Below are 60948 nucleotides of genomic sequence, written 5' to 3'. Positions count from 1 at the left end.
TATCCCACCTCCCATCAGTGGCTGCTGCCCCAAGTCGCTGAGCCCCGTTTGCACACAATTAAACTCCCAACTGTAAGGAAAAAAAAATCACAAGGCTTGGCCCCATTTTAACTGAGATATTTGGGTTTTGTTGTTCTCAGCAGACCTGTTTGCACACCCACACCTCTTCATCTCCTCTGGTCGTGCTTCTGCTTTCACTTAGTGCAAGTGACCATCTTCTGTCTTGCTCCAGCTCATGGTTTGGTGGCACAGATGTGGTTTGGTGGCACAGATGTGGTTTGGTGGCACAGATGTGGTTTGTTGTCCTGGCACCTGTGATTTTTTTAATGGTGAACCCACCAAACGAGGCACACTGGAATCTCCTTTTTCATTTTGGGCTTTCTCCTTCTAGACCAAAGTGATTCTGCTTCTGCCGTATTCCTCCTCTGAAGTGCCACGGGTCTTATCTCGGTGATAAAACCCTTAAGTCCTTCGCTCACCTTTGACCGTGATTTCCTGAGGCTGCAGGTGGGTTTGCTGTTGATCGTCTTGTCTGCCCCAAGCAAGTCGCATGTTTTTCATACCAATGCCATCGTTTCGCAAAGGCTCTGTCTGGGCGAGGACTCACAGGTGTGACCTTAGGCCACCAGACGGTTTTACAACCCTTGTGTCTGAAGGCTCAGCAGACACGCTGGTGCTGCGCTGGGAGCCAGACCACCCCGGAATGGTACCAGCTTAATGTGGCATAAAGCAAATGTTTTATTAACGCACGGTCATTCAAATGGTTGCAGCACGTTGGCTGCCTGTTATAATCATCGTGTTGGAGAAAACCATCCAGACATGCTAAAATGTAGAAATGCCCAAAGACTCCAGAGCAGCCTGGGCTGTGCCAGTTGGGGACGTTAGTTTTTTCTCATATTCATTATCTGTAAACGAAGTTGACTTTTGAAGACATGGGTACCGCTGTTTCTTTCCTGTGTTTTCTTCCCTGTTCCTTTCCTCTGCTCACCAGATCAGACAAGAGGTTTGGCCGTGTCCTTGTGGTGGAGGATGGCAGAGGAGCAACAGGAGAAGCTGGAGAAGTAGCAGGCGGGACCCTGATTAGTTCAATCTCACTTGTATCATCAAAATAACACCCAGCCATAGCCAATTTTGCCTGTTCTTTTTTTTTCTCAGATGCCGTTGTCCTACCTGTAAAGCCCATTGGTAGTAAGACCACTGGTCAGCGTATCTGGACCAGCTTTTTGAGCTTATTCAGCATCCTGCAAGAGAGCCCGTGACTCCAAAACCTGTTGGAAGCGCGGAGGACGGATTGCTCATCTGTATGTATCCAGGTCACAAGGACCACTGGAAAAAAAAATGTTTCTACCTGTCTCCTCTCAGCCAGAGCTGAATTGTCAAACGGAGATACTGTTAGAAAAAACACAGGGGCCCAACGTGCCGATCTCTGCCAGGCTCAGTTACCGCAGAAAAAGAATATTTGGAGGTCTGCTAGAAAAAAAAGAGGCATCTTGGACAGCCTCTCCCTTCCTCTCCCCTTTCTCTCTGTCCGTTGCCTCACAAAGAAGTGACCTTTGAAAATCTCTTATCTGGAGGCTTCTGTTTAAAGAGCTGCTGACGCCTCTTGGAAAACACTGAAAAGCTCTTCTGAAACTGCTGCTGCTCCCTGGGTCCTGGGTTGCTTTCCTCCCTCTTTCTCTTTCATTGCTGGGTGTATTTGCATTAGAAAAGGCTGTTCCTCCACAGGTTCCCTGTTTGCTGAAGTCACAGCCTGATTTATCGTATCAATAAATTGCTCCTCTTGCAGCCCAACCACTCACAGCATCTTCTGAACCGGTAGGAAGGGACCAGACGAGCTGTCCCATGGCAGGACAGAATTCGGGACTGAGGAAGGAAAAGCTGAGTGGGTTTTATGTTCTTGAAGCTGTTGATATCCAGGCAGGGTAAATCTGAGAGATGAACTTGCCTTGCCAAGACTCTTCTGTGACCTGTAAATCTGAAGTTTCCCAGCAGCTCGAGGTTGAGTCCTCAAAAAACTCACCCTGAAGCTGAGGAACTCTGGACCTTTGGCGAGAAGGTTGAACTTGATGTATTTCATCTCTGACCAACCAAATTGTCTTAGATGGACTTTTGTGCACCGGTCTGAAGAGAAGGGCCGTGTGTCTTCTGCCAGCCTGGGAGGAATATTAATCCAGTAATTTAATATAACACATTTTAGGGCCAGAGGAAACCGGTGCCCCTTCTTGTCCCGTTAGGCTTCTTGTAAAAACTAACAGGGCTGAAGTACAGCTGATGGAATGGCTGGGGATAGAGGAGAATATCCCAGGCTGTTTAATTCCTATCGATATCCAGTTTTGATGTGCAAAAAAAGAAAAAAAAAGCCAGCAACGGTCTGGTTTGTACTAGTGGGAGTGCAGACAGAAAAGCAAGATAAATGCCCTATTTTTGGCACTTCTGAGATCACAGTTGGAGTCCTGTGTCCCGTCTGAGCATCTTCAGCGCGCAAAAAGCATCGATGTACTGGAACAGGTCTGGCAGAGGCCACTGGGTCGATCCCAGGAGGCAGGAAAGATCATATGGAGGGGGTTTGGTTCCTGTGCAGGTTTGTGCCATTTCACGGGAAATACCGAAAGCACCAGGGTCAGTGCTGAGCACGGGGAAGGAGAAACCGCTCATCAGGGTGGTATCATAGCTGTAATTAAAGCACAGATTAATTGCTCTGCATCACTAGGCACTGGGAGCTCCACTGCAGGGAGTTTTGTCATCCACCGAAGTTACCGACTGTGATTTTATATTTCTGTCACAATTCTTGCAAAAACATGGAGTAGCATTGGGCTACATATCAAACTTCACCCTGGAACCTGCCCCGTAAACAGCTACAGGGCGAAGTTTCTGTCTTAGCCGGTTTTAATCCACAGAACATATACCATGGGGATGCAAGTAGCCGAGTGTCAGGGTTGCAGTAGCCAAGTCAGACTCGTCCAGTAGAAGCAGCCGAAGATTCTTGCAGTTTTCAATCCAATTGCTTTGGTATATTTAATAGCTGGAAGACCAGGCAGGTCTCCCTCCACAGCTCTCTCCTTGGACTGCAGAGTTTTGTATTTGAGGCTGAGACTGCAATCTGGTCTTGTTTTTGGCAGGCCTATAGGATTGCTTGGAGATAGATGTCCTTTCCAACCCAACTGTTCCACCTGCTACTGTGGCCCCACGACTCCTGAGCGGCACCAAAACATCTGCTAGTGATGCCGGTTGGTTTTAGGATCTTCACCAGGGGTGATGTCTGAGGCGGAAATAACGAGCAAAGGCACCAGGCCTGGTCCCTGCCGGACTTGATCAAGTACCTCAATGCTTTTCATGCACTGAAGATGCTCAGTACCCCAAATATGATCTCAAAAGTGCCCAAAATAGGGCATTTATCTTGTTTTTCTGTCTGCACTCTTACTAGTCCGTCATGGGTGGTAGGACCTGCTGCGGAGCAGGCCTGGGGCTGCTGCTGAAGAGCAGGGACCATGTGCCGTCCTGGCCGGACCCCAGGCAGGGCCTGTGGTGCTGGGACACCGGTTCAGCGCTCACCCAGAGCTGGTGTCACCAAAAGTGCCCGTGCAGAGCGCGGAGATGGAGGCACCAGGCTGGTTCGTGTTCACGAGGGACATGGCCGTGCTCAGCGGTGGCCTCCTAGGAAGAAAAGGAAGGGGAACCAGGCAGGAAGGGGCCACCGTGGTTGATGTGTTCAGGTCCTTTAACCTGGATTTATTAGTAAAATCTGGCGGCAGCCTGAGGCACATTCGGGGGATGTCGTGTGCGTCCATCCTTTTGCTTGTGATAATGCACTGGTTGGAGCTCCTGGGGTAACCATAGCTGGCTTGTTGCTCTTCATCTGAGTCTGGTTCTTCTCCTCCTCTTCTTTTTAATCGCAGAAGCCATTTGTAGAGCTGCTCAGCAAACATGGAGCAGATGAAGCCGGTGCTGAGCACCCAGAGCAGGGGACCAAGGCCCAGCTGCTGGAAGGTGACGGCGGCTGCTGCCGTGGTGGGCACTGTGACCGCGCTCTACCTGGGGATCCTGCTGGGTGAGTGTGCAGCCCGGTACCTTCTTTCAGCTTATCTGCTCAAAAAAAAGAAAGAGAAATGGTCTGTGCAGCTCACAGTCCTCATAGCAAAAATCCTCGGAAGCCTTTTGCTGAGGACAAAATGTGGTCAGCTCTCCCCACATACACACGAACTGCAAGGGCTGTAGTCAGCTTGTTCTGAATATCAAACTTTGAAGCACTTAATCTTCAGTGTTGCATGACACGTGTGCTCTGTTCCTCCTCTCTAATCTCACCCTGTGACTGCCAAATTTCTTGTTGCTGTGACTTGCTACCCCAGCCACCTCCTGCCATTGACCATTGCCTGGTTTACTCATAGAACCATAGAATGTCCTGAGCTGGAAGGACCCACCAGGATCGTGGAGTCCAGCTCCTGTCCCTGCACAGGACACCCCACAGGTCACACCGTGTGTCTGAGGACGTTGTCCAGTCTCTTCTTGAACACTGTCAGGTTGAGGCCGTGACACCTCCCTGGGAGCCTGTTCCAGTGTCCAGCACCTCTGGGTGAAGAACCTTTTCCTCATGTCCAGCTGACCCTCCCCTGGCACATCTTCTGCCATTCCCTGGGTTCTGTCACTGTCCCAGAGAGAAGAGCTCAGCCCTGCCCCTCCTGCTCCCCTGCTGAAGCTGCAGCCCCATGAGCTCTGCCCTCAGTCTCCTCTGCTCCAGCTGAACAAACCCAGGGACTTCAGCCGCTCCTCACACGGCTTCCCCCACAACCCCTTCAGCAGCTTCGTGTCCCTCCTCTGGGCACTCTCCAGTGGGTGACACCGTCTCCTTGCCTCTCCCACCCCGCTCCTGTTGCCTCTGGGGCCCCATGGCCAGATGCCACCTCGCACCGGTGCCCTGGGGTAGACCCCAACCCGACATCTCACCAGTGCCGTACGAATTCCTGAGCTGCCTTCGCTGCCCAACGCGCCTTTCCCCAGCCTGTTCCTGCGAGGATGGGGCCAGTCTGGGAGTGCACTGCCAGGCTGTACCCATCCGTTCGTGGACTTTTGTCTCAGGCTTGAAAAAAAAATCCACCATTCTCATGCTTAAATTAGTTTGGTGCAAAATTCTCCTTTTGCTTGGCCAAGCGGCACCCCCAAGGCAGCCGGGGGTGACCAGGGACAGTCGAGCTGCTCAGACCAGGGTGGGTCTAAAGGACACGACGAGATCTGTGTTCCAAAGCAGACAGCGAGCAAAGCTGGGTCCAGCCACGGCCCCGGATGCCCGTGTGTCCTTTGCGCTGTGACAGACACCTTCCCTCCCTTCAGCCTGTCACCCTGCGGCAGAGACCAGCTTTGAGCACACAGTGGAGCTGCGAGGAATCGCGTTCAACAGCAGCTTACAGACGGAGACCTCCGACTACTACAGGGTGCTGACGCCTGCGCTGGAGAGGCTGGTGAGTTCCGCTGGCCTTGACAGGAAAAGACTGTGGCGGTTCCACTGGGTCCGGCTCAACTGTCCTCGTTCAGCGGGATGTGGATGCCAAGAGCAGGAGGAAAACAGGGGTGTCTTAAACATCAGCAGGGGGCTGAGCTGCACTTCCAGAGGCCGTGTCAGGGCCCTAAGTGGCGTTTGCAGAGTGGGAAATGTGTGCTCAGGCCTGTTCCTGGCGAAAGAGAGGCGGTAGGAAGGCCTAAAGCAGGGATGTTCTGCCCCGCGCCCTGAGCCAGGGTGGGCAAAGGGCCACACGTGGGCTGGACACTGGTGGTCCTGCTGCCTACAGAGACAAGAGGAGATGCCTCAGCCACCTCCAGCTCCCTGCAAAATCCCAGGCATCCTCTAGTCCCATCTCTCTGGGGTCTTCTGCCCGGTAAGTGTGTGACCGTCATTCTTTGCTTTGCAGTTCCTGTCCAGTGTCCAGGACTCCCAGCTGGACTGGAGCTGCACCGGTTGCACCATCCTGGGCTACAGGTGAGTGTGGGCAGTTCGTGCTCTGGGCATCCTCGTGAGCTCCACCAAGAAGGTGAGCTCACACCTCTGTTCTTGTTCAAACCTAGTACAAACTACCTTTTGGTCAAGGCTAGAATTTCTTCTGGGATCACACCAATGTTCTGGGTTCCTTCATTTGGAAATGTAGTCAGAAAGGCGGAGGAAAACTGCTTTGTTGAAACAAAGCTGAGCTTTGGGCTGAAGAGAAAAATGGAAATGACGATTTCAACCCAGAGCACGTCGCCAAAGAAACTTGCGCCTTAAATTATTAAGAATTAGTTTTGCATCTCTTGGGTTCACAAGAGCCTGTCCCTTGTACTGACCACAGAGCCAACGTAGCCATTGATTCTCTGCCTTCCAGCAGGAATGGAAACTCAAGCGTGATCGTCCGCTTCCGCCTCCGCTTCGCCCCGCAGGATTCGCAGCCGCTGAGCTCGGCGGTGGAGGAGGCGGCGCTGAGACACGGGCTGGCGGCCGCGCTGCACGGCCGGGGCCTGGCCCTGCCTGCCTACGGGACCATCTCCTCGGCTTCGCTTACAGGTACGTTCCTCTCCCGGCCGGAGCCAGGTGCTCTGTGCCAGTGCTGCTGGCACCAAAGGTCACAGCAGCAAAAATACCCCCAACACCGTACAAGGGCAAGTGTAGGGTCCTGCAGCTGGGGAGGAGCAACCCCAGGCACCAGTACCGGTTGGGGTTGAGCTGCTGGAAAGCAGCTCTGCAGAGGAGGACTTGGGAGTTCTGGGGGACAACAGGGTGACCATGAGCCACCAATGTGCCCTGTGGCCAAGAGGCCAATGGGACCTGGGGGGCATTAGGAAAAGTGTGAGCAGCAGGTCAGGGAGGTTCATCCTCCCCCCCTGCTCTGCCCTGGGGAGGCCCCATCTGCAGAACTGGGTCCAGTTCTGGGCTCCGCAGTTTAAGAAGGACAAGGAATGACTGGAGGGAGTCGAGCAAGGGCTACGAAGATGCGGAGGGGTCTGGAGCATCTCTGTGCTGAGGAGAGACTGAGAGAGCTGGGGCTGTTGAGCTGGAGAAGAGAAGCTGAGAGGGATCTGATCAATGGGATCAATATCTCAGGATGGGTGTCAGAGGATGGACCAGACTCTGTTCAGTGGTGCCCAACGCCAGGGTGAGGGGCAGCGGGCACAGACTGAAACACAGGAGGGTCCATGTGAACAGGAGGAGAAACTTCTTTGCTGGGAGGTGCCAGAGCCTGGACCAGGCTGCCCAGAGCGGGTGTGGAGTCTCCTTCTCTGAGACATTCAAACCCGCCTGGCCCGACCTGTGTGATCTGCTCTGGTGACCCTGCGTGAGCAGCGCTGGGCTGGGGGATCTACAGAGGTCCTGCAACCCAACCAGCCTGGGATGCTGTGAAAACGACAAGCTGTGTCTCGGCCAAACCACTGCAGGGCTGCAGCTCTGGGTGTCCAGTCAAGGCTTCATGCCCAGCGGCGATGTTAGAGACGAAGGTGCTGCCTGGCACCCAAGCAAACCTGTGAAAGATGCTCTGCCTGGCTCCCAGGTGCTACCAGGTTCACAAGACAGCTGCAGAATCATGCCCAGATCTTGGTGGTTGCTCAATAGAGGGCAGCTTCAGGGACCTGCAGCAACAACAGAGCCCAAAGCATAAATTGCAGCTTCTTTTGTTTTGTAGCAGCTGGAACCGGCCTGGGGGAAAAGAGATCAAGGTTCAGGAGGTTAACTGCTGAGTTCTCTGTACTTTAGGCTGTCCTCAGAGCTGTAGCAGCAATTCCTGCTTAGGTAGATATTTATCATATTTGAACTACTCTCTGAAACCACCTGATTTAGAAATTCTCCTTTCCTTCAGTGACTGTGGAGTTGCTTGTGACCACAGGATTCCAGATCCAGCAGATTTTTTAAAAAATGTGCCTGGAAAACATGCAGGTGTAGTTTCCTCCACAGCTCCCTCTGCAATGACGGGCAGAGTCCCTGGGGTTTTGGGAGCCTCGTGCAGCCCAGACAGGGGGTGCACAGACAGCCCTTGGCTCTAGTCAGCAGCCCGGCATCGCTTTAGCCCTGGAGCCTCCTCAAAGCTGCAGCTCTTGGGAGCTTCTCCCTGCACCCAGGGTCGCCCTGAACACCCGCAGGGCTGCAGATGCTGCAGACGCTGCAGGTGCTGCTCCCCCGCTGTGCACGGGCACCGCGGAGCAAACCGAGGAAGGGCTGTGGGAAGGGAACCGGTCCAGGAGCTCAGCACTGGCCATGGGGCAGGGAAAGCAATGGCCGGGCAGGAGGAGCAGATGAAGCAAAGGCTCTGCCAGCCCTGGCCAGGGACCAGCGCAGGCCACAGGAACACACAGCACCGGGACACCCTCACTAACCCCCCTTCCTCCCACTTTGTCACAGGTCCCAGTGAGGTTTCTTCCCACAGACCTGGCCTGAAATCGGGTAAGATGTATAGATGAGGCTCTTAGGGACAAGGTTTAGTGCTAGAGTCAGGTTATGGTTGGACTCAATGATCTTAAGGGTCTCTTCCAACCTAAATGATTCTGTGATTCTGAGAGTCCGGCCAGACCCTCTGCCCCGGCTCCCGTGGCTGTGCTGTGCAGCCTGACCTGCAGCCTCCCCTCGCCGTGGCCCCGCTGTGGGTACCAGAGATGTTTGTACCCCGTCTTGTTCCTGAGCTGGTGCTCCAGGGCCCTGCAGCCCTTTCTCCTGCAAGCTCAGAAAGAGCTGCAGCTCCTCTCCCGGCTCCGTCCCGCAGGGACTCGGGCACTGCCCGGGAGCTGAGGGACAAGGACACCGCGGTGTTGTCCCTGGGGAAGCCAGGGGATGGTTTCTGGGAGGGCTGCAGAGGACAGGAGTGACTCAAGCCTTGCTGTCCCCAGGGAGCTGCCCCGGAGACATGTTCAGCTGCCGCAACAGCCAGTGCTTGTGGAAAGAAAACCCGGAATGCGACGGCCGAAAAGACTGTGCTGATGGCTCTGATGAACGGGGCTGCGGTGAGTCCCTCACTGCCGGGCTCCTGGACATGGGGGACAAGCCACAAACCACTGCTGCAGACCCCGACGGGGCTTCTGGGCACCAAAGTGAGCCAAGGACATGGCACAACTTGTCAGGCCAGTGTCTGCATCAGGATGAGGGGAGTTGTACCCTAGAAACACCTTGGTCCCACCACCAACTGCGAAGGGTCATGACAAGTCCCCGCTTCCCGGTGGGCTGGCGTGCGGGGCACGCACCGCGCGGCCACGGGCTGCTGGGCGCAGGTCACAAGGCAGTGGCTGAACTTGTGAAACCGGATGAGATATTTCCCTTCAGAATTTCTTGCTTGAGAAGAGTCTCAGGGAGGGTGCTCTGATGGGCCAATGCTTTGCAGTGCTCTTTTCCAAGCCTGCGGGTTAAATCACAGAATCCCAGAATGTCAGGGGTTGGAAGGGACCTCGAAAGCTCATGCAGTCCAACCCCCCCGCCGGAGCAGGAACACCCAGAAGAGGTTACACAGGAAGGTGTCCAGGCGGGTTGGAATGTCTGCAGAGAAGAGATGTCCTGTGACATCCTTGTGACATCCCTGGCAATGTCCTGCTGCTTGCATGAGTGCTGGGATTGCGCACGAAGCTGAAGCAGCTTTTCCACTTGCCCCGTGATCGCTTTGCCGGGGTGCAGCGAGCGGGACCCTGATTGTCCGTCTCTCTCCCATTGCAGACTGCGGGAGCCGCCCCGCCATGCAGACCGCCAGCCGGATCGTCGGAGGCTCCGAGGCATCGCGAGGGGAGTTCCCCTGGCAAGTCAGCCTGCGAGAGAACAACGAGCACTTCTGCGGTGCCGCCATCCTCACAAAGAAGTGGCTGGTGTCTGCCGCTCACTGCTTTACCGAGTAAGCTCCAGCCACACCAGCTTGCCCTCCTCTTCCCCGTTTTCAAAAGCCGCCGGATCTTCCAAGCCCCCGCTGTACCCCTGCCCCGTCACGCCTGGTTTCCCACCGGGATCTCCCGTCGCAGAGCAGGTGGGATGAGCAGAGGCAGCACCAGCTCAGCAGCAGCTCTGGTTTGCAGGTGATGCTGCGGCTCTGGTTTGCCCAGCGATGCTGTGGCTCTGGTTTGCCCAGCGATGCTGCGGCTCTGGTTTGCCCAGCGATGCTGTGGCTCTGGTTTGCAGGTGATGCTGCAGCTCTGGTTTGCCCAGCGATGCTGTGGCTCTGGTTTACCCGTGATACTGTGGCTCTGGTTTGCCCAGCAATGCTGCGGCTCTGGTTTGCCCAGCTCAGCAGCAGCTCTGGTTTGCCCAGCGGTGCAGCGGCTTTGGCCTACCCGGCAATGCTGTGTCTCTGGGCTCACACGGTCCCAACCGTCTCTCCTCCAGGTTTCAGGACCCAGCCATGTGGGCAGCATACACCGGAACCACCTCCCTCCGTTCAGACAGCGGCGCGGTGAAAATGGGCATCGCGCGCATCATCCCACACCCCTCCTACAACACCGACACGGCTGACTATGATGTGGCCGTGCTGGAGCTGAAGAGACCGGTGACCTTCACCAAGTACATCCAGCCCGTGTGCCTGCCAAGCGCTGGGCATCACTTCCCCACCAGAAAGAAGTGTCTCATCTCCGGCTGGGGCTACCTCAGAGAGGATTTCTGTAAGCAAAGCGAGGCAGAGGAGGGAGGTGTGGTGGGGTGTGAGCGGTGCCGGAGGCATGAGGGGAGGGAACTCAGGTCACAGAATCCCAGCATCCCAGGCTGGTTGAGGTTGAAGGGACCTCTGTAGATCCCCCAGCCCAGCCCCTGCTCACGCAGGGTCACCAGAGCAGATCACACAGGTCGGTCCAGGCGGGTTTGAATGTCTCAGAGAAGGAGACTCCACACCCGCTCTGGGCAGCCTGCTCCAGGCTCTGGCACCTCCCAGCAAAGAAGTTTCTCCTCCTGTTCACATGGACCCTCCTGTGTTTCAGTCTGTGCCCGCTGCCCCTCACCCTGGCGTTGGGCACCACTGAACAGAGTCTGGTCCGTCCTCTGACACCCACCCTGAGATATTGATCCCATTGATCAGATCCCTCTCAGCTTCTCTTCTCCAGCTGAACAGCCCCAGCTCTCAGTCTTTCCTCATAAGAAAGATGCTCTAGACCCCTCAGCATCTTTGTAACTCTCCACTGGACTTTCTCCAGTAATTGCTTGTCCTTCTTAAACTGGGGAGCCCAGAACTGGACCCAGTTCTGCAGATGGGGCCTCCCCAGGGCAGAGCAGAGGGGGAGGATGAACCTGCTGGTCACACTCTTCCTCATGCACCCAGGTCATGCTCTGGCCAGGCAGGGTGGCTGTAACATGGGCAGCGGGTCCCGTGTGAGGTTCCCTGCGGGGAGCTCACGGCCACATCTTTCTCGTTTAGTGGTGAAACCCGAGTTCCTGCAGAAAGCGACGGTGGAGCTGCTGGACCAGGCGCTGTGCTCCAGCCTCTACAGCCATGCCCTCACAGACAGGATGATGTGCGCTGGTTACCTGGAGGGGAAAATCGACTCCTGCCAGGTAAGCACTGCCCAGCGAAGCTGGGACACGTCCCCACACGAGTCTGTTCCTTCCCAGTACGCACCAAGCAGCGCTGTCAGAAGCAGCATCTAACACCATGGTCATGGTTCCCCCCAAAGTTTGATGCCCTGGACCCAAGCAGGGATCAGGGACTGCAGAAGACAAAAATGAGGACATGTTCTCTAGTGCTTAGAGCCGGGCACTCCTGTGTAAGGGGCTCTTTTGGCTATTTAACTCCTTTACTTCCTTCGCTGTAATCAGGGCTGGTGCTACCGATGTACCTGGCAGGACCTCAGATCAAAATCCAGATGGCAAAGGGCAGCAGAAACTAAAACATGCACAGCAGTTTTTGGTGAATGGCTTGGTGTTTTCTTTCCCTAGTTAGCCTTTGTCCAGCCTGGCACTGCAAGTGGTCAGCTGGAGAAAATCCTGTGTGTGGGGAGAGGGGACTGCGATGTCCATGGTGACCCTGTGGTTTGGCCACAGCCAGCAGCTGAGCAAAACTGCCCTTCTCTGGTGGTAGTGGTTCGTATTTCTGCACCAAATGCACCGGGGCTTCGAGGGTGGATGATGAACGTGACCCATCTGGTTATTCATTACTCACCTAGAGCAATCCAGCCCCCAGAAGGCACTGCCAGCTTCACAGACACCTCATGTCCTACATCAGTGACACTCATACGGCTGCACAGTACCAAAGAATTGACCAGGGGACCACAGGCCAAATCAAGAAAACATCATGCAAAGCTTAGCATGGTCCCCCTGGGTTGTGTGTCATACAGTGAACACCCATCGTCTGGCTGCTTAGTGGCTGCTGGGCTTAACCTTTCAGAGCAGCAGTTTAACAAATGATTCAACCAGTAGAAATGCTTACCCCAAATTTTATGGAGAATGTCCTTGTGCTCTTCTGGCATCTCAAGGGCACCAGGGTACTGCTAATAGCAGCACCATGTGCACACAGAGGAGCAGCCAAGGGCCGGCACAGGAGATGCTTCACTCGTCACTAGGCTGGGGCAATAAGCAGGGCTGAGCTGGGGGCCACAGGGACACAGAGATGCTGAGGGTGGCCAGGACGAGCTCACCATCTGCCTTCTCTTGCAGGGTGACTCTGGTGGGCCCTTGGTTTGCCAAGAACCATCTGGCAAGTTCTTCCTGGCAGGAATTGTGAGCTGGGGAATCGGATGCGGTGAAGCCAGGCGGCCCGGGGTCTACACGCGTGTTACCAAACTCAGAGACTGGATCTTGGATGCCATTTCTGCATCCTCCACCTCCACAATCGACACTATTCCTCTACCCCACTCCAGTCCGAACCGCGATGTGGTCGGCTCTGAGGAGCGAAACGCCACCACCACCGGCACAATCCCCGCCGCGTCACCACCCCCAGCTGCCAGCGAGCCGGTGATGGCATCAAGACCGCAAGGTACGAGCACCCCCAGGGTGGGCACACCGTGGCATGAAAAGGGGCTGACACGGGTCCAAACGTCGCGTTTGTTCTGCCACGGAGCTGAAGTGCTAATGGCCCAGGCACAAGTGACACTATCTGGTGGCCCTGGCTCAGCCCAGAGCAGCCTGGCAAAGTCACCGAGCACCTGCGGAGATGAGTCCCATGAGCTCCTTTGCTTATGCGACTGAACGTAGAATTTTGTCTGCTGTCTGTGCTCCAGCAGGCCCAGAACAGGGCACTCAGACACAGCAGCATCTGATGCTGTTCAACCTGTTGACCACTCACTTTTGTTTGCCACAGTTCAGAGTCGATGGGTGCAAATTCACAGCAGCCATGCGGCTTCTCCCTGAAGGGAAGGAGGGCAGGTGGCTCTAGGATGACCTGTCAGCTCCACGGAGCCCTCCCAGCAGCTCTGCAGGGAGGCACAGATGTATTTTTCTAAATTGAGGACTGACTTTTTATCTGGATGGTAAGACTAAGAAGGACAGAGCTGCTGGTTACTCTGCCTTTGAGAAAGGCACAGGATTAAGGACTTGCCAAGAGCAAGATGCCGAACAGCAGTCAGGGCGAAAGCCACGATCAGCAGGCAGATCCCTCGCGCTTCGGCCCTGACCCGTTGCTGCTCACATTTGCTGGTTAGAGGCAGCAAAAGTCTCTCCTTGTCTTCTGCCAGGAATTCTGACGAGTCGCGTTTTTGCTTTTGTTCAGAGTGCGGAGGGCGACCCGGGTTCTCTAAACCCAGCAAGATTGTGGGAGGAACAGACGCTTCCAGAGGAGAGATCCCCTGGCAAGTCAGCCTGAGAGAAGACTCGAGGCACTTCTGTGGAGCCACCGTGGTCGGGGACCGCTGGCTGCTGTCGGCAGCTCACTGCTTCAACGAGTGAGAGCCGAGCGCTGCCCTTCCAGCTCAGAGCTTTCAGCTCTGCGCGGCCGCGGAGCAAACCCGCAGCTGCGGCACTGGGGAAAAACAACAGTAGTTTCTGTTAGAGACTCATAGCAAACGGGGTTTTGTGGGGAGGGCAGGATGAGGCAGGGAAAGGTTAAAATAGCCTGGGCGGGGAGCAAGGGCAATGCATCTAATGTGTGGAAAAGGAAAGGTACCACGAGAGAGTTTCTGCAAGAAATTTAACCTTAAAAATTGGCTGTAAGATAGGAAATAGAGACACGTGGTCAGCTCTTAGAGGGTGGATGGTCAGTTTGATTTTGCGTAGTTCCGTTAAACAGCAGGACCCCAAGTCCAGGTTTAGAAATAACCAAGATAAAGAAACGAGTAGCAAGAGGGTGATGTTTGTCAGGAATAAAAATTCCTGAAGGCAGAAACGGTGGGGGACTAACTACGAAGAGTTTCAAAACAACCTTATGCGTTAAATAGCCGGGCAATAAAGCAGCGAGTGAAATGCAAGGTAGGCAAGTGTGAAGTGAGGCACATTGCAAAGAAGCAGGGCTACCCATCTGCAGATGAGGATGGGTCTCCATCGGCTTTTACCTTCCAGAAAAAGGTCAGAAATACTGTGGATTTTGCCATGAGAAGAAAGTTCTGTGGGCACTGGCAAAGAGCAAATAAATAGTAATTATTAGAAAAACGGCTGAGATTACCAGTATGTTGCTGGTAATTCACAGCACACTGACTTGTCAAACATTGCACAGGGAGCTAGAATAACGTAAAATGGCAAACGCAAGACATGAGGATGAGCTGGTGTGGACCAGCATCCGTAACAAGCACAGCAAAATGGATCAGACTAGAGCTGGGGAAAGAGACAACGGGGTGGGGAGTGTGTGATAGGGACTATACAGTTACAAAGGGTACAGACAAAGTGTTTAGGAAATGCATTCTTACTGTTTTTCTAAGATATCAAATAACCACCAAGAGCAGGTGGAAGACAATGAAAAGGAAGCAGTTCTTCAGAAATGTCATAGAAGTGAATGTTTACAATTCACACGAGGTTAAAAAAAAAAAACCAGCAAAACAAACAACACAACTTTAGAAAAATCTAAATAAAACCCCCAAATCCATCAAAACCTACTGAACATAGAGACACCATCTGTGTGCCAGAGCGCTCCTGAAATGACAAATTCCTGGAGGTGAGGTGAGGATTCCTACAGGTTTACCTGCTCCTCAGGACCCTCCAACTAGTGCCACCGCTGGAAACGGTTCTTTGGGCCTGACTTAGCAGAGCTGCTCTTCCATGTGCTCGGCTCTGCTTTGCTAAAGTAACATTTCAAACACTCGTCATTTAAAGTTATCTGCAATTCCAGCGTCAGAATTTGTGGTAGGCATGTGTGTGAACGTGCATGTTTAGGATTCTGTATTTTGCAGGACACATTCAGAAGAGATTGAAGCCTACGTGGGGACGACATCACTGAATGGAACAGACGAGAATGCGGTGAAAGTCAATGTAACCAGAGTGATCCAGCATCCCCTCTACAACCCTATTATGCTGGACTACGACGTGGCTGTGCTTGAGCTGGCGACACCTCTTGTCTTCACCAAACACATCCAGCCCATCTGTGTCCCGCCTGCTGCGCAGGAGTTTCCCGTTGGCAAGAAATGCATCATTTCTGGGTGGGGTCACCTCGAGGAAGGGAATGGTAAGCAGTGATGCATTCATAGAATCATAGAATCGTTTTGGTTGGAAAAGACCCTCAAGATCATCAAGTCCAACCATAACCCACCCCTGGCACTGCCCCATGTCCCTGAGAACCTCATGTCCGTCTGTCCAACCCCTCCAGGGATGGTGACTCCAGCACTGCCCTGGGCAGCCTGTTCCAATGCCCGACAACCCTTTCCAGGAAGAAATTGTTCCCCAGATCCAACCTCAGTCTCCCCTGGTGCAACCTGAGGCCGTTTCCTCTGGTCCTGGCGCTTGTTCCTGGGGAGCAGAGCCCGACCCCCCCCTGGCTCCAAGCTCCTTTCAGGCAGTTCAGAGATCAGAAGGTCTCCCCTCAGCTCCTCTTCTCCAGGCTGAACCCCAAGGTCCCTCAGCCGCTCCCATCACACTTGTGCTCCTTCGTTACCAGTTAATTGGTTCTGGAGCAGCAAAGCCTGAGTCTGGGGATCATACAGCACAGGGGACAGTAACGGGGACAGTCAGGAACTGGCAGAAACACAAGACTTAGCAAGAATAAGGCATACAGAGCACAACCTTAAACCACAGTTATTTAGGAGCCACCAGCAGACAAGAAGATGGAGAGAGCAGTTTGGCAGGAACCAGGAGCAAACTGCTGGGCTCCCCCCAGTAATTCTCCCCGTTAGGCACAGCAGGACGCTGCCTCAGAGACCTGATCCAGCTCTGGCAGGACAGCGTCAGCCACAGCAACCACACTCGGTCGCAAAGGTGTTCCAAGCAATTAGAAAGTGCAAAGATTGTAGGGAGAAGACCTGAGGGTGGCATGTGTGCTACCAAAGAGGTCCTGCTGTCCCTCTGACAGGTGACCAGGAGCCCACAAGCTGTCAGAACAAGAGAAACTTGCTGCCCATGTGTCCTCTGCACGGGGACAAAACCATCTTGGGTGAGCCAGGAGCCTCAGGGCAGCTCTTACAGGACTCAACTTCTGGGTGGGATTAGAGCCTGTTTTCCTGCAATACACGTTGGGTCAGTCTAAAAGCCGTTAGTTCCCACTCCCCTCTGCTGTGCTCACTCGTCCCGTGGTTTTCACGCAGCCACCAAGCCTGAGATCCTGCAGAAAGCTTCTGTGGGCATCATAGACCAGGAGACCTGCGACTTTCTCTACAACTTCTCCCTCACTGACCAAATGATCTGTGCCGGCTTCCTGGAGGGGAAGGTGGACTCCTGCCAGGTAAGAGTCCGCAATCTCTCTGCTCCTCTGTGGGCTGTTGCAGAAAGCTGGGCTAACTCTGCTCAGCGCATCCTCGGGAAACATTTGCTGAGCTGCTGTGGCCAGGCTGTAATCCGTGTGTACCTTGGCTCAAAAAACCCAGCCCACTGACCCTTGGAGCTTTAGAAAAGTAAATAAAGCTCCGTCAAGTTGAGCATGACTTCCACCAACATCCCACTGTCCTGTCTGGCCAGACTGGACTCCTGGATGGAGCCTGTGGCAGTGAGATGGTGGTAGTTGGTGGTGGTTGTCCTTGACTTGTGGGAAGGTGCTGTCAGGAGCTATTAACTGTCATGACAAGTGCCACCTGTACCTGTGGAGCCCGGCTGAGCCACTGGCCCCAGGTTCAGCCTCTTGCGCACACGCTGCCTGGCAGCAACAGCCCCGCGGGGCTGGAGAAAGGAGAGTTTGGGGCAGCTGTGTCCCCCCAGCGCGGCTGTAGGGCAGCTCCACGCAGACCTGGCCCGAGCAACCATGGCATTGCTTCTTCCTCAGGGAGATTCGGGTGGACCCTTGGCCTGCGAGGTGACCCCAGGAGTGTTCTATCTGGCTGGCATCGTGAGCTGGGGAATCGGCTGTGCCCAGCCTATGAATCCCGGCGTGTACTCCAGAATTACCAAACTCAGAGACTGGATCCTGGACACCATCTCGCAGCTGCCCAGTCCCAGCACAGGCACCGTTTCCAGTTCAGCCAACACTGGAACGTCTGCTGCAGCCATCGTCACCCACCAGCCCAGCGCAACAGCTGCCAGTCCAACTGACAGAACCACAACAGCCAGCGAAGAACCCTCCACAGCCCTGCAAACCACGGAGCCTGCCAAGCCCACCCAAACCCCAGGTAAAACCGATGACAGATTTATTGACATGTTGGTGGGAGAGCTCCAGCCCCAGCAGAGAGGGTGCTGAGCTAGTTCTGGGTTATTCCCTTCCAGTGGTGCCTTGTACCAGCTTCACCTTCAAGTGTTCCAGCAACATCTGTATTGGAAAAGAAAATCCTGAATGTGACGGCATTGCTGACTGCAGCAACGGCTTCGATGAGCTCAACTGCGGTGAGTGCTGCTATACAGCCTTATTCTACATCACCAGCCTCCCCAGTGCAACCATCAACTTCTCATGGGCCACCCTGGGCCCCACGTTGTACACTGGGGCCCTGGGCCAGCCCCTTGTGCTGCAGGTCCTACCCGCTCTGTCAGAGGCTATCATAAGATAAAGCTGGACGAGCAGGGTCCAAATTTTCTGCCAGGGAACGTGGCCTCTTCTCCTGTTGTATAAGCATTAGAACTTGTTTGCCAGCACATGGGCCTCCTGGCCAGTCAGCTGGTACGATCTGGCCAGACAGCTCTGCACAACGTGGCAGCCCAGAAGATGCTGTAACGTCCCCTCCTCACATACCACATCCCTGGAAGGTGTGATCTGTGGTAACAAGTTCCCAAATATGCCATGTCTGCCCAGCCTTGTGTCAGATCACAGAATCGTAGAACATCCTGAGCTGGAAGGACCCACCAGGATCATGGAGTCCAACTCCTGTCCCTGCACAGGACACCCCACAGGTCACACCATGTGTCTGAGACGTTGTCCAGTCTCTTCCTGAACACTGTCAGGTTGGGGCCGTGACACCTCCCTGGGGAGCCTGTTCCAGTGTCCAGCACGTCTGGGTGAAGAACCTTTTCCTCATGTCCAACTGACCCTCCCCTGGCTCATCTTCTGCCATTCCCTCAAGTCCTATGGGTGAATAAAATTCATCACATCCCACTGCTCTGGGTCCATCTCCCCAGAAGGCTCCACCGTGGCACGGGCTATGGAAGGAGAGCAGATATCCCTTCCACTTACAGTTAATTAAAACCATGGTGCCTCTTCTTCTGTCCCAGATTGTGGCTTAACGACTGCTCTGGCCTTCAGCAAGATCGTGGGTGGCAGCGCTGCGGCCCGAGGAGAGTGGCCCTGGCAAGTCAGCCTGTGGCTTCGGCGGAAGGAGCACAAGTGCGGGGCTGTCCTCATCGCCGACCGCTGGCTGCTCTCCGCAGCTCACTGCTTCGATATGTAAGTCTGAGATAGGCTCGTGAAGCCAGGTGGCTCTTGGCTTCACGCTTCCTCCCCATCCAGCGCCATGGCTGGGATGCTGTGCCCCACGGGGAGCACACGGTCCCTGTTACGGATGGTAAGTGCAAAGACGAATGAGTGGAGCAGAGCCTGGGTATGTCCGCACTGTGATGGAGACGGGTTCCTGGCCTCACAAGGGGTGGCCGTGGTGCATCCCAGTCACACAAGCGGAGGAACAGCCCTCCTTGTGAGGCCATGCTCCTAACAGCCAGGTTTGCTGTCTTTCTGCAGTTACAGTGACCCCAAAATGTGGGTGGCCTTTCTAGGAACACCCTTCCTGAATGGCATCGATGGCCAAACGGAGAAAATATTCCGGATCTACAAGCACCCTTTTTACAACGTCTACAGCCTGGACTACGATGTGGCACTGCTGGAGCTGAACACGCCCGTCAAGTTCAGCAACACCATCAGACCCATATGTCTCCCAGACAGTTCACACATCTTCCATGAAGGAGCCAGATGCTTCATCACAGGCTGGGGCTCCACAAAGGAAGGAGGTACTGGCTGAGAGGGCTCCACCACATCCTTGAGGTTCAGGTTGGACAAGAGGAAAAGGTTCTTCACCCAGAGGGTGCTGGACACTGGAACAGGCTCCCCAGGGAGGTGTCACGGCCCCAACCTGACAGTGTTCAGGAAGAGACTGGACAATGTCCTCAGACACACGGTGTGACCTGTGGGGTGTCCTGTGCAGGGACAGGAGTTGGACTCCATGATCCTTGTGGGTCCTTCCAACTCAGGACATTCTGTGATGACCACACCACATGCCCCCTCCCCTGTGAGCCCAAACATCATTGATTCCCGCTCCGCTGCCCCAAGCAGTGTGTCCCCCTGTAGGGGACACCAGCCTGGGCAAGCCCTGGTGTCACCACAGTCTCCTCCCCAGCTGCCAGGCCCTGTGCTCCTCTGCTTGGTGACACCTCTGCCCTCCTGCAGCCCTCCCAAGCTTTCTCTGTCCCATCACAGTGCTGCACATCCCTTTGCAGCTGCTCCAGCTGTGCTCCTGCAGCACAGGGACCACCCTGGTCCCATTTTATCTGGTCAGCTGAGCAGCCTGACAAACCACACACTGAAGGGACCTTTCTGTGCTTGCTCTGCTGGGGAGGAACTGGGCCTCGTTCCCCTTCCCAGTGCAGGTCTCTCCCTTTGGCGAGAAACCCCTCTCCTACACACGCTGTTGCTTCTGAGCAGCTCTGCAGCAAACTCACAGAGATACTTGTGTCCTCAGGTCTCATGTCAAAGCATCTGCAAAAAGCAGCAGTGAACGTGATCGGAGACCAGGCCTGCAAGAAGTTCTACCCCGTCCAGATCAGCAGCAGGATGCTGTGTGCCGGCTTCCCGCACGGCACCGTCGACAGTTGCTCAGTGAGTGTGAGAGCAGCAAATGCTGCGGCTGGGACAGAGCAAACCTGTGGCAAGACCTCGGGGTGGACTCCCTTACCCTGCCCGTCCACCCATCCCCACTGGCTGTTGCCATTATCTAAGTCCATACACATCATTCTGCTCGTCCCACCGACCTATGACAGGTCAGGGAAATGTGCAGAGACGTAACGCCAAGGCAGAGAACACAGGCAGCCCCTTTCATCACCCTGTTGTGCCTCCGAACATGCTCTCCTCTGTTCCAGACCCCCCGACCTCAGCTTGTGCATCCCAGCACATCACTGGAGGCAGCTCCTGGGGGTGGGGAACAGGGCAGCAAACGTTCCTGTGTCCCACACATCTCACAGCTAGGGGCTGGGCCACCTCTTTGGCTTGACACAGGACCTTTTCCTCTCTCCGCAGGGCGATGCGGGTGGACCCCTGGCGTGTCAAGAACCCTCAGGGCGGTGGTTTCTGGCAGGAATCACAAGCTGGGGCTATGGCTGCGCCCGGCCATACTTCCCTGGTGTCTACACCAAAGTCACAGCCGTCCAGGGCTGGATCGCGCAGCACCTCAAGCTCTGAAGCTGAATTTCATCACTCAGGGAAGCCGACGGATGAGAGGAGTAATTGCCAGAGGATGCACTAACCCCTCAGCTATTGTACTTTTCTTTTGATGCTGCAAAGGGGTGAAGATGGTCTGCAGGTATTAAGCAAATGCTTGTGTTGTGTCACCCACTGCAGCTGTGACACCAGGGCATTTGGTAACCGCTTTGCATAGAAAGGTACAATTCTAGACATTTTCTATAAATAAATGAGGCCTGTCCTTTCTCAAGACCTGGCCAAACATCCTACGCATTAAAATGTGGCCTTTCTAGTTGGAGGGGTGCCTGAAAGATCTGCCAGAGATTCCTGTAGCTTGGCTGAGCTCTGCCTGTGAGCTGTCACCCCAAAGCCAAGCCAACAGACCAGGGAACTTCAGCTCAGGCCTCACTGCCTCGATGGAGCTGTTACGTTGTGCAATGGCTTTTGGAACGGGTACGCGAGTGTTTCCACTCGGTGCTCAGTGGATCCCCTGGCTCACCATTTGATCACAAGAGCAGACAGGACTAAACCACTTGGACTTAAGACTGCATAGACCTCACCTGTATTAGAATCAGGACAGGCTTCTCACACCACAACACGCCAGCTCCCTTTGCATAAGAGAACAGGTGATTAAATTGACAAAGATGAAGGCACAGCCACACAGACAACTGTTCTGGTTAAGCTAGGAGGGAAAAATTCCAAATGTTGAGCTAGTGGCCCAAGGATCCAACTCCTTCAGTGGGAAGTCCAGTCCCACTAGCCAGCATAAGGCACACAGACACCCGTGTTCACAAGAAAAAGCTGCTGCAGAGCTCATGTGTCAAGCCTTAGGCAGACTTAGACATCTTCTCACAGATCCGACCACCAAAACTAAACAGCGGCTCGTACCCCAACCCCCTTCCTAGTCTTGGGCACTTAAGCTCTGCATTTGGGTGCAGCGAGAGGTTTGTTCTTTCCCAGCGCAGCTGGCAGTGAGATCCAGCACCTTCCCAGCTCAAGCACCACCAAGGTAGGAGACTCAGCTCAGGATGGGTTCTGATCTGTGGCTGGAACACTTGTGGGATGTTCCCACTGCTGAAACAGGACTGCACAAAATTCATACAGCCATAAAGAAAAGTAAAAAAGCCCCTAAGCGAACATGGCTGGAAAGCGCTTTATTTTCAAGTAGTCATCCTGCCCAAATATCCAGTGAGCTCCTAATAGTTTACCTTGTGTGAGAACACTTTAGTCCCTTCATAGGAGCCACCACATTGCGAGATTAAATGAAATCAGGTTTTCCCACGTCCCTTTGAATGTCCTAGCAGGTCCTTACCTTCCAGCTTGTGCCCTGGCCCAGCAAACTGTGAAATATTTTATAAAATACAGAAGAGCTTAAAAAGGGATTTAGAAATATCTCACTACAGGGACATGGGCACTTTTAATCTCCAACGCTCTCCTCTTGCAGCTGCTGTGCACACTGCTGAGTACACAGCATAACCAGCCTTTCCAGGAGAGGTGTGTGAGCTGCGAACAAGACAGAGCTCAGACCCAAGCCCCCTGTTGCACAAGTGCTCCTCCCTCAAAAAAAATGATGCTTAGAAGGTAGGCACCAAGATGGAATGTCTGTGCCAGAGCCAAACCAGAAGTTACAGAATATCACAGTCACGCGTTTTACTCTATAAAGAAAGTAACCTAAGTAATTCCCACCCCTCCTCATCCCCAGCTGCGCTTGTCCACCTGTTCACAAGGCTGTGCTGCAATCCTGATAAGAGCAGCCCTGCTCCCCACACTGCTTGAGCTGAGGAAGAGCCCACGAGCCCAAAAGTGAGCCCCGCATACAGCTGTACAAACACAAGGGAAGAAAGAGCCAAGCGTGGCACGTGGAGCATCTTACGGCACCTTTTTCACTGATGAAAAGGGACTGAGTAGCTACTGATGGCTGGGTCCATGCTTGTGTCCTGGGCAAGGGGGCTGTGTTGGCTTGGCCCCCTCTTCCACACAAGGTTCCTTGCCTCTCGCAGCCCTTTCAGCAGGGATTTATCAGCTCCTATACGCCTTGGCCAGTCTGGACCACTGGCAAGGGCAGGAGGCAAACCAAGCAGCTCACGGTGGCTCCCACGGCTGGCAAATTCACTCGCTCCTGGGGCTGGTGCCAATAAAAGCCAACGGATGCAAAAGGTTCAGCGAGGGTTTATTGCTCTGCCATGGCAGGGGCTGCAAAGGCTGCAGGATCCCAGCCCCAGCCACCTGGACTGGCCGCTCGTCCCTTCCCCACATGGTCCCTCCCTGCTCCAGGGCACTTCACATGTTGGCTCTTTCCCGCTGCAGCCGGGAGTTGTAGGCTCGGGAAACCGTGTTCCAGGCGTCCATGTAGCGGTCCATGCACATGGCGATGCATTTCTGCGGGACACAGAGAGCCCTCAGCGCTCACCCCGGGGGCAGCCCGGGAGTCCCCGCTGCTCCCGACCCCGCTCACCTGCTCCGAGTTGTCCAGCGCACCCCCAGGCTTCCCGATGCACTTGCGAAAGCACTTGTCGGTCATGCGCTGTCAGAGGGGACGGGAGGGACAGAGAGAGAAGGGACGTGAGGAGAGGGCGACGGGAGGGACCAGGAGGGGACAGAGAGAGAGGGACCGGGAGAGAAAGGGGATGTGAGGAGAGGGGACTGAGAGAGAGGAGACGGGAGAGAGAGGGGACGGGAGAGAGAGGGGGGACGGGAGAGAGAGGGGACGGGAGAGAGAGAGGGACCGGGAGAGAAAGGGGATGTGAGGAGAGGGGACTGAGAGAGAGGAGACGGGAGAGAGAGGGGACGGGAGAGAGAGGGGGGACGGGAGAGAGAGGGGACAGGAGAGAGAGGAGACGGGAGAGAGAGGGGACTTGTATATTTATGTTTACATAAGTAATTGTTTGGAGGAACTGAGGCTGGTGCTCTCTAGTAGCATCTGGCAAGGATGTTAACATGTGTCTGGTGACCCACATGTGATGACCAGTAGATGTTCAACGTAGCGGGAAACCTCAAAGGAACTTGCACTCCTTTGCACCCATATTGCATGAACTGCTTCTAAATTATTTTATACTTAAAAGGCTGAGATAAGTAATTTGCCTACCTTGTTACTCACACAGGGGACGGGGAGAGAGGGGATGGGAGGGGCGGGAAAGGGACCGTGAGGGGACAGAGAGAGGGGCCGTGAGGAGAGGGGAGAGAGGGGACGTGAGGAGAGGGGAGAGAGGGGACAGAGAGAGAGGGGACATGAGGAGAGGGGAGAGAGGGGACGTGAGGGACCGTGAGGGGGCAGAGAGAGAGGGGCCGTGAGGAGAGGGGAGAGAGGGGACGTGAGGAGAGGGGAGAGAGAGAGGGGCCGTGAGGAGACGGGAGAGAGGGGCCGTGAGGAGACGGGAGAGAGGGACCGTGAGGGGACAGAGAGAGAGGGGCCGTGAGGAGAGGGGAGAGAGAGAGGGGACGTGAGGAGACGGGAGAGAGGGGACGTGAGGAGAGCGGGCCGTGAGGGGCGGGAGAGCGACGGGACGGGAGAGGGGCCCTAAGAGGGGACATGAGAAGGGACGCGACAGAGCAGGGCTGTGAGGGGCGGAAAGCGGCCGTGGGCCCGGCCAGGAGCAGCGGCCGCTGTCGCGTTCCCGCCCCCCGCGGCCCGGCCGAGCTCCCCAGCCCGCTGCTCGGCACCGAGCGGGACCGGGGCCGCCCTGCCCGCCCCCTCCTGACCTGCAAGAGCTCCTGTGCGTTGGCCACGGCGATCTGCACCTTCACCTGCTCCATGATGAGCCCCGGGTCCAGCTTCCCTCCCCCGCCACCTCCGGAGCCGAAATCGGAGCCGAAGTCGGAGCCGAAGCCGCTCTCCATAGCGCAAAGTCAGGGCGGGCGGCGGCGCCCACGCTGCCGGCGAAATGGCGGCTGCCGGGACTACGGCTCCCAGCGGGCACCGCGCTCCCCGCAGCCCGCACGGCCGCCCCCCTCGGCGGCTGCGGGCGGGGCCCGGGCTGGGGCCGCGGGTGCCGCCTCAGCGGGGCCGGAGCCGGGGCGGCGAGGGCGGGACGGGCACCCGGAGGTGCTGGGGATGGGCCTGCGCCCGCCGTGCCCGCCTGTGCCGCCGGGGTCGGGCTGAGACCCGTGTCCCGAGTTTCTGTGGCTGGGAACTGGCTGAAGGGAAGAAGGCAGAGAGTCGTGGTCAATGCGGCAGAGTCCAGCTGGAGGGCTGTGTCTAGTGGAGGGCCTCAAGGGGCGGGACTGGGACCAGTACTATTCAATATATTCGTCAGCGCCTTGGATGAGGGAATGGAGCGACTGTCAGCACGTTTGCTGATGACACCAAGCTGGGAGGAGTGGCTGACACGCCAGAGGCTGTGCTGCCATCCAGAGAGCTGGACAGGCTGGAGAGTTGGACGGGGAAAAATTTAATTAAATAGAACGAGGGCAAGTGTGGAGTCTTGCATCTGGGCAGGAACAAGCCCAGGTTCCAGTGTAAGTTGGGGAACGAGCTGTTGGAGAGCAGTGTAGGGGAAAGGGAGCTGGGGGTCCTGGGGACAGCAGGGTGACCATGAGCCAGCACTGGGCCCTTGTGGCCAGGAAGGGCAATGGGACCTGGGGGGATTAGAGGGGGGTGGTCAGTAGGTCAGAGAGGTTCTCCTGCCCCTCTGCTCTGCCCTGGGGAGACCTCATCTGGAATATTGTGTCCAGTTCTGGGCCCCTCAGTTCCAGAGGGACAGGGAACTGCTGGAGAGAGTCCAGCGCAGCCACGAAGATGCTGGAGGGAGTGGAGCATCTCCCGTGTGAGGAAAGGCTGAGGAGCTGGGGCTCTGAGCTGGAGAAGAGGAGACTGAGGGGTGACTCATTCATGTTTATAAATATATAAAGGGTGGGTGTCACGAGGATGGAGCCAGTCTCTTCTGGGTGACAGCCAGTGATAGGACAAGGGGCAATGGGTGCAAACTGGAACACAGGAGGTTCCACTTAAATATGAGAAGAAACTTCTTCCCGGTGAGGGTGCCAGAGCCTGGCCCAGGCTGCCCAGGGAGGTTGTGGAGTCTCCTTCTCTGCAGACATTCCAACCCGCCTGGACACCTTCCTGTGTAACCTCATCTGGGTGTTCCTGCTCCGGCGGGGGGATTGGGCTGGATGAGCTTTCGAGGTCCCTTCCAATTCCTGACATTCTGGGATTCTGTGAGTTTCAGGCACCGCGGGCCCGTCAGCACAGCCAGGACATGGCGGTTGTGCAGAGTGTGATCCTGGGTCACAGCCCCGCACACTGAGGCAGTGGGGAGGGATTTTACCAGAGAAAAATGCTGCACAGCTACATCCTGACAGGAAATATGAGCATTATGATCTGGGCTCCCTGCAGAGCAACTCCGCGGTGAATTTTCTTTGGAGCAAATGATTCTGTCATTTGAGGATAGGGCGATGTTTCCCTCTGCCTCAGATGGCTCGGGTAAGAGGCTCATACCTTAAAGCCTGCATTAATTCCACTGTGGTTATGTCCCATTAAGTGAGAATGTAAGAATGCTGTGAGAGTTGGCAGAAGCAAATGGGAGACGACAACAGTATGAAGGGATCTGTGGACAACGTGAGACAATGAATGAGACATGACAGCAGAGCTAAAGCCAAAACTACGCTCATCCTCACTAGCTAGAGCATACACCCAGGAGACTCAGTATTTATTGTAAACTCTTCTCTTTAGTGAGCAGTGACAGAACCCAGGGAATGGCAGAAGATGTGCCAGGGGAGGGTCAGTTGGACATGAGAAAAGGTTCTTCACCCAGAGGTGCTGGACACTGGAACAGGCTCCCCAGGGAGGTGTCACGGCCCCAACCTGACAGTGTTCAAGAAGAGACTGGACAACGTCCTCAGACACACGGTGTGACCTGTGGGGTGTCCTGTGCAGAGACAGGAGTTGGACTCCATGATCCTGTTGGTCCCTTCCAGCTCAGGACATTCCATGCTTCTAAACCAACCCTGTCCATGGGTCTGTCCACTTGAAACCATTCCTCCACCTCACAAAACTATCACTGGCTTGTGCTAAAGCTGCAGTAGGTGCCTGTGGTACAACTTTTTAGTGAAGTGGACTGGAAATGGAGCAGGGCTAAGGGGGGACATGGCCACGCACAGCAACACCGCTGCCTAGTTTTGCTTCCTAAGAATTGGTCACTGCCAGGGCTCCGTATCTGCTCTTGTTCTCTAAAGTTAGGGAATAGATGGCTTTAGCTTATTGAATCACTGGGTGTACAGCTTCTTGTAGAACATGGCTAGAAATTGCTAATGTGGGACTCGCTTAGTGTAAGTTTGCTCAGCATAACTTCTGGCAGCTGTGAAACTTTGGCCTTTCTGCTTTGTAAAGTAAAAAAGGCCTCAGAGCCATCAAACTGTAGAAGCAGCATCCCTGAAGGTGAAGGGACAGAACAAGAACTTGTCATCAAGAGCTTATTTTCTCCACCTTCAGATGCAAAACAGCCACTGAAGGTGAGAGCTTTAACTGACAAAAATTAAGAGATCCAAAAAAGAACATGGAGACCCCAGACTCTGATCGTGCAATTGGCCTGGAGTGATGCACAGGGGTGGGCACTTTGATTTTGGGGGTAGAATTGTCTGTTTTTTCCTGCTGACGGCCCCTCTTCAGGAGGCACCAGCTCCACTCTTTGCCTTGTGAATAAACTATTTATTATAGAAGAATTTCTGGAATCCATGAGGGATTCCTTGCAACAGGAAACCCGGGGAGAAGGAACTTCTAGCAGTTCGGTACCTGCGATGGGACACGGCCCCAGGAACGTCCCCCTCAAACAGCCTCTGCGGCCTCCACTGGTTTAATGAAAGAAGGAAACAAAATGCAAAACATTTATTTGAGTGTGTTGTACAAAAAGTTTCCAGTCATAAAATGTATATTACAAATCATTGAAAAAGACAAGACATTTGGCATGCATATTCTAAAAAGAAAAAAACCAACACTTTGAAATGATAAAGTCTAGATCATTACGTAGTTTTCTTGTTTCATGTTAATGTTTTCATCATTTTGAATTTCAATTTGCAACCTCTTCCACAATTATTTTATTTTAAAAACTTGACCCTTCCAACAAACCTCATTTGCAGCAGCTGACTGGAGGTGGTCAGTTAAATTGACCAGGGACCTAGAGCCAGAGATTGTGTTAAAAATAATAATAATAATTAAAAAAATAAATCACAATTCAAGTCACAAGGCATCACTGTTACAAAAAAATAAGAGTTCAACTGAGAAGGTACGATTGGACCCAGATGGAAAGCATTTTGTTTTAAACTTGAAAATACTTTATTGCTTGGAATTTTAGTGTAATGATCTGGGTAGCTGGAATACACACCATCATCTACCTCATCAACATGGAATAGTCACATCAATTCAAAGCCAATTAGAAAATCCAGAAGTTCAACAGAACACGTTTTATTTTCCTGAACTCCAAGTCAATTCACTGCTTGTGCTATTCTGAATGGAGTCTTTCCATTTTAAGCATCCTTTTCACTCTCTAGACCTTAGCATTTCAAGAAAGGCATTATGTTTACAAATAATAATTGCATGTAAATATGGTCTTGTATAAAAAAAACCAAAAAATCTTTTAAATTATTTTAAACTGGTTTAAAGCTAAGCATATTGAAGGGCAAATTAAAATTCTGTTTCCCAGGCCATTTTAAGTGAGAAAAGAAACTCTCCAATATAATTTGTCTCGACATTCAGCTAAAAGAACGCTTTGAAAAATGCAATCGCTATCTCACCTTCCACTCACTGGTTTACAAGGCTTTGTTTCCTGCTCACACAGGGTTTGGACCCAACAGTGGCAATAAAATCCCGGAGCAAATCCGGATATGCCTTTGTTTAGAGATAAGACTTTGAAAATAAGATAGAGAGAGAAGATAGAACGACTCAACAACAAGGAAGCGAGAGAAATAAACCACACAGCACACGTGTTTTCAAACAGCGTCAAAATCTTTCTGATGCACATGAAAGAAACCGATTTTCAAATATTCTGGGGCATAGAGAGGATTTCTACAAACCTCTAACTAACCCCTGTTCAGGTCGCAGTTAAAGGGCTTTTAAACAGGATGAGCATTAAAAAAAAGAAGCAAAAAGGCATATAAAAAACAGTAAGATCCCTGAACTGAAGGTGAGGTGTCCTGTTGCTCAAGGATGAACATGCACATCAAGTGATCGTTCACAGTACAATCTGCTCCACGCCGCAACGCGATTTTCACGAGTGACACAAGCTGCGGACAAGCTCATCTGGATCGACGTTGCAGCTCGTGGGAGGCAGAGGTTTCTTGTCTTCCTGAGACTTTGGGTTCCTGCTACAAACACCAAACTAGGCCAGCAGCTCGCATCTAGCGGCAAAACGGTGCTGAAGTGATCGCTACAAACTATTGGTTTTGTCGGGGCAAATCTAGAGGAATGAACAAGGGAATAAAGCCGTGCAAAGGAATGGGAGCCGCTGCGGTAGCGGAATGAGTTGCTGCAACACAACGGCTGGAAGAACAAAGAGAAGAGAGGGAGGGAGAAGCGGCACGAAGCGTCAGGGGGTCTCTGCAAACACCGCTCGTGGTGCCGGGCGCTCCGACACCAGCATCACCACATGGTGCAAACTCAGGAGTAGGTACTATGTTTGTATCATATTTTATATGATATTGTTTTGATCTATGCAATAAAGAGATTTGCTTAACTATTCAGCTGTGGTTATTCTATTATTGCCCCTCTTAACCAACGTGAATCTTTAGGAGTCATTTTTACTGTTTCATCCAGAATAAAGTCATTTCCTTATTTTTCCAGACTAAACATCCATATGGGTAGTTACACTCAAGTAACTACTCTAATAAAAGCTACAACGCTTAATTTCTCTAATCAGAGAAAATTTAAAAGAATTTTTCTCCTGCCAAGTCAAATCTATTTCTCCATCAAGCTCTATACCCGATATCAGACACGGGTAGAAATACTGACGATCCTGGTTCACATTTGGATCAAATGGGAAAAGAGGGTGAGGGGACGCTGGATTTTATTTGAACAAAAAGCTTTAATTATCCTGAAAACAAAATAAAATAAATCCTTGAAGGACAGAAAAAAAGGGAAATGACGCTTTTTGGGTTGGTAAAGCCAAAAAAACCTCCCAGAACAGAGCAGCAGCTTTAGAGGGATGGCGCTGTTCCACTGGAGCTCAGCATCAAAAGCGAGAGGAGAGGACGGGGTCTGGAGAAGACACACACACACAGAAAAACACGTGGAATACAGTAGTTTGCGTGTTGTAATTTACAGCCAGGAATTATTTCTTAGTAGCCTTTTAGAAAGCGCTGTGGTGAGTCACCTCCATTTAGAGTGTTTGCAGTCAGCATCGAGCGCTGTTTGATACCAATACCTGGATATACCTCAACGTGGTATTAAAAAAAAAAAAAAAACACACAAAAATCACCCGTTTCCCAAGTTAAAGGACACGGTTCCAAATCTAAGGACAAGTTCTGCAGACCTACTGAAGGGCACAGTGCTCGGCACAAGGGATCTGCAAGCACCAGGCTGGAGGCTCCAAAAATACATGTTCCCCATACAGTAGCTGTGAAGAAAAATTCTGGCTCAGGTAGCAAGAGGATTTTCCTCGTTCAAGCTGCCTTTCCTAGCCCATTTTTACAGAAAAAATAATTTTAAAAAATCACAGAAAAAATGCAAATTAACTACACACTGACTGCTTTAGTATTTAAGATCAGAGAACAATCTTAAATTTACAGGATCTTGAAGAATAAGCAATCTGAAAACTGGCCAATGTAAAAAAAAAAATAAACCACCATAAATACAGATCTTTAGGGGGAAAAAAAAAAAGCAAAAAGCCCTCAACATTATGTAAGTCTATTATAGAAGCTGTGGGTCAAAGGGAAATGCTGCCCAGTGGTTGGAAGGTGCATTGGAAAAGTACTTTTACATGGATTGCATTCGTTTGCAGAACAACAAATTTAGAAAAGTTAATTGGTAACAGTATGTCTGAGAAACATAATTTCACTAAATACATTTTACAGAGAGAGAAAGACTTGATTTACTACATATTTAACCTTCTACCCAAGCAGAGTGGGAAAATTCCATCGGAAAAAGGCCAAGTACATCCATAGTTATCCCCTCAGCCCGAAGAGCCAGATCGTCATCCTGCTTTTTGTAATGGATCTTCTGAAACAGAAATCTAAATTTCTACTAGTTTAACCTCAGTAATTCGGTCAGCCCACTCGTAGAGGAGAGTAGGAACTTTGATTTATTTTTAAATGGCAAAACAAGCTGAAAAGCCCTTTTTGTTCCCACCCTGCTTGCATTACGAAGCCATCAGTCAAAGCCACTAAACTGACTTTCTAGGTTATATCTGTCAGTCACGATACTGTTCAGAGAACATAATGTCCAAAAGCCACCGAAAACATCCAAACCTTGTAGCTTGCGTGATGAGTCTGAACTATTGGAACAACAAGATCAGAGTTCAAGAGTGCAGGTAAAACCAGGATCCTGTGCTGCCATCAAACGATATCCACATTTTGTATAATATTTTGTAATAACTAGTGGAAAAACTTTTTTTTTTGTACAGTAGCCAATACATTCTTTGGAGCAGTCAAGTATTTTTCTAGTGCTAAAGATGCACTACTAGGTAAATACAAACCCTTGCGGGAGTCAGAGTTACCTCCAAAGAAATGCAGCAGAAGAAACTTAAAGCTAAAGGGACAGCGTCAGATACAAAACGCATCACACAAAATGCAACTCGAAGCATTTGCTATAAAAAGCGTTATTCACCCTCTGCTCACCGTTAAGATTTCGAACATTTGAACACTGCAAAGCAATGTTTATGTCCTGAATAACGGCAATTCCTTTCAATTAAAAAAAAAAAGTCGTCATTCCTGTAGTATTTTGCAAAACTGCTCCTTAAGATATCTGGCAACACCCCTTTGAATCTAAGAAAATTATCAACAAGCCCCATCTAGCTCTGATTTAAAAGGATAACCTTTAAAATCCCCAATATTTATCACTATCAAAAGTAAAAATATTTTTCACGTCTAAAATCTGAATCATTCTGTCCAATGCGGAGTGTGTCAAAAACATTAAATCACGATGCTTCACGTCATCCCTACGATTTGCGGCCGGGATTTCACAAGGTCTCATTTGTGACAAGGTCAAAATCCCCTGAAAATAAACCAATTAAACCTCTGGTTTTGACACTTCCCTACCTTAAGATTGTGTATATATATACATATATCGTGTATATACACACTATATATATATATTCAGTAAGCAGAACCCATCATTCTCCATCCTCTGAAATCATGATATGAAGCCAAGGGTTTGGTCTGGTTTTTTTTTTTTTTTTGAGTTATCCTGGTTATGTGCAATTACAGATTTACCATAAACTCAAGGAGTCTCATCCCATTTTAGCTAAAAATTTCTTTTCTGCTGCAGGTTTGTACATAAGACTTTGAACTTTATGTGAGGGGAAAAATGTTGTATTCCAATATAGTGTTTCAACAAAGAGGGGAAAAGAAAGAAATCTATTAAAAATTCTAGCAGTTTTGTTCAGTAAAGGTTTTTTTTTTTTTGAAATTTTTTATAAAAATGTACCAAGGAGTAAACTTCAAAGAAATCAGATGATGCATATAAAAATAGTTTTCAGTGGCTCTGGAGGGAAAAAAACATAGCAAAAATAAAAGGAAATAAATGGAAAAAAATAGCAAATAATAGTTTCTTTTTTCTTTCTTCACATCACAGCGCATCCTCTAGAGGTTGTTCTGGGATCCCCCTAAAATAAGACAGACAGGGTTGAACTCAGTTTTTAGTGGCTTTTCCTATTGTAAGCCCAGACTCTGGTTATCATCCCAGTTGTTAGAAGTTGGGTGGGGTTTTTTTTGTAATTTAGTTATATTTGGGGAACATCACAATTAGAGAGAACACGTCACAGCCTATTGCCAGGATTAAGACACCAGTTGTGGTTTTCTATGATGGGTCGATAGCGTTTCTGTTTCAGCAGCTTTACACTACAAATAAATACACTGTTTAATCCCCTGGAGACCAAAAAAATCTTTCACACCTCAACTTCAAACCTGCACAGAACGAGTTCTGTGGGAAACGGCCACAGATCAGAACAAATTGGTTGAGTTTGAAATAAATTTGAAATATTTTCTGCTATCATCTGTATGAAGTATCTTTCTCCTTTTCACTCTGCTGGTCGATTATTTCATGGTACTTAACTAAGGGTTATGAAAACATACAGGTGGTGGTACTAAGAAAAAAACAAGTTTATTTAAGCTGTTGAAGGGACCCCCCTAAATTTGATGCCTAATTAACCCAACTAACGAGGCGCAAGTTCAGCATCTGGGCTGCACAAATTACCTGCTGGTTGAAAAGATCTTCCTCTCCAAACTCCGCTTCATCCTCTTCCTCTTCGTTCTCTCGCATAACTACTGATTTAGTAACACTTCTCACTGCGACTTCCTACGCAAAACGACAGAAAAGGGATGGTCAATGTCTACAGCTATTTACATTTTTGCTATACCATGAATATAACACCCCTGTTAAATTTTGGAGGGTTTAAAGCAACGCGCCGTACATTTTACATGAGCTACGCACACCAATACTGGCAATATCCTACAAACCACAGCAACGTTCCTATTTCTATCCACTAAAAGGCATGGCAGTGTAATTTAGCTTCAGGAATTTTCTTTTATTACCTAAGGATTTGAGAGGAAGGAGCCGTGGTTCGGGTGGTCGTTAATCAATTTTATACCAGCTCATAGCAAAACCAGGTAGGAGCTGAGACATATCGCAATTTTTTGGAACTAAAGCATTAAGAACATTCTTTATTTCTACTAAATATTCTACATAAATTGCATATATCAATTATCAAGATGGTCTTCCAAACCAGGCACTAAAAAGAGATCTACCACCACAGGAAACTTCCTTTCTTACTAAATTATTTTTAACACTTTTTGGTAGTAAAAAATTCTTCTGTACACTTGCACTCTTGAAATCATAGGTGCAAATTTCTCCTTGGAGAAAAAGTCGCTCTAAACATACATTTCCAAGCAGGGATACTAAAGGTAACCACAGTAGGAACAGGCACGGATATATAATTATAACACCGAAAGAACAGTTATCTTCCTACATTAATATCTACATTGCACCCCAGAATATTGTAGACACTATATAATCTAAGTTTGAACTGCCAGCAATAGTTATTTTGTCTCTTCTGAAAACACATACTCAAATTCCTACCAAATTCCCTACCAGCAGCATGTTTTTCTAAAATCAGAAAAAAGTCTATGGATGTAATCAGGATGACCAGAGTTTTCCAAAATTTCCCCCAAAATCTCAGAGATACGTACAGATATTTATATGGTTTCAGTGTTATAAATTGTCTTATTTTAGGAGACAATAACGGAGATGTTAAAAATCAGGATTTTGTCATCGTCATCCCCCTCTGCCCCCCAAAATCAAGCAGTTGGGAGGTGACGCAGCCCAGTTTCCCCAGCACATCCCACCTCTCCTTCAGCGTTCACCAGGTACGTGCGGATGTTCCCTCCGGTGCCCCAGCTGCCTTGGTTCTTCCACACCAGAACAGACGGGGGACTGTGAGATACGCCCGCATCTGCACCCCAGATCTAGGGAGAAAGACAAGCTGTAATTACATACTTACGCACATTCTATTTTTCAATATATAGAACCCCTTAATTCTCTTACTTCTCTCTACATACCAGTTTTGTTTCTGAATTTCCAATGGCACTTTTACCCTGCTTTTTACCTACACTATTACTTGTAGTAAGATATTCTCAGTCTACTACAAAAAAAATAACACTAGCAATAGAAAAACCCCCACACAAACTAATATTGCGGTCATCAATTCTTTTCTGAATACACAGATTTCTCCTGCCACTGTCTCAATGACTACACTGTATGACACCAAGACAGAAATTGTAATGTATCAATTTAATCTTTTACATGTATCTGAACAACTGATACATAAGTAGAAGTAGCTGGAACTGATTAAAAGCCATTTTTTTCTTCTGAAATAAAATCTGTTACAGACTGAAAGTAAAATATAAAATTATAGAAAAGCAACTACCCTATTACAGTTAAGGCTGAGAATGTCTGGTCTTCAAGTCTACTAGACTGAGTGAATGCTCTGAAATGTTCCTGTTTCATTAGGAGCTGGAGCAGTTTGAACCCATGATTCAGCCCCCAAAATACCTTTTTCTTCAATGTTCTGTGCCCAAAATGCTCCTAACTACTGCCGTGCTAATATAGAAGTTCAATTAGTGTTCTGCGTTTTTATAAGTGAAATCCTGCCCCTCTAAAGTGAGATCCATGAAACCAGGAGTTACACAGCAAATCAGGCTGTACCAAACGTCAATAAAACCATGTTGTTGATATACTGTATAACTTACATTATTATATATTATTAAGTATAACTTACTGTTACAGTCTGCCCAGCTCTGAGGACATACTTAGGAGTAAATTTGTAAGCAATTTCTTCTCCATCTCCAATTTGTCTTTTCAGTCTCCAGTTACCCAAAGACTGATCCTGTGGAAAGAGTCGTAAGGTTATTTAGGGTGAGCAAAACAGAGCAAACAGGCAGCAGCGCTTCCTTGAGGTCTTTGTCATTAAAATAATGTGAATATAACTTGATTTACATGGTTGTTAGCCATCCGCACTCAAAAGTGTTTTTCTATACCCATTAAGAGTCTGAAGTGTAAGTCCTGTAAGGTCATTCAGCCAAATTTAAATTTTTCACACAGGAAAGTTCTGCTAGAGCCAGCAAGGCCATTTACAGGAGCAATCGCACAGATTTAGGTATTTGGGACAAATTCCTTGCAAACATCACACTCATGCTAGCACACTGTCACATTCAACTTCCAAACGCCCCTGTGAACTATTGCAGGATGCTGCACGTTGAGACGCTGCTCCTGCTCTGAGTGACTCCGCTCCTTGTGCTACAAAACATTTCGACTGAGCTCCTCGTTTTCTAGGAGTTCTGCCCACACTCACCTTCTCCGAGTTGTTCTTCAGCTGAACGTACTTGCCCTCCAGGTCTATCTCCTCTATGCTGATACTCCCTGTGGCTGAAGCTTGTTGGGACATTTGGAAGCTGCTGCTGCTGCTGCCACTGATGCTCCCGGTGCCGATTCCGCTCGTTCCACTGCCCGAAAGCTCCTCGGTTTCGAGCCGTTTTCTCTTGCCTCGGGAAGAGCGGACGAGAGAAGTGCTGCTGCTGCTGCTGCTGGAGGTAGCGCGAGAGACCGTAACGCGGGAGGAGGGACTCGGAGAGAGCTTCAACCTGAAAACAGCGACGAAGTGTTTTAATTCATGCATCCAGGGAATGACGCACAAAGCAAGTACGTTAAAATACATATAATAACCAGACTTATGCGACCCAAGGCTGAAAGCAGCTTCTGTGTGTGTCAGCAGGACTGCACAGAGGAAAAGAAGCAGGGGGCTGAGAAATTCCTCAAGAAATTTTCTGGTATTATGTGACATGCAAAGTCACACTAATGAGAGCAACGTGGTTCACATAACCCCCAGTATATCTACTACTAAACACACTATTCTTGGGCCACATCATTTATAAAGAGGTCTAACTACTTAAATAAAAAGAGAAGATGAATGTCAAGTACAATAAATCAAGAATGATTTATTCCACTGTACTCTGAGACCATTATAAAAACCAAAATAAAATAAAGACTGTGTTTGGATGGGAACACTTGCAAGTGTTCCACACAACACGTTGCGGTGTGGAGCCAATATGACTTCAGTGAAACAAAATCTGGGCATTCCTGCTCAAACAGTACAAAAAATAAGCAGAAGAACTGAAAATAACACCTGCTAGTCCTAAGAAAAAAAAAAACACAACATTTTCTGTATGTACCTTTCCTCTTCTCCTTCCAGGAGTTTTCGGTAAGCGCTGATCTCCATGTCCAGTGCTAATTTAACGTCGAGCAGCTCCTGGTACTCGGTCAGTTGCTGCTGCATCTGGTCCCTCATGTCTGTCATCTCCCTCTCCTTTGCATCCAGCATCTTCCTGAACTTCTCCCGCTCGCCAGCCATCATTTCCTCCAGCTCGCGAATGCGATCTTCTGCTGCGCTAGCCTGTTAAAAACACAGTTGGCATCTATGCGGGTACAGTAAAAACGTTAAAAAAATTCATCTCCCTCCCAAATGAATATCAAGATTTCTCTCCACAAAATTCAGAGAACGCATAAGGGACGGAAATGTCAATACATCCAAACACCACAGTGCTCTGGATGGGTTATTAAAGCAAATTCAGTGCCTTTACCTGTTTCTGAAGGCCAGAGAGCTGGTAGCTGAGAGCTTCTATTCTCATGCGAGCCTCCTTCAGCTCCTCTCGCGCTGCACCGGCCGCTTTGTCGTTTTGGTCAGAGGACAGTTTGGCATTTTCCAGCTGGAAGGCAAGTTTGATACACGTCACTTGCACGGAGTTAGATATTCTGCAAATATCCTTTCAGCAAAAAATAGAAGCTATTTAATCTATAATGATTTTAAATGGAAATCTGGGAAGTTTAAAAGAACTGCATAACGTTAAGGAAATGCCCCACAGACCAGGAAAATCTATTTCAGTCCTATTCCTATAGGATTTGCTCATATAGTCACTACCTAGTTCACATCTAACAGTTCCCTGGATGCCTAGGGACTAAACTTGATAAAATATTCCAAGGGTATTATGTCCCAGCTGGGTATTTGTAACCCAGGCACTGCCTAAGACAGATGGTATTTTGATGTTCACTGTCTCTCAGGGGATTTTTCAAGCAGGAATGTGTCTCTGCTTTTTGAATTCACGAGGAGTTTAGCTCGTATTAACGAAGAACAGGCTGCTTTTGTTCCTTCCGAATCTGCCACTGGACATTCACTGGCTGTACTTCTACTGAAAAATAACAACCAATCCCTCCTCATTCACCTTCTCCATGTTACTTATCCTTTTACAGACATCCAGTTTATCTTCCCCTTCTCGACTCATCTCTTTTCCCAGGTGAAGTTTCATTTTAAACTTTCCTCATACAGGACACATCTTTTTCCAGAAATCCACAGACTGAAGCTCATAGTTAAGCCCATTTTTTCCCTTTACAGTCCAACTTCATCCATAACAACCACCACTTTTATTGTGGGGAAAAAGCAGCTTCATCCCTCTCTTCAAACCTTGTCACTTTGTCATTCTCCAAGTCTGTATTTTGCAGACTTTTCTTTTGTTGTTCTATTAGGCATCTTCTACCCTGGATCTTCTTCAGACTGTGACAAGTCAATGCAAATATCACATTGTATAAAACTATGACTTGCTCCTAACATCTGTGAATAGCACCAAGACTACTAACGGTACTTAATTTTGGGGTTTAGTATCTATTATCTATATTGTTGCTGCCATAAGAAATAGTCAAATATTTGTAGATCGATGTTTCTCAAACTGTAAATCATCAAACCCAAGAATTCAAAGGGAGTCTCAGTGAATGGTGAGGGAGAACAACATCAGCAGCACCATAATTTCTCCACTGCAAGAGAATTATAAGTGTCTGTAAATATTGGCAAGTATTTTCAATAACTGGCACTGCCCAATTCCTTCAGGTAGGACAGTAAACATATAAAAAATGAAAACATATATATTGTCTATCGTACAGAGTAGCAGCCACCTACTTCACCCTACAAATATGACCATGAGGATGGGCACAATTGGAGCTTCCCAAACGGCAGCTGGACGGCACACGAGGCGACTCTCCCTTGAGCAGAGACATCTCAAGGTCAGAGATTTGTCACCCGAGACTAAGAGATCCTTCCTTACCCAGGGCAGAGAGATCCCTTATCCGCAATGGACCCTCAGTAAACGTCGAGTTAATACTACAAAACATTACTAACCCATGTAGCTACTCAAGATTATTATAAACACTGTATGGATAATTCTATTAGGCATAAACTGTTGACCAAGTCTGAGACTAAAATTGGATCCAGCCACACCTAGGCTCCAAAAGGAGTTCAGAAGGCAAGAGGGTCCACTCTGAACCTTGTGACTCAACAGGAGGGTTCTCCTTACTCTTTGTGGTCCCCGGTCTCTGTGTGAGACTAACAGTTCCGTGTATTTTCTCCCAAAATGGCCTTTCCTGGCTAAAGCCATTCCTGGCAATGACCTCTGGCTATAACCTCCTGGAAACGCATCTGCGCACAAGCACCAGAGGAGACATCTGAACACCGGGACACAACTTCTTCAAATTATAATTACTTGTCTCCCTAAAGAAGATTAGGGGCCTAGAGCATCTTTCTGATGAGGAGAGACAGAGAGCTGGGGCTGTTGAGCTGGAGAAGAGAAGCTGAGAGGGATCTGATCAATGGGATCAATATCTCAGGATGGGTGTCAGAGGACGGACCAGACTCTGTTCAGTGGTGCCCAACGCCAGGGTGAGGGGCAGCGGGCACAGACTGAAACACAGGAGGGTCCATCTGAACACGAGGAGAAACTTCTTTGCTGGGAGGTGCCAGAGCCTGGACCACGCTGCCCAGAGCGGGTGTGGAGTCTTCTTCTCTGAGACATTCAAACCCGCCTGGCCCGACCTGTGTGATCTGCTCTGGTGACCCTGCGTGAGCAGCGCTGGGCTGGGGGATCTACAGAGGTCCTGCAACCCAACCAGCCTGGAATTCTGTAAAGACAGTGGGGCTGATGGAAATGGTTTTATCTCCCCAACTGGAACTCAGTCAGACAGAGCTGGGGACAGCAGGACTTACCTTGGCCTGGTAGGTTTGCTCCAGCTCCATTTTGTACAGTTTGACTTGTTCATCGTGCTGGTTTCGCAGATCCTCCAGTGCCTGAGTCATTTTGGATTCATACTCCTGTTGGCGACTGGTGTCCACCTCGATCAGACGGTGTTCATGTCGTTTTCTTGTTTCCCTTATTTCCTACACACACACAAAAGGAAAAATTTCCCCCATTATGGTAAACAGTACAAGCAATGACAATCAGAGAACAATTAACTATTTCAGTATTAATTATTTAGTACCTGAGCTGGGGAGGATGTTCCTGCTCATGGCAGGGGTTGCACTGGATGAGCTGTGAAGGTCCCTTCAGCCCAAACTATTCTGTGATTCTATAATTCTAGTATATAGAAGCTACAGTACTAAAGGCATTTAAGGCTAAGAATTAACTGCAGGTACTAACCGTTCTCATTTGGTAGGATATAATTCTTAAAAGTGATCCTACTTAAAAACAGGTTTTAAAATATCCATAGACAGTTTAAGTAAGGAGCTGATTTATGCTACAAAAGTCAAAGTGGATGGAAAGGAGGAAAAGAAAACATGAATTTTACACAGCAGAGAGACTCCATGTGCTGCACTACAAACCCTTTCATTTTCAACATACATCCTTACATTACAACAGCACCCCACAAGGACTCAGAGAAAAATGAATCCCTTTTGTGACCATTACACATATTGAAAAAATAATCATTATAGAGAAAAACTGCACCTACAAATTTCACTTTTAAGCATACACAGATCTCTTTTTCTATATAGTGGATGACCTCTACTCATTAGGTTTTGATTATATTAGTAATAAAGCAGCAACCCAAGCAATCCTGAAGACATAAATATAACTTTTCCTGGTCAGAGCCTGCACCAAGAAATGTTAATTTTTAGAGAAGCAGGAGTTCTCTGTGCCTAGAACACCAGTCCCAAACTAGTGAGGTGAGACTTTCTCATGCGCTTATTCACACTGAGCCCTGCAGAGACCTGGCCAGGCCCAAACTCACCGTATGAGACAGGAATAATTCCTCCCTTCAGGGCAGGACAAAAAGGGAGCGGTTCTGAGGACAGGGAGGAGGCCTAAAGGAGCAGCAGTGCCAGAAGTAAGAGCAGGCGAGGGAGCAGGGCTGGCTCTGCACTGAACTGGAGTCACCGCAGGATAACGCTAATTCAGAGAACCTTACAAGTTGCTATGCAGTAATGCTCTACACCTAAAACAAGGCTCTCGGAAATGTGCCCTTCTACTCACAGCTGTGTGCTCCGATGGGATCTGGAAGCAGATTTCCCTTCTGTGGTGGATTTTTATGTCACAAAAAACTTTGCCCACAGTTCCTGAGGGGCTGCTGCTCACTATGACTCCTCCGAGGCCACAGAAATAACTCTGTAGTCTCCAGCATATCAGGTGAAGGGCTGCACTGATCGAGCAGTTCAACACCATGAGGACAAGCAGGTTTCACTTGCCACGCTCCCCATCATGATGTTCAAACTAATGGAGCTTCAGACCCCTCACTGAACCAAAACAATTCACTAATCTAAAGGAAACTAATTCCTCTTTTTCTTCATGTGTTGAATTGGTCCATACAAGGATCAAAGAGCTCTAGAGATGGCTAAAGGAACGGCCCCACTTCAAGATCAGCTTCTGCTGCCTCATTTAGCTTCACTCAGGTGAAGACACTCACCATCCCGCTCCATGGCAGGATGTAACTCAGCCGCTAAGCTGGCAAAAATAAAACTCAACCAAAAACCTCTAAGTATTCTACTAGTTCATCAGGCTGAAATGGTTTGGTGATCCAAACACCACAACTAGCACCCGTGAGATGAAGGGCAGAAGTGTGTGGCAGCAGCTCAGCAGCCGCTAACTGAAAGAGCTTGCAGAGATACAAAGGTCAGAGTTGGTTTCCACAAGATGGAATAAACTGCCATAGCACTTTGGTCTGGTACAGCGAGAAGGTCACACTTCCCTTTCCCAGTCCCCCAGTCCCCAATTGTGCATTCTCACTATTTACTTTATAAAAAAATTCTGGTCCTCCCTAGTGCTTCTGTGAGCCAACCAACTACACAGGCAGAAAACCACCCCTGCAAAAAGTAGGGGAATTGCACACTGTTCTCAGCAACAAAAGCAGGTTATGGTCACGTCCAACAACCACCAAAGCTGGTGCTTGTTGGAACTGACTTTCCCTTTCCCCAGCAGTCAGCTGTGAACTCACCTGCCCCCAGAACACCACTTGGCTCTCGTGACAGTTCCGCCACCACGTAACTCTTCTCAAAACCTTTAACTATTACGTTTATAGCAAGGATAATACTGATTTTCCCAACTTGAACTAGTCAGTAATTGCTTATAGTCAGTCTGAATAAAAGGTACATAAGCTTCAGACTACAATGAGGTTACTAGGTTGGCAATACCTCCTCAAACACATTCTTCCTGAAATCCAGATCTTCCTGCAAGCTCTGGCACCGATTCTCTAGGTCCACACGCATGAGCGTTTCCTTCTCCAACTGCTTCTTAGCCACAGCATGAGCATCTTCAGCCTAGGAAAGAATTTTCAAGATGAAAACTTGATTTTGTCTGGATCCCTGTTTCGCATCCATAGTCCCTTTATGGTCTCCATCTAACATCTTTGGACCAATAATTCACAACAACAAATCTAATGTCAAGCCACTGATTTAAAAAAAAAAAAAAGTGTGTTCTTCTGAATATTTAAAACAAGCTTTCATGTGTATCAGTTATTTAAAACATAGGATTATTTCAATATAGTAAGACAATGGATCTGAGGATTATTAACCCCTCAAGCACAGCATGCTGCATGGTTGTCCTTTTCTTACTAGCATAGTTGAACTAGGTACTCCAGCATAAGCTTAAAATTATGCAGGACCTTACAAAAGACAACTTTTAGTAACCTGGTATCTCATGAATATAGAAACACCAGAAATTTTTAAATAAAAGCTTTTGACTAGCAAAATTTCTAACACACCATTTTGCTTTACAGAGATTTCTTATAATTTAATTTTATATCCAAGAGGGGCAGGCAAAGGTTGAGCAGCAAGCAAGCTAGATCAATGATGTTCGGACTACAAACTGCAAATAAAAATAACTAATTTTACAACACACAACCCCTCCCCTGCTAAAGCAAGGAAGCATTCACGGCCGTACCTTCGCAAGCTGGGCACGCAGATCGGCCACCTCTGCTTCCAGATTGCGTTTCTCATTCAGGACAGTGTTGAGTTCCGCTTCACTTCTGTGGAACAGCACTTCAAGATCCTTAATGCGACCCTGAGCCACGGACAAATCTGCATCTTTCTTCTTGTAGCTGAAAGAGAGAAACAAAAGCTGATGATATTTATGTATCCTTAATGCGACCCTGAGCCACAGACAAATCCGCATCTTTCTTCTTGTAGCTAAAAAAAAAAAAAACACCAAATTTGATTATATTTATGTGGCTACACATACATCTTGTGCATGCCTTGGTTACAACTACAGATATTTTGTTATTACACACATTTTATTAGGATTAGTGTACCACCAGGTGGCTCCCACAGTAACCTGCAAATGCAGTTAATAAAAGTCATCATAAACGCCTCTTAAAACTCGCAGCTTGTAGCAATGTGTTGTAAATGCACTGCCTAATAAAGAACAACATATGTCATGGGCAGACAAGGGAAAAACAAGGTATAATAGTAACTCTGATAGCAAAGAGATGACAATAAATCTGCTTTACACACAAGGCGTAAAGAGTATTTTTTCATCTCCTGGCTGCACAGTACTTTTAATTGCTGCCGTCTATCACTTTGGGTTACAGCCCTGAGAAACAGAGCGCGCGCACATCCCAAAGAGGCCCACGAGCATCCCCAGTGTTTCATGCTTGATGATGAAACTGCCCTGCAAGATGGGGACTGGGGAGCAAAGTGAAGATCAGGTTTGTGACCTGAGGAACCTGAACATGCATAAATCTATGGGACCTGATGAGATGCAGCCCAGAGTCCTGAGGGAATTGGCTGGTGTAGCTGCCAAGCCACTCTCCGTGATATCTGAGAAGTCCTGGCAGTCCAGTGGAGTCCCTGGTCACTGGAAAAAGGGAAACATCGCACCCATTTTTAAAGAGGGTAAAAAGGAGGAACCCAGGAACTATGATGGAGTGACAAAGGGTGGGCTACGGATGTCGTCTGTCTGGACTTGTGTAAGGCCTTTGACAGGGTCCCCACAACATCCTTCTCTCTCAGTTGGAGAGAGATGGATTTGATGGGTGGACTGTTCACTTGGATGAGGAACTGGCAGGATGGTCACGCCCAGTGGGTCAACAGCTCACGGTCCAGCTGGAGATCAGTGACAAGCGGTGTCCCTCAGGGGTCCATACTGGGACCAGCACCGTTTAATATCTTCAAGACATAGCAGGGATAGAGCCTGAAGTCATGGACTAAATTAACTCGGTGGACATTTTACAGACATTTCACAGGAGTGGTCCATAGACTAAGGGAATGATATCTGTGTGTTGTAGCAAAGGATGGGAAGGGGGTGGCAGTTCACGAGGACGTATTAGATAATGTGGGACCTGAGCGTGAATGTAAATGGTATGGAATAAGGGGTGGAGAATGTGCTGGTCTTCACTGAATAGAGTTAATTTTCTTCATAGTAGCTAACATAAGGCTGTGATTTGGATTTGTGTCACAAATCCTTGGCTGCAGGTCACTCAGCTGCTTCTCAAATCCAGTGGAGCTGTGCAAGCAGGCTCAGGACAAACCAAGAGCAGGATAAGCCCCAGGCTCCTTTGGACACAAACCAGGCCTGATGTCACCACACCCAACTCCACCCGTGGCCTCCCCAGAGCATCCTCAGTGCCTTCAGGAAAGGGCTTCTCAGTTCACAGACTCAGGCTTCAGCAGAAAACAGAATAAGAAGTCAGCTGGTGAAGCAGCAGGTTGGCTACATTTGGATCCTATGGCTAGAAAAGCTCTGCAAGCCTGTGGCTCAGCAACTGAGATTCAATTCAGTCTAATGCTGAGGAAATATTTCCTAGACACCCATTCAAGCCAATATTTTCTCTGCATATTCCCACTATCACTTTTCTTCTCCCTGGAACAGGAGGTTCCACTTAAATATGAGAAGAAACTTCTTCCCGGTGAGGGTGCCAGAGCCTGGACCAGGCTGCCCAGGGAGGTTGTGGAGTCTCCTCTGCAGACATTCCAACCTGCCTGGACACCTTCCTGCGTAACCTCATCTGGGTGTTCCTGCTCCGGCGGGGGGATTGCACTGGATGAGCTTGCGAGGTCCCTTCCAACCCCTGACATTCTGTGATTCTCTCACAAGAGACCAGAGGACAGATGTCCCGGGACAGCAATCTATTATCTCCTCTCCCAGCAACCCAACCTATTTCCAAGCAAACAACAAAGCGGCAATGTCCGGGATCTTTCTCCTCTGCCACAAGCTTGAAAAAAAAAACCAAGGTAATCACAGTGAACATAAAATCACACACTAACCTACCTACTCTCCCACTACACGCAGTTTTTAAAGCACCAAAACAGGCTTGGCCGGTGCGCAGACTGTCGGCGTGGGCAGGACGGACTCCGGTCAGGAGCCAGGCATCAAGTGGACACCGTGCGAACCGGGCAGACAGGACTTGGAAAAGCCACGTCTGCAAGAATCGCATTTAAAACGTGGCCACATCACAAGCTTAATTTTCCATACGACCCAAGCTAGACACCCCGGGAACAATCCAAGTATGTTACAAGCATCTCAAGGGACTGGAAGTAACCAGGTGGAATAAACTTTCAAGCCAAGGAAGAATACAATTCTACTCCTATGAACTGTCAGAAGAGAGCGAAAACCAGAAAACCAGGCCTATTCTCCTCATACTAGTCTATGTCAGAAAATTTTTTAAAAATGTTTTAAATTAGTCTGGCAGAATGAATCAGTCATTGCAGTGACTGGTGAGGGGCAACTCAATTGTCCAAACAAAAGGCGAGGGAGATGACCCGAGGGAAACAACCATCTCCATCACTTAAGTGCACAACATTCTACAGCAAGATATTTATAAAATCTCTTTGCACTATCAAAAACCTGAAGAATCGGAATCGATGGCTTCACCCCTTTTATAACCACTTAGACACAAATGAAGTGAGATGGGAGGTTTGTACTCACAGTACGTCTGTACTGGCACTGCTGGATTAAAAGCATTTTATGACCAACGATGTTCATATATGGGTGATGTACATACTGACATGCTCAGGAAAAATCTACAACTCCCAAAGTTTATGGATTAAAATAGGTACTAAAATTCAATCAGAAGCAAAAACGTAATTTTGCCACCACATATACTCATTTTTAAAAGAAGTTTCAACTGCTAAACAGTATTTGATTACAAAACCTCCCTATTGGGAATAGAAATAATGGATTACGTTTGGCTTCAGTAGCCAGTTTATTAGGGCAGTTCTCTTCGATGCATTTTAAAAAGCTGCTGTTCCATCTGCAATCAGTACATGCTCTTTTTCCAGCACACTTACATCGTAGCTTCAAGTGTTTTGAAGCCAACGCTGCTTCCATATTCCCAAATTGCTCAGTGCCACAACCAGACAATAAAACTGATCATGTTTAAAAATTAGCCTTCCTTGGATGGGTCAATTTTAAGGTAGATCAGTTTCTCCATCCAGTTTACCAAGCAGCTGCATGTGTCATGTTCACATCAGGAGAGGTACAAGAGGACAGGAGTGGGGACATCTGATCATTTCAGCCTCCAGATGTCCAAATTGCTCAAATCACAGTATATTAATCTTATATCCACAAATACATTTGTGGATATACTGGTTGGATTATCTGCTCTGAATAGCTGTACCAACAACCTGAGTAATTTCCCTTCAACAATCTTCTTGATCTGCAATCTTCCAGAAGACATGCACTAAGGCGTTTCAAAAAGCATCAATAGTATCATTCCCACCTCAAATATTGCCCATTATAATTGACAAAAAAAAAAAGGCAGGACTTTCCTTACCTTTTATTGAACTCCTCAAGTTCCGCCCTCAGTTTCCCTATTTCGATCTGTAATCTCGCCCTCTCTTTGGCGGTTTCATCCAGAACTCTCCGAGCATCAGCCAGTTCAGACTCATAGAGACTCTTGATTCCACTCACCTAAGGGGAAAATAGTATTTAAATATGAGAACATCCCAAAGACTATCAAAGAACTGAAACACAGCACCAGGTTTCACATAGCTTGCTTTGAAAAAAAAGGGTGTATTGTATTATTTCCGCTGTTTAAGAATATTCTATATCAAACATTTTCAATTAATATGCACCTACAATTAGATGTGATCTAGTCCCAAAGACAAGACTTAATTTTTATTCCCAGTGGGACATAACCAAACAGACCATGTTTGAAGTGTGCAAGTCTTCCAAGGAGATAAACTGAAGCAGTTCAGTGCTTGCTCTCATTTCCAACATACTACTTAAAAAAATCTCCCAAAGCAGCAGTATCACTTAAAGATAAAAGGTGAGAGACGTATTTTGTGGAATACAGGTCCGAGGCCAAATTTAACTCTGCTGCTCTTGCAATATAAAGCTAAAAAGAATTTGAAACTACATGAACTAGAGAAGTGCGAACTGTTCAGAGACGAGATTCCATTCCTGTTTTCTACCTCACAGGATAAGGATCTACAGACATCTCCCCGTCCCAACCCAATATACTGAATATTCAGCTATTCCGACTGCAGCAAAGCGCCTCAAATCTTCCACACCCTCACCTTTTTCAGAATGCAAGATTATTTAAAAGGTATATCAGATAGCTACAATGTCAGGACCACGTACGATTGTTGCTATTGCTTCTGTGAAAAGATATCAGAACTACTCTTACTAATGTAAATTCAGAAACAGAGCAATCAAGGAGCAAGAACAGCCAAAGGCACAATGTACCAACATTAGGAAGAGAAATTTCATAACAAAGCGTGAAATGTAGAAACAAGAAAGCAAACTGTGCCATTGCTATTGCAGCACCAGTGACAGACTCAACCATCTGGTCTTCAAAAAGACTGATTAACAGCAGTCAGGATATCATTAAGTTCCTGATAGTCTACATGCGCATAAAACTTCTGAAATTAGCTACAATATGACAGTAAGAGGGATGAGAAGTCTTAGTTTACAAGCATTACACATGCCAGACACAACTTGGCTGTGTTCCCATGCAAACTTACTTCTTTTCTTTAAAGAATTAATTCTTTCGCACTTTATTTGACTTCAGTTCAGGGTTTTGGGTTTGTTTTGGTTTTTTTTTTTTCTTCCCCCTCCATAGCTCCTAGCCAGAGTTCGCCTATGGCACAAGCCAACACAACTCTGTATTATCAGTTACAAAATTAAAGAAGTTCTACAAAGTGTGCTATGCCTATGCTAAACTCTTTCATACACCACTCCACGATGCCAAAAAAAATAAAATAAAATAAAATAAAATGAGCTTTTAAGGCTGTACAGCCTGTCATTATGGATGACCCTCGAGTGACAATATGGTATTTGCAAATTGCAATACAAAAATACAATTGCCCAGAGGCTGAGCACTGATTCTGCACCATCGGGTCCTGCATCTACAACATCCCTTCGGCTCTTAAATGTGCCAAAATCCTCGTCCTAGGGCACCTACCAGGCATTTGGGGCTGTATTGCTGTAGGTTCACAGACACACTAAGTCAGAGTTGAAGACACAAGGACAAATCTCTTCCCAGTATTCCAGGGCATGAACTGGAATTGCATGGCAAGGCAGAAAGGAAAAAAGCCTTTTTCTCTAGGTTTTCGTGAATATTGTCACAAAAAGGTGTTGCTGGTGTGATACTGACAACAGGCAGTAAATAGTTTATGCTTTTGAGGCATTATAGACAACACATAGCTTAACACCACCCAAACAATATTCTGAACAGAGAATAAACGCTTAATGCAATTCCTGTGTAGTGAGACTAGAGCTGGATGGTGCTAAAAACTGCACGATGAAAGCTCTTTCGGAACCTGTTGGTGAAAAGAGAACCAGAGATTTTGCTTCTTAATTAGAAAGGACTGATTAATTCACGGCATAACCAGTTGTGGTTGCTTAGTAAGTATTTTTCTCCCGCGGCTTGTTAACCTCTTCTCTGCCCCGATTCCAGTAACAGGAGAAGGAAACACACAGGTCCGATTCACAGCCCAAAGCGTTGGTCAAAAAGCCACTTTCAGTAGAATTTTAAGCTAATGCACTGAGCAGACAGAAATAAATGAGACATAAGGACACCCTGTGGCTTCCAGCACAGAGGGGCAGCAGGGACACCCTCAATCATTAAAAAAAATTAAATAAAAACACAACCCACACACCCCAAAACCAAAACCACAACCCACGCCAGTCCTCACCAGAACTCTACCAACAGGATGCAAAGAGAATATGGATACACAGTAAGACTGAAAGAAGTTTTCTGTTATCAAACTGAACTGGAGGACAATTTGAGATGGTCTTTCTAGATCATAAAAAGTAACATCTTGTTTATTTTCAGCACTTATCAAGCAGCGAAGAGAGAACCAAAGGCTGAAAGTGGTGCCAGCTCAGCTGAACTAGTCTGGTGTTGTGTGCTTGACAACACCTATAGCCCAGGACGGTTATTCATGGAAATCATCGTTCTACCCCAGCACTGAGAGAAAATATGGAATGTATTTCTGTTCCCTGAAACTGTCACCCCTCAAACTCTGTTCTGGTGGAAGGAACTTAACTGGGAATCTGCTGAGTCTCTGAAAATCTCCCGAGAATACAGTCCCAAAGATGCCTCTATCATCTTGACTCTCCAAACTCCCTTTGTTCATCACTTTATATTTGCTACTCAGCTTGGTCTCTAGTACAGTGACACTTCCACACATTCTTAACAAGGTGCTGTTAAACCAAACCAGAACCTCCCAAGATAAGCCTCACATGCACCTTCTGGACAAGAAAACAAAAAAGTCAATAGGAACAACAGCCAGAATCCACAGTAACCAGAGAAGGAAGTTGAATAAACACATCTGGCACCTGTGGAGCCCATTTCTGGTGCTGTCCCATCACACTCTGAGCACAGTGACACCAGACAGCATCTACCTGTCATCAAACACTCCCAGACACTGGATGCAAGAGATAACCTGTCTGAAAACACCTTCCATTTTTTGTCGTCGTCTATCAGTAGAATCTAGCAATTTGAATTCCTTCCTTCGTTGGTTGTTTCTCATCATTTTGCTTGGGTTACCACAGCCCACTGCGTCCTGCTCCTCACATCTGAGAAAAACGGACGCTCATCCTTGAAGGCAATGCCAGTGACAACAGCAGCTGGTACCAAATGCTGAAGAGAAAACTTACAGAGAATGAGGCAAACATACAATGATTTTCCACTCACATATACTCCCAGCTTCTACACATTTTTAAAAAAGAGTCAAAAATTGTCTCCAGGCACCAAAAACCAGCAGTCACCAATTACTGTTAATTTGTCTAATCTTTTTGTAAATCTCTTTAGCTCTTGGTTTCCACAACAGAGAGCATCATACAAGCACAACTGGTGGATAAAGACCTACTGCTTGGTAATTTCATTTCATGCCATTAGTTTTTGTGTTGAGAAATGCTGAATATTTGGTTCCTAGACAACTCTCTGGACTTGTGACTTAGAGACCTCAGTATGGCTTTTTGGAAGAGAAGCAGCAGACAAGGGAACAAGCACATGAACAAGAGTTTGAAGTCAACAAGCAGAAAGGGGAGACTGGGCTAAGCCTGGACACCTCAAAGGCTTGAACATCCCCCACCAAAGGCTCCTATAAAGGCCACATGGAGTCCAAGCAGGAATAGAGAAGAAAAAGGACACAAAGAGACATTTACCTTCCAGGAACAGAGGTGAAATTGGTTGTAGTTCCCTGTATCTCCCTGATCGCCCCACCTTTGCTCCATTTCTGGGTAGCTGGGATGGGCCACTCTGAGCTTTGAGGTTAACCTTGAACATCGACCCAGCTCTCAAGGACTCCCTGTCTCCCCAGGGCTGCAACCCAGGGGATTCTTCCAAGAAGAGCCCTGGAGAGGCTGAAGTTTACTCTCCTGATAGCCAGGTTGTGGGTCCTGCTTTTTGCTCTGCTCCGTCCTCTAAAGATTCCAAACTCCACCATCTCATGGTCACTGTCCTGACCTTCACACCCGTGACCAGTTCTTCATTATTTAGTATTAGGTCCAGCAGAGCACAAAGACTAGTGCATGAGGCTTCTTCCAGCTGACTGAAAAGGGTTCATTTACCTCCTCTTGATCAGGCCAGGAGCAGACACATGGTACAGTGTGACCCATGCTCATCACTAATCCCGACCCACGAGCTCCCAGTCAGCTCGTATCCTGTCCCCAGGCAGAGCTCCCGGCAGCTCCCCATCTCCACCTTCCTGAAAATCCTGTATCTGTTTGTCACCACACTCTGGTGGGGTGAGCTATCCCTGATCCCAATCAGTCACAGATCTGTAACTGCCCAGACTTGTCATTCCCCGTTTGTTCTCCATGCCGCACACGTTAACATCACAGGCATTTCAGAGGCACCCGGGTGTGATGATCCCCAGGAAGGGCAGCAGAGCTTCCCCCGCCCAGGGCTGTCCTGCAGGAGCTTCCTTCTTTACATGCCTGTGCTTGGAGTGTTGCCATTTCATCCTTTTGCTGTTGCTTTCTCTGCTCTTCACAGAAACCCAGGCCTTTTTCTTGCTTACTCCATCCACCGCTTCCTCAGTTAGGGTCAGGTGAGAACTTCTCCCTCCCCCACCATTCCCACTTTAAAGTTCTTCTTAGCGGGCTGACCAACCCTCTTGGCGAAAATACATTTGCCCTACTTGGGTGGATCCTGTCCCTTTGAAGCACTCGTCAGTCCTGAAAGACGATTCCGTGGCCGGAGAAACCAAAATGCTGTTGCCAACAGCAGTTGTACAATCCAGTGTCGCTCTGCAGGATCTGCTCAGCCATCCTCAAACCATCATCCTCTCCATGCCATTAACAATCATCCAGAGCCACCGAAGTCATGTTGGATACTTTCCAGGTCACTCCTGACAGTACCACAGCAAATATAACAGTCATATGGCCAAGTGAGCCTCAGTAGTTTCTCCACAAGTCCAGAGTACAAGCTCCTGGGAAGTAGAAAACATTCCCAGATGACACAGTAAATGGGTCCCTCCACTCTGAAAATGTAACCACTCCCATCTGAAGATGATGGCAGAAATAAAACTAAAACCTCAAAATGGAGTTCAGTAGGAACCGGCAGACAGGCTGCCGCCTGAACCACGACATGGCAATGTGCACCCAGCCTCACTCCTCCTGCACGGAGGTCAACTTGGACACCCTACAAATTGCACTACAAATGTGCTTTCACTTTTTTTCCTCTTCTGCTGGCAAGAGCCTTCAAGTTTGTAATTGAGCAACACAGGGACAAGGAAGTAGAGCATATGGAGAAGAAGAAAACAGCAACATTTCCATAGCACAGTCTGAAAGGCAGGACTGCGGGATGCTCTTTAACCCACCAACCTGTGCTGGGAACACTCAGAGCTCCCTGTGAAGCAGTTCAGGAACCAACACACGAACACAGACCCTCCCACAGCCACCACCTGGGAAAAGCTGCAAGATGTCACTCAATGAAGACACAGGGAACGTGCCAAGGTGACAGTGAACCTACATGCTGGGCAAGAACCGTACCCCATCCAGCCACAAGTGAGTCCGGACAAATTTGGCGATGAAACATTAATCTCATTAATGTGCAAAACCTAAGTGTATTCCCAGCAGTTGTGGTTCAGTATGTTCTTATTCACCCAGTTACGGACTGACTGCCAGTCAGCTGTGTCTCAGACTCGCCAAGGACATCAGTCAAGTTCTCAAGCGCAATGAAGACGAGCTGCACATCACCACCGTCACCTCCCGGGTGATGTCTATAGTGCCAGAAGACCATTTAACCCCATGTCTTGGATGCCACAAGTCTTAAATGACCCTCCATCCGCAGCAGCATCTGAACATGCATTTTGCAACCGGGCAACACCAGACCCAGGTACCGTGGTCAGGCCAGTAGCTCTGGTTACTACACACGGTGCACATGAAGGGCACAGCAGTGGTGGTGAGGTTACAGTGACTGTTCTGACGGCTCTGCCATTCAAGACTGTGGCCACCATAACCACACCACAGAGCTCAGAAGCCATCAGTGAAGAGGGAACCCCCTGTAGATGCTGCTTTTGTCACAAGCAATCGCTGGCAGTGGCTGAGGCTCGCAGGGATCATCTTTTTTTTCTCCCTACTTTTCTCATTTCTGAGCACATCCCGCTGTTCTCGCCCACAGAACAGTGTAGGAACCGCTCCCATGCCCATCGAAACATCTTTTTTGGAAGCCTGTAATCACAAGCCCTCCAGGTAGCTCACGGAAAGGGAACTGAGGAGAGCTCTAGGACTCTTCTCCTCTCAGCCGTTCCAGTATTTCCCCTCACAGGTTATTGTAATGGTGACCCCAACACAGACATACTAGGGAGGTAGAAAAACAAAGGGATGAGCTAAATTTCTCTTCTGTCATAATCTAAGCTACTACATTCATGCAAGAGAGCAAACAGAGAGAACGACAACTACAGGTTCCCTCAGCTACAGAGGCAAAATATTTTTATTTGTATTTGTCCCAGGGCTTACTGTATACATATTTATTTCTCTAAAGGCCTATTGCATACACATAAAGGCAGAACAGCATTGGACGGGGTTAGGGAAAGTGGGAAAAAGGGCTGTAATTAGTAGAGGACTAGAGATGACTCAACTTCTGCTGAGTTCCTTTTCTCTACTGTTAAAAGGCAGCAGCCTTGCGTTCCTCAAAAAGAGCAACAGGAGTTACTTTGTTCCAAAGCCATGATGCAGCTGTGGTCCATAAAACCATGGAGATTGTCCAACAGGGGAGGACAAAGTGGCTGCTTTCTTGTGTCCTCTGCAGATTGGTGATGAAAACAATGAGGAAAAGGAACATCAGCTGATGATTAGTGTCTGGTAGAACAGTGACAGTCTTTGGCTGAACAGCATCAGCAGAACTTGCCTCATGTAGAAGATGTTCCCCTGAACTAGAGCTTTGAAAATAAGATCAGAAACACCTCGGGTATGGACACATCACCTGTTTTCCAGACAAAAGTCTCAGGTGTTACCGTAGAGCCCACTGCTGAGCATCACTCCTGCTTGTCATCCCACAACACGCATCATTCCATCCACCACCGGGTAGATGATGGTCACTGTCACTACCATAGATAAGCCAAAAATATTAGAATACTTAGAGAGCCAAAAAAAAAAAATCTGAGCCATGTTTACACATAGTTGAGGAATTTTCATCTTGAACACGCTGGGAAAGGAAAATAGCCTATTTTAAGCATGTAGAGCTAGTATAAAGATATAATGATGTAGCCAGAACAGTAGATGAATATCACTGGACTACACTTAACTATGTTTCTACACAGAAGTTAGAGTTGCTTTGGGGTTTGAGGTTTGGATTTTTTGTAGCGTTTGGAGGGTATATTTTTAATTAGTGTCTTATTTCACGCTAAACCAAATAATTTTATGAACTCAATCCTAACAGTGTAACGAGAAAACTGAATTGTCAGCAGAAAATCCAGTGTACTAGACTGGTTCTGAAAGTGAAAGGGCCAGATTCTCCCATTCCAATAAACACAAAATCTGACAGACACCTGAAGTTTTACCGCTCCTGCCATCCTAAACCACTGTCCGCTATCCTGCATCAAAACAATAAGACTACAAATTCTCCTTTTTGGACACGTATAAAGAATAATTAAGCTGTCCTAAAGGAACAGGGGAAACATTTAATGAAATTGGGCTAGAGACCAGCTAAAGTATCTCACATTGGCTCTGATGTGCCAAAGAGTTTGAGGAATCCTGACAAAGTTTGTTAGAATATGTCTAAGAACTAGGACTTTTTTTTAAAGTCTGGGAGGAAAGTGAAGAAGGAAAGCACTACGGCAAAGTCAACAAAATATTTATAACAAAGTCATCAAGTTTATTTTCCAACTACTGCATCAGAGTAATTGATAACATCCAGAACTGATAACGCCCACAACTGCTGCTAGGAGCTGGTTTGTGCTAAAAATCTATAATGAGATTTAATATTAAAAATTCAATGAGATTATGTCTATGTTTTCTGCTTGTCCTGTTCTTACTCTTCAAACATGTGTACTGTCAACAGAATTACGTTCTGCCTCCTACATATACAACACATACTTCTAGCCTCCAGCAATAAACAACTTATAAGCTGCTTGAACCAGACATGATTATTTTGTTTACAGCATGACTTTACATGGGACAAGTGATGTAGTCATGCTTTACGTTCAGAAATATCTAGGTTTTTTTTGAAAACGTGGAAATTATATTATATCATTAAGTGGTACAAAGGGACCTTAAGGTATTTGAATCCTGGGTGCTGTATACTCCCAAAACAAGACGCCACTTTATCTGGTCTGCTTAAACTAAATTATTTCAAACCCTCCAACCACCGCCCCCAGCATCATCAAATCGGATCCTTAAAGGGGAGGGGAAAAAAAAAACCCTGCACAGATAACAATCCATTGCATCACACAAGTTACAGTAAAGCTGTTATCTACAGGCTTCCCACAAAGTCTAACTTCATGTCCGAGGTGGGACCTGGGGACTCCTCACGCCGGGCTGGTACAGGCTGGGTGGGACTGTCTGGAAGGAGAATCCTGCGGGAAAGTAGATATAACAGAAGAGGGAAAAGCAAAACGTGGCTTAGGAAAAAGGATCAGCCAGTTTTGCCTCCAAATCACGGGGAGCGGATTCGCTTCCACGACGGGGACTGTCAGCACAGAGCAGTTCCCGCTGCAAGGATCTGATTCCTGGCATTTGCAGGGACTAAGACTGATTTCCTCTGGTGGGAAGCAAAGTTAGCCTAAACCCTTTCAAATGTTTCATTTCATCGCACCAGCCGTCAGGACAGGGACCGCAAAGGGAAAGTAACACTCGTGTTACTACGACTCACAGGACGCATGTGCTCAGCACGGGGTCCCGCACGCCAAGAAGGCTCCAAACTCCACCAGAGCCCCAGCCCGCAGCGGGTCGGACCGACACGGGCACCCGGAGGAGCCCAGCACGGTGTTATTTGTGCTGGTGTTACTGGTGCCGCCAGCCCGACCCGCCCGAAACGCGCCGAGAAACGCGCGGCCCCAGCCGCCCCCCCGCCCCGCCCAGGGCCGCTCCCGCCACCGCGCTCGTTCCGGGTGCCGAATCTCACTCGGTGGCGACCCCGAGCCGCCTTCACCGTGTCACCGGCAGCCTGTGCCCTACACAGAGTCCCCGGCAGCCCCCGAGGGGCCGCACAGCCTCAGGCAGGCGCTGGATCTCCACAAGCGCCCCCCGCCCGAAGCTCCGCACAGCGCTCGCCCTCAGCCCCGCATCCCCGCACCCCCGGCCGGGCCCGGGCGGCCGGCGGGAGCGGCCCGAGCAGCGCGGCCCGGCCCGAGCAGCGCGGCCCGGCCCGCACGGCGCCGCCGAACCCGAGGCCGCGCGGAGCCTCCACAGCGCGGGAACAGCCCACAGGGCGGCCGGGCCGCGCACCCGCTCCCCGGCACCGAGCGGGGAAACGGCCGCCAACCGGCCGCCGCTGCTCGCCCTCCCGCCCCGCGGAGCCGAGCGAAGGCCGCCCCGGGCCGTACCTCCCGGGTGGTGACCTCCTCCTTCTCGGAGATCTTCAGCAGCAGCCGGTCGTTCTCCAGCTCCAGCGCCCGCACACGGTCGATGTAAACGGCCAGGCGGTCATTGAGCTGCCGCAGCTCCTCCTTCTCCTGCAGGCGGGAGATGCGAGTCGGCGACAGCGGGGTCCCGCCGGGGGTGCCGCGGCTCGGGGTGCCTGACATGGCGCTCAGTTCGCGGGCGGGCGGGCAGCGGGCTCATTCAATCCGGCCGCACCAGGGGAGGAGGGAGCGGTAAGATGGCGGACATCGCCTCCCCCGCCGCCGCGCCGCCTGGGAAATGAAGTCTCGGCGCCAAGATGGCGGCGCCGCGGGGCGCGCTGGGAGCTGCAGTCCCGCCCGCCATTTTGTGGCTCGGAGGGCCCGAGCCTGTTCTCCAGCCGAAAGCGTAGCTTGTGCCGCGTATTAAAGCACAAAATTAGGCGGTCGGGAGCATTAGTAAAGCGCAGGAAACGATGGGCCGATCTTAAAAGCGTTTTTTTGGTTGTTCTTTTAAATAAACCCGGGAGGGAGCAGCGCTGCCCACCAGGGTTGTTCCTCACAGGCCCCCCAGCTGCCAGCAGCTGCTCTCGGTCCCGCTCCCAGTCAGAGCAGCCCCCGGGCATTAGTGGGTGCAGGTAACTCGTCCGTAACGCCCCACGTTCTGCAAACCCACCCGAACCATCTGTCACCGTCACGCTGCTGGGAACTGTCACCGTGCTGCTCATCGCCACAGCTGCACTGCAACCTGTGCAGTATTTCTCTTACAAGAGAACATTTTCACATTAGTTATCTGTGTTCACTTTATATATAACCCTGTTATAAACGAGGATTTACAACATGGGTTTATTACAACCCTGGTTTGTGCTGCTCATAAATTCGCTGTGCTTTGCTGTTAACACTGAAGTTTAATAGATCAGGGACCTGGTGTTTTCTTAAATTGGAGGTGGAAAGTCTCAGAAAAAATACCGATCAGCCATTTCCAAAGGTGAACTTTTAGGAATGCAGTTCTGTAGATTTTAGACATTTCTCCTGAGGTTTTACTGAGAGTTTGCATTGTCTCCCAGTCTCTGATCAGGCTGCTCAAGAATGCAGCCACATTTTGTACAAACTAAGATCCACTGAGAAGTTTTCCTAAAGATCTGGAGTATTATTTTCCCCAAACTATATTTTTACTGAATATACCCCAACTTCTGACAGTTCTTGCTCATTAACCAGTTTAAACTAGGTTACCACTCCCATGAGCTAATTCCTTATGTCCCAAAGCTTTGGAGGCTGAAAAGCCCATACTTCCCTTGTGCCTTTTGGCTACCAGGGAAGGTTGAGAAAAGAGAGATTTTCTGCCTAAGAAGTTAAAAAAAAAATCAAAACCTGTTGTTCATATACATGGGCAGCAAATTTAAAAAGCAGCATGAGCGTAATACAAAGAAGTGCTGTGCAGAGGGAGGGCAGGTCTAGGTAGAGAAACAGTAAAGAGAGCAAGAAAATACCGCACACGATATCTGAAAAGAAACTTAAGCAGCTAGGCTGAACAAATAGGTGTGAATGGGTTTATCCTCAAAATCGAAGCTACACAATCCTCATGTTAGAGGATCTGGGGTCCTAATATCAACTACACCTCAAGCTGGAAAACCTCAGAATAAATCCATGAATTCCAGATGCGCATTACTCTTGTTGGCAAATCACTGTAAATCCCTCTTGCAACCACTGCATATCTTTAGCATCTGACCCATGTAAATAGTAGGTTTTCACATGAATGCATTTGTTTAAAAATAGGCATCTGATAATGAAAATTGCCCCGGGTTCCTCCATAGATGACAGAGTGTCCGTCCCTCCTGCCTTGGGCGCCGTGTCTCCCGGGACAGCCCTGGCTGCTCCTGCACGTCTGCCAGGGCAAGGGTTTCCACACCAAAGCCATGGGTACTTGGAGGGAGTTCATGAATTATATAGCTAAAATGAAAATAAGCCTATAGATCGCTTTTTCTGTGGGCATTTACACACCCTCCCTATTTGAAGGTGACTGCTATCACGTCTTTATCAGTGAGCTCTGATAATATGACACACAACTCAGTGCGAAACTCAGCTTTCTGACTGAATTCAAGTCGGTTTTGACTTTAATTTCGCCAGAAAAAGCAGCAGAGAGAGAGGACTACAAGTCCCAGGGTGCCGCGGCCTGTGCCGGGCCGGAGGCCGCTCCCGCCCGGGGCCGGGGCCGGGCCCGGGGCCGCCTCCTCCCGCGCTGCCCGCGGCCGCCTCCGGATTTGAAGTTACGGGGCGTTTTTTGAATTTTGGCGCCTGTCCGCAAACTGGAACCCAACTGCTGCTGGATCGGCTCCAGCCCAGCCTGAGCCTCTGGCCGGAGCCGCCTGTGCGCAGTCGGTATCATTGCAAACATCGCAGCCTTTCCCCGAGCAAAGCAGGAGAATGTGTGTGAGCAGGGAGCACTGCACTTAAAATGTGCTTTTTCTCCCTCGACACACAGTTTCCAACACCAGCTAATTCGTGGAAGAGCAGTTCTAAACTTCGCTTATGTTAAGCCAGAAAAAAAAATAGGAATGCTGAAAGCATTTATGGGTTAGCTCATTTCTTCTCTTGTGATTTGATGTGATACTCTGCGCATCCGTCATATTTTGGAAATTCTAAACCTTTTGCCCAGTTTTGATTGGTAATGTAATCCAGATGTAAATCCCCTTTGCTCATGAAATTTAGCCAAAACTCCCCCATTATTCTGTCTGTCAGATTTCTTAGATAATGGCTCAGAAAATTTGAATGTTTCAGGGGTTTGTTTGTTTCCTTCTAATGTTTTACCAGTTATTTTCATAGTGCTGATCTCAGCTGTGCTGCAGCAGTAAGATTTTTTTTTTTTAAATACATTTCCTGAAATACATCCCAACAATAATTCCTAATATTTTCTACATTTTTTAGACAATCCCTTTCTTTAGCAGTAACCAGAACACTTGCACACTTTGATCTGCTGGTCTCCCCTCCTTGTTAACTGAACGTGTATGTTCGCTTTTCCTATCTCTGCTGAAAATAAATGGACAGTTTGGGAGTGGGATGAAGACAGGAAAGCATCAAAGCCGGGGGGAAAGTGCAAAAGCCGAGAGCCCACTAGACAAGTGTGTTTTACAGGCAGTACAATGCACGCTTCAGTCGTGGAATTAGCATCTGTTCAAACCCCAAGGCTCAGCCAGTCCCCAGGTTTACTCTGTGGAAGCGGAGCACAGAAAAAGGCTGGTGCACGTACAGGTTTCACCCTGAAATAAAGTCAGGGACTTGGAAGTGCCCTGGGCTCGGTATCGGAGCTCTTCCTCAAAGGTATTTGTAACATATCTGTCTATCTGTGCAGGATAAGAGGAAATTTTGGGGATGTCAGAGAACACAGGCAGCAGCGATAGGCTCTGCCTGGCACTGGAGTGCTTCCCCGTCAGATAAATGAAGAGATTACCTACGCTACATAATAAACACAAAGGAAAACCTCACGTACCCTTTGCTGCGGAGCATCTTCTCGGTCGTCGACCCGTTTCCTGTATAGTTGGGTGTAACGAGTTTTCTGATGCTGTTCAGGATTTCATAATGACTCTGACATTTTCACAGATCAGTGGATGCGGGAATTCCACTATTTCTTCCCGCAACTGCTTTGGTTTCTCAGCAGCTGCTGCCATGCCCTCCCCTTTCTCATTTTACAGTTTATTATTTGTATGTCTTTACTAGCAGGATTATTTCTGTCTTTTCTGTAGTTGCTTAACTTCCCCTCTGCCTTGTGTTCCTCTGAACAGCCTGTCAGTGTTGAACTGATGGTCTCAGATATTTTCATTAATTTCAGGAGGGGGCAAGGACTGAACATACAGCACAGAACATCTTCCTGTCAGTCCAAATTCAATCCAGCTCAGTAGTAGTGCTTAAAAAAATTCTAGCAATGACTGCAAGTCTGGAAGAAGCATTCACACCTCACAGATTTCTGCTCCAGAATTTCAGCTTTCATTGACTAAAACTGCTCCCAGCAGTGTCAGCACAGAAAGCACCAAAGCAAGCAGAGAAAATGAATAGGATCCCATGTGTCATGGATGAGATCGTCCTCATTTGCTATGAGAAAGTTTGCTACGAGACATGTAAAAAAGAGCAAAAAGGAACACAGTGCACAGTTGTGGGATGAAAGCAAACAGCAGATTGTGTGTAGAACATGGATTTTTTTTCAAGATGACTCCACGCTGTAACATGTGCAGGGTGTATTTATTTCTAATTCCGGGCACACAATGTTTGGCAGAAGCCTTGAACAATAATATTCTTCTGCTACAGCATTTACTTCCTTGCTGAGGCAGGATCCAGCCTGTATGCCAAGAGTTAACCAGACCTGGGGGGACAATCCAGGGCTGTGCTTGGGATTGTCCGCTCCTTTGCGGCAGGAACATGAGTGACTGTCACGGTCAGGAGGGCCCGGGTGGCCCTTTTCTCGTGCTGGAACCAGACCCTGGTCTCACGTGACCAGAAAGAAATGAGAATTTGATTTTAAAACCTCTCATATTTCCTCCCCGTCTCAACAGAAAAGTGGCAAAGCAAGAAGCCGCGGGGTCAGCGCTCAGGGCTCCTCAACTTGCCACAATTCTGCTTTGTCGCTTTTCCACACGGTGATTTGCTTATGAGCTAAAAAAGAGCCACATTTGTGACACAAGAGCAGCGGAGAGGTTTCTACAATTAATTCAGAGTCTTTATCAGACTGAAAGAAGGGAGAGGCGCAGCGTGATACACCACAGCCTCAGCGCAGCAGTGGC

At 48.9% G+C, this 60948-nt stretch overlaps 3 protein-coding genes across 5 annotated transcripts; 1 reads left to right on the top strand and 2 right to left on the bottom strand.

The window, feature by feature from the left end:
* The first annotated feature begins 1198 nt into the window (after nt 1-1198).
* Nucleotides 1199-21007, top strand: TMPRSS9 (transmembrane serine protease 9). 3 transcript variants are annotated; one of them, XM_065652398.1, is made up of 20 exons: nt 1199-1301; nt 3897-4048; nt 5326-5453; nt 5901-5968; nt 6351-6526; nt 8354-8395; nt 8836-8949; nt 9650-9821; nt 10307-10578; nt 11325-11461; nt 12560-12878; nt 13611-13782; nt 15220-15491; nt 16564-16700; nt 17235-17577; nt 17672-17788; nt 18608-18779; nt 19071-19336; nt 20065-20201; nt 20619-21007. In XM_065652398.1, the coding sequence occupies exons 2-20, from the start codon at nt 3925-3927 to the stop codon at nt 20778-20780; spliced, it is 3330 nt and encodes a 1109-aa protein (XP_065508470.1). In that variant the 5' UTR covers nt 1199-1301; nt 3897-3924; the 3' UTR covers nt 20781-21007. The 3 variants fall into 3 exon arrangements, with proteins under 3 accessions (XP_065508470.1, XP_065508469.1, XP_065508471.1); XM_065652397.1 differs by having other exon boundaries at nt 6348-6526; XM_065652399.1 differs by lacking the exons at nt 8354-8395; nt 8836-8949 and having other exon boundaries at nt 6348-6526.
* Nucleotides 21008-22929: 1922 nt separating this feature from the next.
* TIMM13 (translocase of inner mitochondrial membrane 13) lies at nt 22930-24720 on the bottom strand. The gene is made up of 3 exons (XM_065652573.1): nt 24480-24720; nt 23236-23304; nt 22930-23159 (listed from the first exon to the last, which is right to left on the bottom strand). The coding sequence occupies exons 1-3, from the start codon at nt 24615-24617 to the stop codon at nt 23061-23063; spliced, it is 306 nt and encodes a 101-aa protein (XP_065508645.1). The 5' UTR covers nt 24618-24720; the 3' UTR covers nt 22930-23060.
* A 7517-nt stretch (nt 24721-32237) lies between these two features.
* On the bottom strand, nt 32238-56413 carry LMNB2 (lamin B2). Its single transcript, XM_065652522.1, has 12 exons — nt 56162-56413; nt 46495-46631; nt 42666-42822; nt 41918-42043; nt 39503-39673; nt 37056-37181; nt 36648-36868; nt 35771-36059; nt 35198-35305; nt 34266-34385; nt 33118-33219; nt 32238-32527 (listed from the first exon to the last, which is right to left on the bottom strand). The coding sequence occupies exons 1-12, from the start codon at nt 56360-56362 to the stop codon at nt 32486-32488; spliced, it is 1800 nt and encodes a 599-aa protein (XP_065508594.1). The 5' UTR covers nt 56363-56413; the 3' UTR covers nt 32238-32485.
* Nucleotides 56414-60948: the final 4535 nt, after the last annotated feature.

Source organism: Caloenas nicobarica, chromosome 27 (genome assembly GCF_036013445.1).
Source record: "Caloenas nicobarica isolate bCalNic1 chromosome 27, bCalNic1.hap1, whole genome shotgun sequence".
NCBI classification, from domain to species: Eukaryota; Metazoa; Chordata; class Aves; order Columbiformes; family Columbidae; genus Caloenas; species Caloenas nicobarica.
Note: the sequence above shows the minus strand (reverse complement) of the source record. Positions and strands in the feature narration are given on the sequence as shown.

Coding starts and splice junctions, on each gene's coding strand:
- TMPRSS9 (XM_065652397.1), top strand. CDS start 3,925: ATGGAGCAGATGAAGCCGGTGCTGAGCACCCAGAGCAGGGGACCAAGG. Junction 17,578..17,671: donor CAAGCCCACCCAAACCCCAG/GTAAAACCGATG, acceptor ATTCCCTTCCAG/TGGTGCCTTGTACCAGCTTC. Junction 17,789..18,607: donor CTTCGATGAGCTCAACTGCG/GTGAGTGCTGCT, acceptor CTTCTGTCCCAG/ATTGTGGCTTAACGACTGCT.
- TIMM13 (XM_065652573.1), bottom strand. CDS start 24,617: ATGGAGAGCGGCTTCGGCTCCGACTTCGGCTCCGATTTCGGCTCCGGA. Junction 23,305..24,479: donor ACGCACAGGAGCTCTTGCAG/GTCAGGAGGGGG, acceptor CCCCTCTGACAG/CGCATGACCGACAAGTGCTT. Junction 23,160..23,235: donor CGCTGGACAACTCGGAGCAG/GTGAGCGGGGTC, acceptor TGTGTCCCGCAG/AAATGCATCGCCATGTGCAT.
- LMNB2 (XM_065652522.1), bottom strand. CDS start 56,362: ATGTCAGGCACCCCGAGCCGCGGCACCCCCGGCGGGACCCCGCTGTCG. Junction 42,823..46,494: donor CTTGAGGAGTTCAATAAAAG/GTAAGGAAAGTC, acceptor TCTCTCTTTCAG/CTACAAGAAGAAAGATGCAG. Junction 37,182..39,502: donor AGCAAACCTACCAGGCCAAG/GTAAGTCCTGCT, acceptor CTTGCCTTCCAG/CTGGAAAATGCCAAACTGTC.